General features: G+C 37.3%; 1 long non-coding RNA gene across 1 annotated transcript; it reads left to right on the top strand.

Annotated features, from left to right (window-relative positions):
* The first annotated feature begins 29783 nt into the window (after positions 1-29783).
* Positions 29784-57700, top strand: LOC111770347 (uncharacterized). The gene is made up of 6 exons (XR_002803538.2): positions 29784-29914; positions 31212-31352; positions 47111-47311; positions 47421-47591; positions 50284-50384; positions 57609-57700. It is a non-coding gene; the product is annotated as an uncharacterized lncRNA (long non-coding RNA).
* The last annotated feature ends 14389 nt before the right edge of the window (positions 57701-72089 follow it).

Here is a 72089-nt window from a genome sequence, read left to right as displayed (position 1 = left end):
ACAATTGGTGAAGGCTTTCATCCACATTTGTTTGATTTTAAAGGATTTGTGATATGGTTAAGTCTTATTCCAGTGCATGCTTTGTATTTGAGAAATTTCAAAGCAACATGAAGTGTATATGAATTTTGCAGAAACTGTTAAGCCCAGCTCTCAAGAGCATGGATTTTGGAGTAAGCTGCATTCAAGTTCAAGTTCCAGCTCTTCCACTTACTAGTTTTTTTACTTTTAACTCCAGAAGTCTATTTCCTCATTTAGAAAATGGGCATCACAAGAGTTCCTATCTCTTAGGAGTGTATAATGACTGAGTGAGCTAATTCAGGGAAAGCACACCATGCAAGGCATATACTAACGACTCACCCAACATTAGCTGCTGGTTCTTTTTTATCATAAGCAGTGACAGGCCTGGTATATATTAACTCTTTCAACTTACAGGAATTTTCTTGACTACTCGATATAGCAGGATATATTTTTTATACATTAAATATGATTAAGCAGAGAAGCCTGAAGTACTTTTCCATAATTAACCGCGCAACTGTATTGGGGAATGAGACCAGCTTTCAGAGGCAGATCTGACATTCACCGACAGCTGGGGGAGAGGACAGCGCTGATGTCTTTGCTACCTACGAACTCACAGTTTTATCCTTCAGAGGTGGTGACCCTGATTTCTCTCTGAAAGATATCTGAATTCTAGCCAATGCTGCTTTAGAACTTGGCACACCACCTGACCCATCTACAGAGATAGAAGAATAAGGTTTTTCAAAGGTCACATCTAAACCATCAGAAGTTTTTTTTCCATGTTTTCCCATGGCTGAAGATTATATTAAGACAATTGCAACAAAGACAACAAAAATAAAAATGAACCAAAATAGAGAAAGAAAGGAAGAAAAGAGCTTCTGTCTAGGGTTCAAATCCTTCTACTCATCAGATAGTCTTCACCTTTTTGATAATTATATTATGTGCAGCAGCAAAGAAACAAAAGAGGATAAAGGTCTTAGGAGTTATATTGATAAACTATGTGTGGTGCTCAAAAATGGCATGGAATATCTTGTTTAAGCTGTAAAAATATATTAGTGTGTCATGTTATCTTCATAAATTCTTCTCACACGTAGGGTGGGTGGAGTTCCTGAATCCCAAGGCACATTACCAATTCAGCTGGTCACTGCAATTCATCAATTGTTTTGTCACATATTTGCAGGCTCACAGTTGGGACTGAGGTATTACGATTCTAGAGGGTTTGATAATAGGTGAATTATTAGCTGTTGGGGACAGATTTGTTTCTGGGCTTTTCTGTGGCAGCCTCTTATATAGGAAGGTAATCATTCTCACGGAATTTGCTCCCTCAGACTTAAAGAGATTTTGAACGTAACATAATTTTTTTTCAAGTAAAATTTCATTAGTGGTTAATTATGACTAGTAGAGCATTCCGGAAGTTCACTAAGTGTGTTAAGAGTTCAGACATGTCAAATTTTAAACAGTCTCACAATGGGACAGCCCTCTGTATTCTTTGTCACCGTGTGTACACACACTGGTACAGTTCCTCTATGTATTATTATTCCATGTTGAACTTGTGATTCTAACCTTTTTGGAAAAGAAAAAGACTTTTAGAATTTATTTTTTCTTAGGCTGAGCAATTTACTTTTTGAGTATTTGCCTAGTACTGTATGATTTTGGGTAAGAAATAATTAATTCCAAGGGATATTCAAACAACATTTAACTTTAATAAGGATGCAAGAAGTTAAATGCTTTTTGTGGATGTTGTAAATCAGACCAAAAGAACCCAAAGCATGCTTAATCCTGGTCATTCCTATAGAGAATCTTCTCAAAGAAGCCAAACCATATCTAGGACAGAGTAAGCAGAGTCAGTTTCTCTTCTAATCGTGCACTTTTATGGGAAACAGAAAGGAGATAAAACACGAGGGAATGTAATAAGCTTCTCAATAAATTCTTCTCAAAGTTTCAAGTTTCTATTTTAGAAGGGTATCTTCATATTAAGATAGGTACTTTAGTTCACACATTGTCATCAACTCCAAAATTAGCTTGACTATTAAAATATTATTAATTGCTTATATTTTTCCAAGAGAGGGTGGGAGGATATGCAGATAAGGGAAGTTTTCAAGAATTCAATACAAAATATAGTTATATTGGAATCATTAGATAACTAAACACATGACTTAATTATTAAACACATAATTAATGGATAATTAAATCCATGATTTAAATTATGCTGTATCCAAAGTTTTTGCTAGATATACAATGCTGTCAGATTTTGTGCTGTTTTTCCTCTCTGTTTTACTGGAGACTTTGGTTTATCTGAAAACTGCATCTATAATTTTCTAACTGGAGGATATAGAAGGGGAAATGACAAAACTTAAAGATGGAGAAATGATCACCTTGGCAGAACTCCCAAGTGGTGGTTACATGCATAGCAAACACTCTAGAATACTGGAGTAAATTTAAATATTTCTAAAGAGTTTTGTGTTTTTCTTTGTTGGGATATAAACACTTTTTGGGTAAGGGGCATTTCTGTTTCATCAAAAGATTGTGTAGCTGAATTATCTGGAATGAGATGCAGGGCCTGAAAGACATTTGACTATGTACTATAGAAGGCTCATAATTGAAATGAGGTATGAGTCACAGACACCGTATATCCATCCGGCAGTTATGTAAATTACTTCTGATAAGTTATTTTGAGCCCTTTTGTCAGCTGTATACTTCTCATACCATTTTAGAGAGCCCTTGGCCTAGGGCAGACTCAGTTCTAGATTTTCTTATTTAAAGTGTGTCATGGGGGATACAAAAGAAATCTAAGTCATGGACTCATTATTCTAGAAACTTACAGTTTATTTTGGGAAAGAAGAACTCACTCATAGGAGTAGAGAGAGAGATTAATGAGGGCTTGAGGTTCTGTGGGATGATCGTACTGGGAAAGGCAATGAACAGGGAGGATGGCAATCCAGGCCCATGTTGGGGGGTGGGGCAAATTGAAGAGGTGTTGAGGTTGAGACGCGTCTGGCATGAGGAATCAGATGGCCTTTCTCCCTCTTATCTATTTGTTTAACTCAGTCACTCCTTCGGCACATGCTTATTGGGCTTCTACCACATGCCAGGTGACTTGCTAGGGAACGTAGTGCTGAGGAAAATGAACATAGTTTCTGCCTTCATGAAGCTGAAGGGCTAGTGTTAGCAAGCATTAAACACAGAAACAAACAAATGTATACAACAACAAACTGTGGTAAGCAATATTAAAAAAAGCAAGATGCTATGAGAGAGATTGTGGGCGGAGGAATGAAGGGCTGAAGAAGGGAACTTTAAGCTGAGATTTGAAGGGTATGCTTACTAAAATATGAAGACACCTTTCTTATATAGGATATGCTAAAATTAGATGGAATTCTCGACTGAGCTGCTCTTCTTTAGTCACGTGTCTGGTAAATGAAATAAAGAAATATTTAGGACACGCTCATTTAATTCAGCAAGTGCATCAGTCAGGGATCAAGCGAAAAACAGATGCCACGGGCAAAATGGAGAATGCGAGGAGGGTTTAATAAGTTTTATAAAGTTGTGGTGAGGACGTAGGGAAATGACAGGGACGGTGCAGTACTCTCAGCGCCATGCATAACAGAGCTGTCACAGTCTCTAGACCCAAAGGGATAAGGTAGGGGGGCATGCTAGGAGAAAGTAGTACAGGGAGGGGCAGTGATACCTTGAGAGGAGCAGTGACCCTGACTGAGGGACTCAGCAGCCTGAGGTGACCCCCCAATGCGAGAGTCAGGAGGATACATCCTTAGATCTCACTCTCCTTTTCCTTTTGCTCTTCCTGGTCAGGCCTCTGCCTTGCCTGGACCCAACTAGAAGTCAGAGGAAGCTGTGATCCACACAAGTCAACCTCTCTGCGTAGAGATCAAGCTCCAGATGGTGGAGCATAGGTCTTGGGGGAAACAGAGATATCTCACATAGCAAGTCTACACAAAGCACCTACTGTGGGCAAAGTTCAGAGGTGGAGGGATACAAAAAAATGTAAACCTTGTGAAAAGATTTATGGAGATTTACTCTTATCAAGATTTCTGAGGTCTTTGCGCATTTGTGGTGGTCAAGGTGTGATCTATCAGAATCAAAAATATGGCTGCCTAGATCCTATTACTCCTGCTTGGTAATTCAGACTTCCCTCCTAGTGGCTGTGTTTTCTCCTTCATGTCTATCATAATATTATCCGAACCATGCTGGGAAGGTACACCACATGTGAGAGCAGTGTCAGGGGGAGTGCAGTGGGCCAGAAATACCTCACAACTGAGCACTGAGCTACCAGAGTTACCCAGACACCTAGAGCACATTCTTACAATGCCCCTTTTCCTCAAGATGATTGCTCTGCTCTTTCTTAGAGTGGCTTTGTAACTTTTTTCTCAGCAAGGCTGGGGATGTGGAAATGAAGGAAGGCAGGAACTGAAATGTGTTGGTAATACTAGCTGACATTTGAACACTGGGATTCCTGTGTAAGCGGAAGGAATGGCTGTATTTACCAAATAGCCCCAATCCCCCCTTCCGCCTTAGTTTCAAATTCTGCAGGAAAAAGACAGCTCTGAAAATTTACGAGCCATAACTTGCTCTTCATTACTTGGTCACAGGGTAAGCAATGAGCACCCAAGCCTAAGGGTCACCTGCAGGTCTGGAAATCTTTGTAATTTTATAGGGAGGTTCATTGGCTGCAAGGAGGAGTGATGAGGTGCTGAGAGGCCGCTCATTCACCAGGGAGCCTGCTAAATAGTTTTGTTAATAATAAGGATATACATGTGTACAGAGCTCTTTCATTATAAAATTTTCCCCAAACGTGAGAATCTCAGTTAATTCTTGCAGTGGCCCTGGGAGTTGGGCAGGGCAGGCCTTACTAACTCCCATTTCAGATGAGAAATTGAACCTCAGAGGCTGACTGACCTGCCAGGGTCCTGCGGCTGAGAAGTGGCAGAGGTGCTGGAAACAATTCCAATTTTTTTTTTTTTTTAAATCACAACAGTTTCCAATGGAAGATTTCAAGGCAGAGAACATCTAGGCCTCTTATTATTCTCAGATTCTCAGAAAATTCGAGAGTGTTGGGATATTCAGGAGATTTTCTTTCACTGAGTTTTGTTTATAAATTTGTCTCATGAAAAGAGATCTACGGTTGGAAGTAAAATTTTCCAACAGGTATGTCAACAGTTGGAACCACTGTTGACATACCTCCATCCTTGATTTTTCTCTCTTCAGAATACTAGCAGCAGGATGAAAGCTATTTGAGGGCAGGATAAGGCCTGTCTCTCTTTTCACTGTCATAAGTGCTTTCTTTTAGTAAAATGAGGACTCACTGCAGCGTTTTGAACAGAGGAGTCACGTGATCTGACTTACAGTTTTTAAAAGGCTCCTTTGGCCACCATGTTGAAAACAGACCTTGGGGTAAGGTGGAGGCAGGAGAGTCCAATTAAAAGGCTGTTGCTGTCATCCAAGTGAGAGAGGATGATGGTGTTTTGGACAGAAGTGGTAGCAGTGGAGGTGGTAAGAAGTGTTAAGATTTGGATACATTTTGAAAGCAGAGCCAACAGGATTTCCTGACAGTTTAGATATGGGTTATGAGAGAAAGGGAGAAATCAAGGGTTAATGCAGGTGTTTTGGCCTGAGCAACTGGAAGGAAGGAGGTGCCATCAAGAAGATGAGGAAGAATGAGGTGCAGCCAGTTTGGAGGGAAGATCAGCTTTGGAAATATTGAACTCAAGGTGCTTATTACACGTTTGTGGAGTTGGTTGTTTTTCCTTCTTTTTCCTGTGTAACAAATTACCAGATGTGTAATGGCTTAAAATAACACCCACTCATAGCTCTGTAGATCAGAAGTCAGGCAGTGCATGGCTGGATTCTCTGTTCAGGGTTTCACAAGGCTGAAATCAAGGTGTCAGTCATGCTGAGTTCTTATCTGTAGGCTCTGGGGAACAATCCTCTTCTAGGTTCATTTAAGTTCTTGGCAGAATTCAGTTTCTTGTGGGGGTAGGACTGAGATCCCTGTTTCCTTGCTGGCTGTCAGGTAGGGGTTCTCTCAACAACTAGAGGTCACAACTAGAATTCTGCCTACCACAGCATCCAAGAGAAAATGTTGAGTAGAAGGTTGGATATTCACATTTAGAGTTTATTTAGAGAGACAGAAAATTTGGGAGTCATTGTGGTATAGATAGTATTTAAAGCTGTGAGTCTGAGCTCATTAAGAGAGTGAATCTAGATAGAAAAGAGAAGACGTTCAATGACTGAGCTCTGGGGGATGTCAGCATTAAGAGATCACGGAGAGGAGGAGGAACTGGAAAAGGAGACTGAGAAGGGGTGACCAGAGAGGTGGGAAGAAATCCAAGAATGTGGTACCCTGGAAGCTGAGCTAAAAAAAAAGAATATCAAACATCAATATCAATGTGATCAATTGTATCAAATGCTGCTGATGGGTTAAGTAACATGAGCAAAAAGAATTGATCCTTAGATTTAGCAATGGAGGTCTTTGGTGACTTTGAGGAGAATGGTTTTTCACAGGGAGGAGAGACATCAAGTCTGTCACAGGTAGGGTAAGAGAGAATGTAAGGGGACAAATTGGAAATAGTGACTCGAGACTACTCTTTGAGAAGATTTATCATAAAGGGAGCAGGGAAATGGTGGTAGCTGGTGGAAGGGGAAGTGGAGTCAAAGATAGGATTAAAGATGGGATAAATAACAACATATTTGTATGTTGAAGTGAATGATTAGTTAGAGAGGAAAAAAATTGATAGTATAGCATAGAGAGGTGAGCATTGCCAGTGTGGCCTTGACTAGGCAAAAGAGTAAGGATCAAGTGTACAAGTGGATGGATCAGCTTCAGCTAAGAGGACAGGGTGTCCTTCTATAGTACCTGGTGGGAAGCAGAGTATTTGGGTGCAGACTGGGCCATGACCTACGAGTGTGCAGACTGTGCTCTGCTCAAGGTTGTCTGCCTGAGGGGAATGGGGGAGCTGCAATGCAAGCAAACTGCGGGCCCTTGATGTGGGGCTGAATCTACCCTGTAGAAGGAACATAAAAGTATTATTTGGGGCACAGATACTCATAGGTAGTGCTATGGGCTGAATTGTGTCACCCCTCCTAAATTCATATGCTGAAACTTTAATCCCCAGTACCTCAGAATGTGACTATTTGGAGATATGGTCTTTAAAGAAGTAATTAAGGTAAAATAAAATTATAGGATGGGGCTTTAGTCCAATATGACTGATGTCTTTGTAAGAAGAGGTGAAAAGAGACACCAGGGATATGCGTGCACCGAGAAAAGACCATATGAAGACACAGTGAGAAGGCGGCCATCTACAAGCCAAGGAGAGAGGCCTCAGAAGAAACCAAACCTGTGCACACCTTGATCTTGGATTTCTAGCCTCTAGAACTGTGAGAAAATAAATTTCTGTTGTTTAAGCACCCAGTTTGTGGTACTTTGTTACGGAAGCCCCAGCAAACTAATTCAGGTGGGTAGATGTGTTGGTGGAAGTTTGTAGAAGTTCTTTTTGGATTACTTCAATTTTCTCAGTCAGATGCAATCTTTCAAATGTAGTCATAGAAATGCGGTCTCTAAAATAAATAATATTTTAATTATGTTCTTCTTTTCATGGGTCTGTTTTTTGTCCATTTGCTAGAATCTTACCACGGACACTCAGTTCATCGGTTTTGAGGCTTTCAACATTTTTCTGTAGCTATTAGTCAGTGCAATAAGAAAAAAAGATTTAGAGGCATAAGGAGGAAATAAAACTGTCATTACTTGTAGATAATTATTTATATAAAAACTAAAAGAACATTTAAATAGATTGTTATTAAAATAAAAAAATATACACCAATTCAATCAGACTATGTAAAGCAAGGGAATGACATACATGGGATTCAGTGGGGAGGGGGCAAGAAATGGGAGATGGGGCTATGTGTTATCAAGGTGTTAACATGTTTTGAGTGGTGATTTCATGAATACTTATTACATTATTAAAAATGCTAAATAAATAATCAGCCAACTAATTAAAAGTGGGCCAAGCCTGGACCAATGATGAATGTGTGCTGTGAAGTACGAATTATGATTAATCTAATTCTGCGTACCTTAGGCACAAATAAAAAAGCAAAAATAATAAAATGTGTTCATAATTACTATGTGTTTAGCACTTCACAATTTCTAAAGTGCTTTTGCAAGCACACCTTATCTCAACAAATGCTTGAAACAGCTTGTTTGATTCTCACAACAATTCTGTGAGTTAGAACTTTATCCTCTTTTTCCAGTAAGGACAGGAATCTAGGAATATTAAATGCTACAGTGCTCATGAATAGTATTATTAGAGCTTGAATCCAGGTGTTATCCTAAACTCCATGCCAAATGTTATGTATAGCAATGTTTTCCAAATTGTTGAGTCGAATGCATTTGGATGTTTTCTGATTTGCTTTGCTATCATCTTATTGTCTTTGTTTTTCAAACAAATTAAGTGTATTCATTGAACATTCTTCTATATGATAGTTGGCAACAAGTTTGAAAATTGCAATAAACAGATTGATGCAATTGAGATTTAGCTGTTCAGTTGTGAAAGTGTAGTTTTTAGCTCTGATTGACTACTCGGCCATTACCATTCCTGCCATCTTAATACCTACTAAAACCAGAGAATTCAAGTAGCCTCAAAAAAGGCAGACACTCCTGCCCCCACCATATGCTTGATGATGGACTGACTGGAAACTAATTAACATGCATGGCCATGTAAATGAGACTTGAAGCTTCTCTCCCAGCAATGGAGGGTAGAGGGACCTTAAAATGACTGTTTCATTAGATAGAGTCTTCTCACAGCTATCTTTCATTTGCTCCATTTGTCCTTTTATAATGTCAAGTTAAGGTAGACACATTGAATTTCTTTTTAAAATAGCTTATTTCACTTTTCTAGCTTCAAAATATTCACCGGCAAGAGGAAAAAAAGAAATTAGAAACAGGTACCCATTACTATTTTTTGAGTGGGGCCATTATTTTACTAATTTATTCTTGCAGTTCAGCAAGAGACTAATTTTTCAACTGATTTTATTTTTCGGTTTTGCAAGAGATATTGTGCACTTCAGACCCATTTCTTTTGCGATGGTTTTATTTGTAACCTGGGAAGAGTCATTTACCGTCATGGCAGCAGCGTCTCTGTTCAGGACTTGACTCACTCCCTTGAGAGGCAGTGCTGTGTCCTGCTGATAGCAGTTAGGTTCTAACTTGGTAAATAGCGTCAAACAGCATCAAAACTTCAATATGAGGATACAGCATATGAAGTATGAATTCCTACAAATTACATACTGACCTGACCCTTTCACTATAGCCTAGCCTACTGAAATTTAGGAACCTACGCTAATTCTTTCATAACATTGGAGTACCGTTCCTTGATAAGCAGCTTTACTGCCTTGAATTACAAGCAAGCAAAAATACCTTTTAAGCCACTTACTATTCAAGTACAGGATAAGACAATGAGTATGTCTGAGACAATGAGTATTTCTGAAAATATCTTCAATAACTTATCTCGTAATCATAAAAAATCATGTTTTATGGATATGGTCACATTAAGACACTCCAATGCCCTTCCTGTACCTTCAATTTATTAAAAACCTTTCTTCTAAAAGCATTTTAGTTTTCTAAATAGGTATAATTTACTAATATTGATACTAACTTTTGATTAAATTACTTTAAGCAAAAATAATTGTGCACATAAGTAGAGATGAGAGTTATTATAATTAACTTCTACTAATTTTTATTTCATAATTCTAAACTTCAAATCATGAGAATCTCAACATTGCCAGGGAAATACAATTTAATATTCATTATATACTTAAATTGGAAAACTTTTACTTGAAAAAATGTGTTGTTAAGAAAATACAATTCCATCGAGAACTGGCTTTTCTCTCTTACTGCGATGTTCTCCTATGTAACGTCTCCGCATTACCTACCCAAAACTCATAAGTCCTTTAAGATCCATCTCAGGTTGTTGCCCAGTGAGGCCTGACTTGAGAACTCCAGGCTTCGTCAAACGCTGCTTCCTGAGCAATCACGCGCTTATTAGCTGTATCATTGATTCAGACACAATTATTGTAGAACTGATTACATGCAGCTTAGCACAGTATTACATATCATTTTAAAATTTTTAGTGCATGCAATTATTTTCTCTCCAGTAAGTTTCTAAGATGTCTGAAGACAGGCAGGTCATGCCTTTGTTCTGGGTACAATATTTTTTGTTGAGCAAACTGTTTTATTCATTCCTTCAACCATCCCATATTCAGTGCTCACTATAAGCCAGGGACTGTGGTAAGTATTGACATACAAGGATTCATTTCTTGCTTATTATTTCAACACAGTTTTGAGCATCTAACATCTGCCAGGTGCTTGAGAAAAAGGTATAAAAATTAAATTCCTAATTTCATGGCCCTTACATCTCAGTAGGAGGGACAGACAATAAATAAATAAGTAAATAAATAATCAACATGTATATATTACCAAGCTGTGAATATTATTAAGTAGTGATAAGGAGTATGAAAAAGAATAAAATAAGGTAAAGTGATAGGGAGTGATAGAATGTGATGTGGGGATATTTGAGGGAAGAAGCTGGGGAAAAGTCTAGGGGGTGAGCCACACGAATATCTAACAGGACAGAGTTCCTGGCAGATGGAAGAGCAAGTCCAAGTGCCTGAGATGGGGGTGCCTCAGGCGTGTCCCAGCACAGTGAGAAGGTAAACTGTGGCTGGAAGTCTGAGCGGCAGTGCGGGCTCACTGGAGATGAGGTCAGAGAGGAGTCTGGACCAGCTCACAGTGGGCTGTAAAGGATTTCATTCCGTATGTGATGGGAAGACACTGGGAAGTTTTGAGTAGGGGACTGATATGGTGTGATTCATGATAAATAAGACAAATGAAAAAGATCCAGGAACTGCTCTAAGGAAACTTAAAATCTATTATTCAAAGTTCTTCTATGCAAACATTCATAGACTTTTTTAAAACTATTACATTCAAAAAAGTAATTTACTAAAGATTAAAAAATTCCAGCTGTGGGTATGGTCTATGGTAGGGTGCATAAATACGCTAGTAACTGTGGGAAGTGGTAAATAGCACATTTAAGGGGAAAATTACGACTTCAAAAGTTATAAAGATGAGAAATGTAGCATTTATAAACTGAAAACTTAAATCTAAGAAATGCAATTTATTCATTTGAGAAATGAAAGCTGTGGCTATTTTTTCACTTCCGTATTTTTGTACTGAAAATATCAAGATATGATTTAAATACTTTATATGAGAATATAAATTAATGTTACTTGATTTTTAGATTCCAAAAAATATTTAATAAATATTTGCAGGACACATTTGCCTCAAATAAGGGCATAGCGATGGGTTGTTAAATGAATCTGAAGAGCTGTGAGATAGAAACATAAAATTGTATGATCGTAAGATGTTAGTCAAAGCACCTTTTTTTCTATCCATAAACGAGACCTTAACGCTGTAACTAAGGGATCTGGGTTGTAATATTAATTTTGATGCTAATGTGATAGGTGACTTTTAGCTAGATGAAATAACCATGGTGACAGCCAATGTGAATTGAGTGCTCACGGTGTGTCAAGCACCCTGAGCTACATGCTTTATGGTGGTGTTTTCTTGCCAGAGTTCTGAACCAAATGAGAGATAAAACAAAACTGGTGAGCTGGAGAGCCAGATATCACCTTTATGACTCATGGAGATCTCACCAGATAACTCGGCCACACAGGTTTCCAAATACTGAACCCTGGAATGAGACGGATTTCTGAATCCCGTCTTTGGCCATGCTGGTTGACTGTGAAGTTTTCAATTGACGGGCAACCTAAGATGAATAGAACAGAGCAGAAGTCTTAAGATAAAGGGAGAGAAAGGATCTGGGCTACACCATTCTACCTCCTCTTCCAACGTCATAGTCATGTATATTTAAGGAAATTCCCTCTTCGTGGAAATCATGGGAATGGAGAAGAATTGTTTTCCATGGCAATGAGTGTATTATTTTATTTAATTCCCACAGAAATCTTATAGAGTAGGTATTATTATCACAATTTTACAGACACAGAAATAAAAGCACAGAGAAGTGAAGTAAATTGTCGACGTCCCACAGCGAGGCAGTGGTGGAAGCAGCCTTGAACCCGGGCAGCCTGGCCCTAGAGTTTACATTCTCACCCACCAAGGCCCTCCTGCTCCTCTAATCTTTCTGAGCTGAGCTTTCTTATCAGAAAAATGAAGGGGTTAGGCTAGAAAAATCTCTAAAAATTTCTTTTAACTTTAAAATGCTTTAATATGGCTTTGGGTTTATGGTAGAAATATCTGGGTGTGTGAAATATTTTAAACTCCTCAGGCAAGGGATAATATGGAACAATATTATATACAACTTTAAATGTTGTTTTGATGAAAAGTCACAGTAGGTAATTGTAACCCAATTCTCTTTTCAATGTGGAAAACTTAACAGTTTAAAAAGGAACAGACTGGTGGAATTTTGCTAACACGTCCAAGAAGGAAATATGATTTCACATGCATATTATATGCAAGTTTATGAATGCAGTCATAGTGTCTGGAACCTAGGTAGGAAACTATGATGAAAATCAGTGAAGTAAAATATCAAAATAAAACATTGTACGACAACTCTTAATGGGGAGCAATGCTGGCACCTTCGATAAAACCACTTGCGAATATTAACGTGAGACATAAGTGGCTGAAGGGTCCTGAATTTCCCTGGCGATATTCATATGTCACAAAATGAATGTTAGTTGGCAATTTTTCAAGAAGCAACGTGTTTAGCATGCCACTGGTGAGATGCTGAAGCTGTGATCACTGACAGTAAATTGTGATATTTTGCTTTGTATCAAAATTAAGCAGACTCTTGTTTATAATTTCCTAAGAACTTGTTTGGAACAAAGATTTAGGATTATAATCTCAATTAAGTATGGAATGTGTGATTTAGATAACAAACTCATAGTTGCATATTTGAAAGGGTGGAGGCATTATCAACATGTTTCCAATGAAACTGTTTTCAGTGTCTTCCCAGAGGCAGACAATTTACTCCACATTTCACTACACTCTGGGCATTGTGGAATAGTATTTTTGACTGAAGATTTTTAAAAAATCTCTTTGAATTAATAAGCTTCTAAAAGTGTCTTCAAACCAGTATAAGTTCTAATTATGCAATTGATAATTCAAATGACTTCAATTTTTATGTCAAATTTATTTAGTAGTTGGCCAGTGTCAAATACCTTTATTCAATGCAGTACGAGTTTTCTTCTCCTTTTTCACCAAAAAAATTCAAAAGAATGACATTACCTTTACTAATTAAATAATATATCTTTGATGACTGTAACTTTAAAAAAGCATTTCATTTTCTTGTGGATTGTTTGGATATCACGTATAACTACAGTTCTAATTCTTAGCTCGTACCTACCATCCTCTTTAGTAGCATTATTTTCCAGAATTCTGCTGGGTCAGAAAGAACCTCAGGGTTCTTTCTGAAATTTTTTTTCTTTTTGGTTAACAAGAGATTTTATTTGCCTGCTAGAACTCCATGTGTACTTGCTCTTTCCAAAGTGTGTGTGCATGTGTTTCGAAATTATTTCTTTAAAAATTGTGGTATGAATGGGATGTTATGATTATTGATTTCCATAAAGAGTCTAAGCATGAAAATGATTTCTCAATGACACAATTTAATCTTTATATGTTATAAATTGCTTCTAACAATGTTTGTTTTACTGACTCACATCTCAGGATCAAGGATATGAATTAGCGAGGAGCAGAGCTGGCATATTAAAGAGGTAAATGACAAATGCCAAGGACTCTGGAGCAAAGTGGTTTAATAAAATAAGTAGAAAAATCACCAGAACTTTTTCTTTATTTCAGTATTATGAAGTGTAATAAAGTCTCTAAACATGAAGTGTAAAGTAAACTAAAACTACATAATTTGACTCCTAATAAATTATGCTGATGACTTGCTATAAACAAATGAATTGTAAGTAGTAAATATAAATGTATAACTGAGTTGACGTGTATTCAAAAAACTCTAATAATATCCAGGGTGTAATGACTGCGGGGACGCCAGGAAAGGGGACGGCTGTCTGAATAGTGAGATTTCATTTGCTGCTTATTTTGAGAACTGTGACTTGGACCTCTTGTGAAATATTCTCTTGTGATTTCTCCACCTATAAATAGCTTGCTTTGGGTCTGATGGCTTCTAATCAGTGAATAATGATTGCTGACTGGGCCACAGTTATCAACAGCAACAACAGTAGCATTTATGGGGCTTTTAATCCTCATAACAACCCAGTGAAGTAAGGGTTATAATTACCTTCATTGTACCCACAAGCAAACCAACACTCGGAGAGTTTAGGTCAGTTGCCAAAGACCATCAAACAATGCAAACACCTGTATAACTGATATTTATTGCGCTCCTGAGATGTTCTAGGCACTGTGCTGGTCTTGAGGACTAAACAGAATACAAGACAGCCTGTGTTCTCAACTCCTGTATAGTCTCCTGGGGGAAATGGAAGAATTCCCTGGCAACTACAACATAGTGGTCTCTAGCTAATACATGAAGTACTGCTTTGGGGTGCCGCGAGATAGAGAACACACCCATGGGTGCGTGGGAAGACTTCTGCAGGCAGGACGTACAGAGCAGGGTAATAGAGTTCTCTTTCTCACGTGCACCTTACTAGTGAAAATAGACTGTGTTCATCTTTATTCTTTTAGCTCCACAAGACTTTAGTTCTTTGCTACCATGTTATAGATTATCATGATACTGCATGGGAAACTACCCCTCTCTTTGGCATGTAATGCCAGAATAGACTTTACAATTTATTTTCAGAGCTGTCTTTAGGAGGGTACTTATCTACTGTGCCAAAGAAGATATATACTTGAGAAAAACATGGAATAATTTTCTAGATACATGGAATCCATAGCCAGTTGTTTATAAGGTCAGGTTACTATTTATAAACTCTCAATTTTAATATAAGATGTTTTAGTTGCTAAAAAGTGTTTTGTCATTTTGAAATGTTTTAACGTTTAGAAGTTCAGCATTACATATACTTTCCAGCCACATGGAATGATTTCGTGAATTTATAGCTTTGGTAGAGCTATCAGTAGATAAGACTAGATTTAAGAATGAAATGCATGGCATACTTGGTTAGTCGTTGAAGCTGTGAGCAGTGGGTATAGAGCACCAGGATAGTCTCTGCTCAGCATCTCTTTTCTAGAAACTGCTCCTCCCCTCTAAATTCACATGGTTGCCTTAGGTGCTGCCACATTTATAAATGTGACCGTTGATTGGTTCAATGGTGCAAGATGGGCTAATCATAGTATCCCACTATTTAGCTTCATTGATTAGGCTTGGCTAGCAGAGTTTTCTGTGTCCATCCTAAATGGGTGGACTGCAGTTCAGTTCTGGCAGCAACTACCTGGAATTAGCATCAGACCCCACAGTTAGGGGCACAGTCCTCCACAAGCTTGTCTTCACCTTAGACACCAGCTGCAAGTGGGGTTCTCAGGTCACCTACACTTCTAACTGATCTGATGTAAATTTGGGGGTTCCTATGGCTCACCACTTTCCATAATTTGATAGGACAACTCACAGAACTCAAGGAAGTGCTATACTCAAGATTACAGTTTTATTATAAAGGACATTACTCAGGAACAGCCAAATGAAAAGTTGCATGGGGCAAGGTTTCTATGGGTCTCAAACACAGAGCTTCCACGCTTTCTCCTTATGGAGTCAGGGTGCCTCATTCTCCCAGCATATCAATGTGTTCACCAACCAGGAAGAACCTTAGTGTCCAGAGTTTTCGTTGAGGTTTCATTAGGCAAACCTGATTGATTAAAACATTGGCCATGTGACCATACTCAATCTCCAGCCCCCATCCCCTCCCTGGAGGTCCAGTCAACTCTATAGTTACGTGTCTAGTCTTTCTGGTGACCGGCCTCCATCCTGAAGCTATCTAGGTGCCCACTATGAATCACTTCATCAACATAGCAAAGACACTTATAATTCAGGAAATTTCAATGATTTTTGAAGCTCTGTGCCAGAAACCAAGGACAAAGACCAGATATAGTCTTTATTATATCAAAGGATCCATCATTGGAAATCCTGTTACTGGAACTGAGTAAGAGAATTCTTTAGATTCCACTATTATAACATAAAGCTGAGGGCTGTTGGCTGCCATGTTTCCCACCAGAAAAACAGAAACCAATGTACAGAGAGAAAAAAAGAAATGAGGCAGATGCACAGAGAGGAGAAGAGAAGAATGGGGGAGAGAGTGAGCCCTTAGAGGTTTGAGTTCTTTTTCCAACTTTTTCCTGTCCTTGGTTTCTGTGAGATTTCACATTACTCTTACCAAATATCCTTTCCCTCTTCTGACTTCATTCAACTCCAGCTGAGTTTCTCAAACTCCTAACTGAGCATCTACTAGTAGAGTGAGCAAGTGAACATGTGTATGAGAATGGATGTGTTATGTATACTTAAATAATGTTAAGCTGTGGGCGGGATTTATATCTACTTACTACATGTTGCACAGAAGGTCATTTGCTGCTTTGTACAAATGCTGATCTTGTTACTCTACAGAATGGGTTGGTGTCAGTGTCTGGGGAGTGTTGTCCATTGTCAGGTGTTTTCTTCCATACTCTGATGCAGGTCTCTGGCAGTAAGAACATCTCTCTCTTTATAAGGTGCTGCTGTAGCAGCTACAATAGAATTCGAACCAGCGCCCCAACTCTGGGTTTTGTGCTTGCTGACCCAGAATCTGCTGCTGTGTGCAGCTGCACCGTCTGTGTCTATGGTGGCAGCACCTCTGCTTCCTCCTGCTGCCTTCCTTCGGTTGCCTTGGATATACACAAGTTCCTTGTGAGGCCTCACAGTTGTGACTTGGGAAGCTTAAGTTTGGAAAAATATTCAAGCTCTTAGGAATACGAGATAACATATTATTTGACTCTGGGCTTTGCACATTCTCCTGAAGGGTCTGTGAGAGTACTATCAGTGTGTGGAACATATTTGCCTCACCTCATGGCTTTTGTGTGTGCTGCTGTCTCTGCCTGGAATGCTCGGCCCTGAGATATCTGCATAACTTGCTTCCTTCGTGCGTTCGGCGATGTACTCTGTACTGCTCAAGGGCAATCTCCTTAGTGATGCCTTCCTGACTCCCCTGTCAGGACGGCTCCTGCTCATCGTTCTCCATCCCTTTATCCTGCTCATTTTACTCTTTGGCACTTACTCAACATCTGACATATTGAACATATATTTGTTCCCTTGTTCACTGTCTGTGTGCTCCTTTAGAATGTAAAATTTTCTGACAGAGGGACATTGTCTTATCCCAGCACCCAGAAAAGTGCCAGGCACGTTGCAGGCACAGCAAAAATTTCGTGACTAAAAGGAGAAATGGAGAAATGCTTCTACCGCTCAGTACCTTTTGAACACCCTCCCTGGGGGAACTTCCTGCTTGTGAATCTTGCTTCCCCAAGAAGGCAAATCAGATACTTGATTTCCAATCCTCCCTTGCAGCTGAGGCACCAAGTAGATGCACCCACACAACACTCTGAATCAGAAAACAGCAGACTCTGGAAGTATGTACTGGGAGGAACGTGTGTGTGTGCGTATGTGTGTGTTGTGTAAAGGCAATAGTGGTGGCTGTTCTAGTGGCCAAAGTCCAGTGCCAGAGGTGTGAGCTGCAGCTTCTATGCCTAGTGGTGTTGGCAATGGAATTTTCTACAGAACGATAGTCTATATGTGTTTGGGGTTGTATCTCGCTGCATAGCCTCTAGGTTTTACTTTCTCCCCTTCCCACAGAGTCCGTCAGCTATGTAAGTTCCTTTTAAAAAGGAATTCCTGTCTCTGTTTAAACTAGAGTTTAAGTGAGTTCTGTTGTCTGCAACTGAGAATCCTAACTGATTCACAGCTGGTTTGAATCTGGATAATATATCCAGAAGTCTCCAGTTTTTAAAGGCAATTTAGCAGTTTATAAGCTTAGAACACTCTTTTGGTAGGCCTTAGTGTTCATCCTGTCAAGTAACTTTCAATCTCTTTTTGTTTTGCATAGAATTATTTCTTCAAGGGAAATTTTATAAGAAGGTGGGCACCCAATATACAAAACAGATAAAACTGAAGCTGCTCTGGTTGAAGGGTGGCAGGTGTAAGAATCCTTAACCCCCCTGCCCTCACAGTGTCAGAGGCTTCTCCTGGAATCCTTAAGGCGCTACAGGACATGAGAATTCACTGACAATTTAACCACTTCATTTTCTAGAAGAGGAAGTAGGTACATGGGAAAGTGCGAAGACACACATTTAGCGGGAGAACAATAGCTAGAACCCGGGTATCTCTACACCAGTCCAGAGTTTTTACACTACACTACACTACAACCTCAAAATAAGAAAGAAAAGCAATCCTGTCCTTTTAAAGTTTCCTTCTGGGCATAGTCTGAGTAGCAAAAGCAATAGCTTTTTAAAATTTAGGTTCTAAAGTTGAAAAGTTTTAACAAGCTGAATTCAAAACATTTCCAATAGCGTGAGAGCACTTTAAAAGTTAACAATTCTATGGTTTTTAATTTAAAAATGGATATCACCCAATAAACTTTTTCCTTAGGATAAAACCTTGTTTCAAGACTTCTCACCACTATATGGTAATCTTAGTGCTATACGTTATGCTCTTAAAATTCAAATGCATTGAAAAACAAGTCAAAATAATTCTGACGCATATGTTGAGTCCATCTAGATATATTTATCCTTTTAAAAGCCTAATGAGATCAAATCAATGAAACAGACAAATGTTTTCCTATCTTGTCTCAGTGTGTGTCTGTGTGTACTTGTGTTTTCTATGGCAATACAGAAGTAGCAAAACAAACTCTTTCAATTAGTGAAATGAGTTTCTTTATTTAAAAGGCAAATTCAATTAGATCAATGATAAGTAGAGGATCCATTTGAGTCTGACCTAAATTTTCTGAACCTGAAAGAACAAACCATTACTTAGAAGACATGATTAAGTTCCCAGTTCTCTCAATCACAATTAGAGACAATTGTAATTTAGTTGCTGTGTTACCTGTCTCAGCATAAGCTCTTATGGAGAAACCAAAAGTAACGGACTTATTGTTACTGGCAACATTTTCGATTCTCTCTTTTATTTCGCTTCTGCAAATAATAATAATTTGAGCCTGGTGTTTTGGAAGACTTTTTTTTATGACTCAGCTCCCAAAAGGCTATAATTTCCCATTAAATCGCTGTCCACACTAGTACCACAAAGTAAATGCTCCCCTCTGCCAGGATTTCCCCACTATTCCTTTATAAGCATTTAAAAACTTTTTAAGCAGTGTCTTACTTGAGAGTCTTTATTTTTTTAATTTTGAGGGGCTATAGGTAAGGGAATAGAAGAATTTATCCTCAAATTAATTTATATTATACTTAGTTATAAAAAAAGAAATAAGGGGCTCATCAGGGATGTAGGATAATTTCATGACTGTGCATCATCCACTTTCTTGTTGTTAGCGATACGAGAATCTTATGAGTGACAAACTAGGCTCAATACATAGCATCCCAAACTGCTTCTGGTGCTCATGCTTCAAGATCCTTCCACGGCAACACTATTGTCCACACCTGTCCCCTCCAAAGTCCCATGGCTGCCACCATTGGGCGGTGGTAGACACTGGATACAGAGAATTCTTAGTGACCAAAGCTTTGCTGTGTTCCACAACTCTAAACCTCTATTCCGAGTTCCCCCTCCTCTGAAGGCCAATTTTTTTACTAGCTCTGATAGGGAATAATGGACGGGATGAAGTCTTTCCCAGAAGGCTGCTCAATCCTGTGTGTTGAAAGACTACTATTTCTTGGATTCATAATTTTGACATCTAAGACAAAATAATCAAGGACCGCTATATTAAAAACAGTAGTTATGTGATATTTGTAATGAATCAATAATTATGAAGTCCTCCTCTGGGCCATAATTGATTTTCTCTTCTCAGTTTATTCAACTATAAAATGGCTACTACTCTACAATGTTTTCATAAATTTATAAGTTTTAGGGCTATATAAGCATTCGTTCACTCATTTTTTTCCAACATATATTCATTGATTCCTTAATCTGTGCTGGGTACTACTACTCAAGTTGCTACCACACAATGAGTTTCAAACCTCTATCCTAGCCCAACCATATTTAATATTGATCTATATAAGGAACTGATGTCCTGCCATGAATGGTAAATATGGTTTTAAAAATGTAATGTAGCCCTAGTTCTGACTGAAACACCTTTCAAGGCTAAACAAGTTGCTTGGTCTCCTTCCATTCATATGTACAATGCTTGCAGAAATGATCGTCTTAGATAAGGCCAGAGGGGCCCCTGACCTGGGCCCACCTGTTAGAGGATCCTGTAAATCATAAACACTGTTTGATTCCAAAGAAATGCTTCTTCAGTTGTCTTACCCTGTATCCATGAAACAAAAGGCTCTAGTGTCCTAATGCCATGAAGGACGGTGGATTGTGTCACTACCAATGTCAGAGACAGACTGCTTTGGAAGTGTGGGATAAAAATACTTAGGTAGAGCAAAAATAAATGAACTTTCCAGATCCTTTCTATCAGGTAACATTAATACAGCATTTTCTTTCTTTCTTTCTTTTTTTTTTTTAAGGAAGATTAGCCCTGAGCTAACATCTACCGCCAATCCTCCTCCTTTTGCTGAGGAAGACTGGCCCTGAGCTAACATCCGTGCCCATCCTCCTCTACTTTCTATGTGGGACGCCTACCACAGCATGGCTGGCCAAGTGGTGCCATGTCCGCACCCGGGATCGGAACTGGTGGACCCTGGGCCGCTGAAGCAGAACGTGCGAACTTTACCGCTGCGCCACCGGGCGGGGCCCCAAGCATATTGTCTATATTCTTGCTTTTTCTTGTTGCTAAGGACTGAATTGTGTCCCCTCAAATTCCTATGTTGAAGCCTTAACTCTCAATGTGACTGTATTTGGAGACAGGGCCTTTGAGAAGGTAATTAAGGTTAAATGAGCACATATGGGTGGCCCCTGATCAGGTAGGATTAGTGCCATTATCAGGAGAGATACCAGACTGGCCTATCTCTTTCTCCCTCTGTATGGGCTCAGAGGAAAGGCCATGTGAGGACCGCAGCAAGAAGACAGCTGCCCAAAGCCAGGAGGAGAGTCCTCACCAGAAACCAAACCCTGCTGGATGTCGATCTGGAACTTCCAGCTTCCAGAACTGTGAGAAATAAATTTGTGTTATTTAAGCCACCCAGCCTGTGTTTTTTTGTTATGACAGCCGAAGCCTGCCATATGTTTGTGTTCTAATTCCTGGATCTGAAGGTTGTCATAAATTAGTGAGGTATGCACAACAATGGTACATAGTATCTGAATTGTGTATATGTATATACAAATAAAATTGTATATATATAAAGTGTACCATGTGATGATTTGATATATGTATGTACTATGAAATAATTACCACAACCAAGTTAACACGTCCATCAGCTCACATAGTTTCCTTATTTATTTATTTGGTGAGATTGCTTAAGATTTACTTTCTTAGCAAATTTCAAGTATATAATACAGTATTGTTAACTATAATCGCCATGCTGTACATTAGAGCCTCAGAACTTATTCATCCCATAAGTGGAAGTCTGTGTCCTTTGACCAACATCTCCCATTTCCCCCAGCCTCCCGCCCCTAGCAAACCACCATTCTACTCTCTGATTCTCTGAGTTCGACTTTGGTTTTTTGATTTCACATTTAAGTGATACAGTATTTGTCTTTCTCGTGATGTTGTCTCTTTACATTGGCAGCTAGATGGACATTGAACATTTTGATTGTGCGTGGTTTTTCTTTTATAAAAATATTTAATAAGGTGCATTTATATTTTCAAAAATTAAATTAAAATTTCAGTTTTACTATCTCCTCATTTAAATTTTGATATTGATTATAATTTTTATTTTGTCTTTTAATTTTAATATATTAGTTTGAATATTTTGGAGGAAAAATAAGAAACATGAAAAATAGTTCTACATTATTTACATTTGGAATGTTTTTACACTTTGAAAACAATGTTTTATTCTTTATTCCTTTAGATCAGCGGTACCTGTGTGTCAAATCTGGTCCACTATTTGTTTTTACGTAAAATTTTATTGGGATATATCCATGCCCATATTTTTATGTATTGTCTATGGATATTTTCATGTTATAACATCAGAGCTGAGTGATTGCTACAGATACTGCATGGTCTACAAAGCCAGAAATAATTACTATCTGACCCCTTACAGATAAAATTTGCTCTCTCCTGCTTTAGACCATTGAGAATGTGTACAATCTGAATCATGATAAAAATATAAAATACAAAAGCAGAACTTAAAATAGGATAAAAACTAAAAAGTAATAAGAGAGAGAAACCTTTCAAATTAGTGCTCCGGATTTAAATAACTGGAAGCTAGGAAAGTGAGCAGACTTCTAGACAGCATGGCCCACAAAAAATTTGTAAGCAAGACATTATAAATTCTTTATTTAAAGAAGATTCAATGAAAATGAGCAAGAAAATTATTCTCATCAAATCTACAACTGGAACTGGTCAGATAAAACTTCTGCAATGTCAAATTCTCATTAAAGGAAGCCTTAACCCCTGCTCAAAACAATTAAAATGAAAGAAAAAATATTCATATCAAATTCATAGTTCAGAAAGAGCAAATATAACTTTGGCATGCTTGTTAGAAGCTGAAGAAAACTACATTCATAAAATCTGCAAATTGGATAAGAAAGTCAAAACCTCTGGAACTTTACTCTGTTTATTGGATGATGATTCTGGAAAACGGCTGTCATATCCTGACACAAATGAGAATGTTTCTAGCAAAGCACAATCTGATTCAAATTAATGATTACAGTTTTCCATTGGATAAACGTGGCAGAAAATTTATATTTATTTTTTTAGAGCAGCTTTAGGTTCACAACAAAATTGAGTAGAAGGTACAATCTACCCCCTGTGCCCACAGGTCCATAGCCTCCCTCATTATCAACATCCCCACCAGAGCACTACATTTGTTACAACTGATGAACCTACATTAACACATCACTATCCATCAAAGTCCATAGTCTACGTCAGGGTTCACTCTCAGTGTTGTACATTCTATGGGTTTGGACAAACCTATAAAGACATGTATCCATCATTATTGCATCACCCAGAATAGTTTCATTGCCCTAAAAATCCTCTGTGCTTCATATATTTCGTTTTAGACCCAAATTCTTTCAAACTGAGAAAACAGCTGTTATATTGTAAGTTCAAAGACAAAGTATCTTGTTACTCCTGCTATATATTTCGCAACCAATGTTCTTAATTGGCTTTGACCAATGAAGATATTTGTGATTGGAAACATGGTCTCGATTAAAAGAACACGAACTGTCACACACATAAAATTAGCAAATACTAGAACCAAAAAAAAAAAGAAAAAATGACAATTGATATTTTTCAACAAAGAAGTAAATATAGAACAGAATATACAACACTGTTGTAATGTTCTAAAAGAATATTAAGGAAAGATATCATGTGTCCAATATTTAGCAAAGTACAATGATGCTTATTGCAGCACTAATTTTTTTCAGCTTTGTTGAAGTGTAATTGACAAATAAAATTGTAAGATATTGAAAATGTACATCGTGATGATGTGATATATGTAAACATGGGGAAGGGATTCCTCCTATCTACTTAATTAACATATCCATCAACTCTCATATTTATACATATAATATATATTATACATACACGTAGATATGTATGTTTGGTGAGAACATTTAAGTTCTACTCTCTTAGCAAATTTCAATTATATGATATAGCGTTGTCAGCAGTAGTCACCATGTTATAAATTAGATCTTGAGACCTTATTCATTTTATAACTGAAAGTTTGTACTGTTTTATCAACCTCTTCCTAACATTTACAAAAAACATGGAAAATTTTTAGATTTATTAGAAATAATTTCCAAATTTGTTAATGGAATGGTTAAAGATGTAGTATGAATAAAAAATAATGAAAAATACGACTTCTCTCTTGGATGGAGAATTCAAATTGGATCATTGAATTCTTGGATAATAAAGTGAGAGAAAAAAACACCTAAAAAAGTAAATATTACTCAGCTTAACTGGATTTCAAAAGCTGTGTTGAGAAACTCCTCAAATAAAAATGAAATTGTAAGTTTTGGTGGAAAACAAATTATAAATTTAATTTTGAATGTGGACTGTCCGTGTTGCTTGCTATTAATAATGTTAGCAGAAGATAATGACCAACAACACAGAAAAGATGTGTTTGGCTACTTCATTTTTAAAAGGATTGAAAAACTCAAAAAACAAAACTTGGGAGAAAATTATTTTTTCAAATTGCAAGAAACTACATGTTAAATATGCAACAAATGTGACGTTTCATTAAAACAGAAGGAAATTACAAGAAATGAACATATTTCTTGACTACACAGAAAAAGATTTATGTACCAGCATTTCCAAAACTAATTTCTATAAAGCATATTTTCTGGCCATTAGAAGGCAAGTTATGGTCTCAATTGAAAAGTGACCAGAGCAAACTGAGTAACATACTGCTATTTTCACTTCTGTTTGTAATATCCTTGCACTGACAATTTTAAAAGAAGAAGAACCTAAGAGAGATTGTATGGCTCTGGATACTGCTTTAAGATGCTTTGAAAATCTGATAAACTGACAGAGATTTATACCTTGTAATTAAACTATTTTGTAATTTTTTGGGATAATAATTTATCACCTGCATCCCTATTATAATGTTGAACATGATTTGTTATTTCATATTCCATTTCCAAATTTAAAGATTGCTCTAAATTCTTATTAAAAATTTCAGTTGCTATTGCCTTAGCAGAACAAAACTTCTCCATATTAATGAATAAAAAACTACTCAAGAACTGTAATGACTCCAGAAAGGTTGTCTGAGTTGGCTTCCAATAGAAACCAACTATGTGGAAACCTTGATTACAGCAACACAATTACCGAATTTGCAGAAATTCTATGAGATAAATATACAATTTTTAAAATGGTTTATGTTATTTCTGTTTTATCACTCACCCAAACATTGCTGACGCATCAACAGAACACTCAAATATGCACAATAAAAGTTAAATTCAGTTTTCTTTGATACTTTACCAACTTTCAGTCTTATATAAACTGCGGTTTTACATGGATTTTTCAATTTTGTTGTTAGGAAGATATATTTGTTAAAGCAGGGGAAGAGAACATATTAAATATTTTATTTAACCGCTTGTGAGCTTGCTGTAAAATTTAAATATTTAGATATGGTATGTGAACCTGTATCAGTCCTCTTAGCTCTCAGGGCTAGGGGTGGTCCTGCTGGCCTCATCTTCTTCGTGGGTTGTTATGAGGAATATTAGATGAAATGAAATGTGAAAGCATGTTGACAACAGATGAAGTGACGTGCTGGTGTCTTTCATTTTGCTTTGTCTCCACTCCTGCTACATTTCAAACGGTTGTATCGTTGCTGTCCTGGGAAGTGAGGAGACTGCTCCACATTCCAACTGCCGTGTATTTTCTTCCTAATATGATGCCTTCTGCTCTCCTGACTGGAAAAGATGTTTTGGTTTTGAATGAACCCACCTAAATAGGCTGCCTCTGTTGAAAATTCAAAGAAATTTGCTTTTGGATTTTTCCTGCATGCTTCCAGGGAGGATAAAGATCTTACCATCTAGAAGAATCAGCAGTCCGTCGCAATCCAGACCTATTAAATTTAATGATTTATTGTAACGAAGGCTATGCTATTATATTTAAGCAGTTATTACGTATCTTATATGCCAAAGTTGTTAAAAATAACGAAGGACTATTATCTTGAATGTGGGAAACCAAATCATTTTTTAAAACGTGATGAATTCCGTGAGCTTGGACATTTTAAGTTCACGTGGTAAGCAGTATTTTGTGGGAACTTTCTCAGCATGTGTCCAACGGTGTAAACAAAAAGTTAAAATACAGCTTACACTCTCCCTGGCATTCATTAGCATAGCAAAGAAAGCAGGAACTAACCACATTTTACATAAAAAGACTTTAGAAATCTGTGTCTGCTTATATTAGCATTATTCAATCTGCGGGTGCCAACTATATGCTCAGAAACAATTTATTTATAGGCCTATCACCAAAATGTGTTCTTCATTAATTCATATTTTTCTCAGCCTCACATTACTTCTTGAACCCATCCAGGTGGTTTTTAAATGCTGAGAGTAATTTAAAACTGAGAAAATTCACGCACACCCTGTTTTTCAGTGCTTAAAAATAATTGAATGGAAATATCCTCATCGCTCATTTGATATTTTGTCAATTTCTTTGCCTGTAATTAACCTGAAGAGTACCACAAATGTGAGCCTGGCTGGACTTTTTGAGTTAAAATCCACATTGAGAAGGAAATAAACCTTGGATATCTTGCCAAAGATATTTAGAAATGTATTTCTCACAAGATTAAAGCCGAAAATTTAAAGTGACTGCAGTTCATTCCACCAATACAGTTCAGTGAAACTGTGTTATATTGAACATTTCCTTATATATGACATTCATTAAAATAGAAAAGGCCTCATCTAAAGGCTCATAAAGTGACGTTTCTTCCATATAACATTTTCCGGTATGTAGTGTTCAAAAAGTGTAGTGCCCTGGAAAACATTACAAAGGACTTTCCTCGTAGATCTGTGCTTGTTGTTAAATTTATTTTGGGTTGTCCTTCTGGTTAGCATTTCATAGCGCTTCACAGATTCATTCAATATTTAATAGAAAAAAAGCCCCATGGTGTGCTTTTTAACACTATTAATAGGAAGCAGCAAGAGAAAGTTTACATTCCTGGGTGAAGGTCCTTAGCACATGCTTTGGTTTTGATAAAGCCTCAGTCACACCCTTCCATTCTTTTTCCAGGGAAATGTGTCACTTATGCTGTTCTCTGCAACTAATGGGATGTTTGGAAATGATGTGATCGGTAGAAAATTTGTTTGTAGATTCAAGCGACTTTCTCCATTCTGGACAGTAACTTTACCTATACTGTGTATTTCTATATTGAATCACATATGCAAAGCCTCCATTTAAAAAAAGAGAACTGATTTGTATTGTGATGGTATAGTTAATCAACATCCCTTACTCTTCAGCCTAGCAAATGATTCCATTGGATGATGAAAACATTTTTCTATGTCACTATAGGGCTTTGATGTTTCTAGTAACAGACTTCAAGAGCATACTAGATAAGTACATATGTACAATGAAATTTATGCAGACTTAATCTTCCCTCTGTTGCTGTATTATTCTGTGGTTTGTTTTAAGCTAATGTTAATCCAAAAGTGCCTTCTCATTCATTCACTCATTCATTTATTCAAAAACACATTTTGAGTGCCAACTATGAGCTGTGCTAGACAGTGGGCATACAAGTGACACTGTCCTCATTTGCCTGAGTATTCAGACAAATAACAGGGAAATGTAATAGAATCTGAAGAGGATTGCCATCAGTGAGGGTACAAGATACTATGGGGACAGACAGCAGGGTGATCTGACCTACTTTATGGAGTCTGGGGAAGACCTTATGGGGGGTGGGTGTGGTGGTTAGCATTTAATCTGACACCTGAAGATGATAGGGACAAGGTAAGTGAGGGGATGGTTTGAAGGTTGAGACAATTCTCAACAGTAGGAACCAGCACTAGCAAAGGCTCAGAGATCGGAGAGAACGTGCTGTGTTTAAGGAACCAAAAGTTTGAGGCCAAGTATGAGGGAGAAAGGGGCAAACATATCAGATTGCATATCTTTTCTTAGCACGTGTCAGGTAGAGCAAATTATTTTTAACGTTTGCTAAGGCAAACCATTATAAAAAGGTACAATGCTAAGCAAATCACCGAATAGATTTCAAATCTAATTGCATCTCTGCACATTCGGATTATATGTGCAATCTTGCCAGGCCTGAAATGGAGATCTGCTTAGGGCAAGGAGAGATTTTAAATGGTTTTTGACTGATAATCTGCGTGCCAAGAGAATTTTGCCCCTGCTGAAAGGTTGTTCTATAGAGTCTAAGTAGGGGTATATGGGCATGGACACACATTTGAAAACTGAAAAGTGCCTGAAGGATAGTTAGCTCCCAGCCTGCTGCAGTCCACTGTGTTCCCCTCCAGGCAGGAGGGCGAGCACCAGCCAGGGCTTCTGGGTTGACTTCAGCCCCTCCTGCCTGGTGAGAAAGCTCCCGCTGGGCTCCACAGTGAGGAGGGCAAGGGGGTCACTCAGAGATGCTGGCCTTCCTTGACTCCGCAGGCTGGGGAGCAGACAGAGAGATAACGGAATCCAAGTGCGTGCCCTGCATGCAGGTTTTATTTATTTTTCTCCCCTTTTATTTATTTGTTATTTTTTCAAAGTTAGTTATTTTTATTATGAAGCATTTTTTTCCTTTAAAAAATGACCTATGATCCAATTACCCAGATGACCCCAGATGACACTAAAAAAAAAAAATTAACAGCAATAAAAGCAAATACTTTCCGAGTTTAAACAGCACAGAAGATATGAACGGAAAACAAAAAGGCCGCCTTTTTCCCCTAAATGTTCCAGTCTGTCTTCCCATAGGTTCCGCCATTCGTGGCTTTTTTGTACATACTTCTAGAACTTGTTCCTTTCTGTGCCCAGGTGGCTCTGTGGTGGACGCTGTGGTGTGCCCAGATCCCTCCTTTAGGACGGAACGACTCACTCCCTCACCTGCAGGGAGGGCTGCCTGCAGATCGAGGACAGATTGGTGGCTGCCAGAGGCAGGGGTGCGAGGTGGGGAAATGGGGTGAAGGTACAGATAAGTAAGTCCTGGGGGTGTCATGTACAGCATGGTGACTATAGCTAACACTACTGTATTGTATATTTGAAAGTCGCTAAGAGAACATATGTTAAAAGTTCTCATTTGCTAAGAGAATATATCTTAAAAGTTCCGATCACAAAAAAAATGTTTATGACTATGTGAAATGATGGATGTTAACTAAACTTATTTTGGTGATCATTTCACAATACAGACCTGTATCAAATCATTGTGTTGTACCCTTTAAACTAATACAATGTTTTATGTCAATTATGTCTCAAAGAAATTGGAAAGAAAGAGAAACTAACAGTATGGTGGAAGGAATCAGAAAGGAAATTTTATAGCTTATATTTTTCCTTGAGTTCAGTGCCTCAAAATGGATATGTTATCAGTAATTTGGTAAACTGCAACCTGGATCCTTGTAGGTCGGATTACCGGGGAAGCTGCTCCAGAGCAGAGAGTAGCATGCAGGGTGTTTATTAAAGTGCACCCTTCAGAACAACACCTGTGGGACAGCGGGGAAGGATGCAGGACTGGGCAGAGGAAGAAGCTAGCCTGTAGCGCAGCTCAGATGAAAGGTCCCAGCTGATCCTACTGGAGCTCTGGCGCTGCAGTGTGCTCGTTGGCTTGTCCCATGAGGCTGGGCCTTTGTGTCTCGGCATTGGATGTAGACCCCCCTGGGAAGGGAGCATAACCTTGGACAAGTTGTCTCCCTTCTTTTAAAAGCGGAAAAGGACAGAGGTCATTGCAACTCTGGGAGAGAGTCCCAGAGGTGGCAGCCACAATTTCAGGGCTGGTGGTGTCCATAGCGGGGGTGTCACTTAGGGCAGTGGGATTGGAGACAGTGGCAGCAAAAGCTGGTAAGGTCCCCTGGGGGTGGCTGCTGTGGACTGTGGCCCAGCAAGGGGAGGCCGGCATTCTCGCAGCCATTGTGACGTCAAGGCCTTTCTCTTAGGGAGCCTGCCAGGAAGTTGTGGGGGCAGCAGCAGACGTGCGAGGTGATTAATAACAACATAGATAACTTCTGCTGAGGAATTTCACAAGCTGAGCTTTAACAGGCATTAACTCACTTAATCCTCGCACCAAGTCTCAGAGGTAGGTACTATTATCACCATATCACAGATTTGGAAACTGAGGCAAAGAGATGCTAAGAAACTTGTCCAAAGCCACAAAGCAAATGCATAGCAGAGCTGGGATTTGAACACGTAAGCACCCAGAAAGTTCATGCAGAAAATCACTGGGCACAGCATCTTCTGTATGGTTGCCTAGAGACGGGAGGATAAGAGAAACAATCGAAGATCACATTTTGGTTGGACTGCCATGGCGGGCCATTGGGAATACATTTATGGCATGAGGTTAAGAATTTGATAGTTTAAAGCAAGGGAAAGAATGAGAGGGAGGCTTCCTTTGTGAAAGCCTGTGCTTTTCCTTTTATCATGTAATTTGTGCTGCGTGGTCTCAGAATGGATTCTGTGACCTCTCCAGTCCCCACCCCTGACTGGCTCTTGAGCTCTGAGCCTTGTGCTCTGTGACCTTCTGTTTGGCCACATGGGATATGAGCTTCTTCGGCAGCTGCATGGCTCTTGTTCAGATGGCTGCTGGCAGTGAAGTAGAAGTACAGATGGTAGAACACCTCTTTGGCCAAGTTCAGTGGAGTGAGCAGGAATAGGAAGTGTTGGATGATGCCCATTCTGCTTGCCATCTCTGGGGACAAGTTGGGAACACCTAAAATGCCAATGCTGATGAGCCATTTGATGCTAGACTATAGCTTGGGGACTATGAACCCTCCGGGCTGCCCAACCCCTGAGGGCTGGGGAGACCAACATCTCCTTTCAGGGCACACTAGGAGGAAAGCTCTGGACCCAGATTTTTCAAATTTTGGTGTGCATCAGGATCATCTGAGAGGCTTGTTGAAACACAAACTTCTGGGCCCCACCCCTGCTTTCTGATTCCGTAGGTCTGGGGAGTGGCTTGAGAATTTGGATTTCCAAGACGTGTCCAGGAGATGTTGTTGTTGCTGGTGAGGAAACGTCCTTTGAGAGCTACTGCTTTGGAACGTGGGGTTTCTAAAAGGATTTAATATGTTCCACTTTTCTTAGACAAATCAATCTTTTAAAACATGTATCCCTCTGTCTTTAAGAACATTTATAGTCTATAAAAGTTTCTTGCCATTCACAGATTTAAGATAAGAGCAACTCAAATAAAATAATTTCTCATTTCGCTGAAACAAAAAGTTGCCTTCATGTTATAGAGCCACTACGTGTACAAACTGGCAGTCAGTAGTTGGTGAGCGAATCTACCCAAAGGCCACTGTCCACAACTCAAACTGTCTTCGTTGGTTATTCATGGCTATTGTACATTTTAAGTGAATAACTACTTATTCTCATGCTAGATTACAAATTCAAATGCCTAACTGGTCCAGGAAAACAACTGGAAATGAGGGGAGAGAGCTGAGTGGAGAATGTCATGCACTGGTGGGCTTGTATCTATCCAAGAACAGAAGCCTTCCTGAGCTCTAGCTGACTGATGCCAGGTAGGAACTTGGGGTTGCTTTGCCATGTCTTCCAGTTTTCAAGAGAATCCAGAAATCCAGATTTTTACATGAAACTCCCCCCCTTTATTTTTTTTTTTTATTTCTATTTTTTATTAATGTTATGATAGATTACAACCTTGTGAGATTTCAGTTGTACATTTTTGTTAGTCATGTTGTGGGTACACCACTTCCCCCTCCGTACCCTCCCCCCACCCCCCCTTTTCCTTGGTAACCACCAATCAGATCTCCTTCTCAATATACTAATTTCCACCTATGTGTGGAGTCATATAGAGTTCGTCTTTCTCTGACTGACTTATTTCGCTTAACATAATGCCCTCGAGGTCCATCCACGTTGTTGTGAATGGGCCAATTTCGTCTTTTTTTATGGCTGAGTAGTATTCCATTGTGTATATATACCACATCTTCTTTATCCAATCATCGGTTTCTGGGCATGTAGGCTGGTTCCACATCTTGGCTATTGTAAATAATGCTGCGATGAACATAGGGGTGCAACGGACTCTTGAGATATCTGATATCAGGTTCTTGGGATAGATACCCAGTAATGGGATGGCTGGGTCATAGGGTATTTCTATTTTTAACTTTTTGAGAAATCTCCATACTGTTTTCCATAGTGGCTGTACCAGTTTGCATTCCCACCAACAGTGTATGAGGGTTCCTCTTTCTCCACAACCTCTCCAACATTTGTCGTTCTTGGTTTTGGATGTTTTTGCCAATCTAACGGGGGTAAGGTGATATCTTAGTGTAGTTTTGATTTGCATTTCCCTGATGATTAGCGATGATGAACATCTTTTCATGTGTCTATTGGCCATATTCATATCTTCTTTTGAGAAATGTCTGTTCATGTCCTCTGCCCATTTTTTGATCGGGTTGTTTGTTTTTTTGTTGTTAAGCATTGTGAGTTCTTTGTATATTATGGAGATTAACCCTTTGTCAGATAAGTGGCTTGTAAATATTTTTTCCCAATTAGTGAGCTGTTTTTTTGTTTCAATCCTGTTTTCCCTTGCCTTGAAGAAGCTCTTTAGTCTGATGAAGTCCCATTTGTTTATTCTTTCTATTGTTTCCCTCAACTGAGGAGTTACAGTGTCCGAAAAGATTCTTTTGAAACTGATGTCAAAGAGTGTACTGCCTATATTCTCTTCCAAAAGACTTATTGTCTCAGACCTAATCTTTAGGTCTTTGATCCATTTTGAGTTTATTTTGGTGTGTGGTGAAAAAGAATGGTCAATTTTCAATCTTTTGCATGTGGCTGTCCAGTTTTCCCAGCACCATTTGTTGAAGAGACTTTCTTTTCTCCATTGTAGGCCCTCTGCTCCTTTGTCGCCCCCCTTTATTTTTAATGTTAGCTCTCTGAAGGCCCAAGAAAACACATTTGCAAGCCAATTCTAAATTTACTTTTACCATCAAATCATACACCAGGATTTGAGCATTAGTGAAGATTTTGGGAACACAGTTTTGTGAATGCCAAGTGCTCATTATTCAAAATTTTAAGAGTTTAGTTTAAATATGTGTCTGCCTTTTAAAAGCAGTCTTATTTTAATGAAGGAAAAGAAGTGTACTACAGAGTTTCATTCTGGGGGCAGGAGATGGAGCAGGAGGTTCTTCACAGAATAACTAAAATAACTTTAAAAAGTCTGAATTCAACGCCACAAGTACATAGTCCCGTGCCAAACAGAGATTGTATTCTCTGGGCTGGCCCTTATCATTATTCACATTCTTTTACTAGCCTGAAAATCAGTTTGAGAGACAAACCTCCAGTTGTTGAAAGCAGAAATAATTTTCCTAAAGTGAAACAATTTGCATTAAAATATTTTTATCCAAAGGCTAAAGTTGCTGTATGACGGCTGAGGTGTTAACGGTCAACTCTCAATTATCCAGAACCAAGTTGTTGGATTTTCATATTAGTTCTCCTTTCCTTTACTTACCCTTTGACTATTTTATTGCCCCTACCACTGCCATCATAAACCTGGCAGATAGAACCACAAGATGTGGTTTGAGTAGCAATTCTTTGAAGAGTCAAGTTGAGAGGCTCTTGCAATCTAAGCTCTAATTTGAAGTTAGGGTTTTGGCAGTTTTCATTTATGCATTTTTCTGCCAATCCTGCTTTCATTTAAGTAGCTGAGGATGACTAGGATTGCGTTTCTTCTCTTTCCAAAACACCCAGGATTTTGGATATTTTTCCTTGAGAGAGAAAAATTCCAATCTTTTTATAGGAGAAACAACAGGATAAATGCTGGCTATCAGTGAGAGTTATGCAAAGGGTCAGCACGTGGAGGAGCCAGTGATGTCCTTGATAGATCGCTTGACATGTCTAGGCCTTAGTTTCTTCACCTAGAAATGAATAGGATGGACAAACTCAATGATTTTCCCCTCTGTACTATACAATGAACATATATCCATGTCATGACATGGTCTTCAAAAACATGCAGAAAAATCACATCATACAAATACACCATAATTTATTTATCCAATCTTCTACCATTGTATTCTTAAGCTGCTTCTAATTTTTTACCTACACAAATATTGCTGCAATAAATATTTTAGTACCTAGCTCAGAATAATTTCTTAAGATAAATTCCTAGAAACAGAATTATTCTCAAAAAGAATATGAATATTTTAAGGGTTTTGATAGATTGTTATGTTATTGTCTTTTTGAAATATGATATTACACACGAGTTAAAAGTAACAACAAATGGGTTTTCCCAACTTTTCTCTTTATCACTGAGTAACTGTAACCTGTGAGTTCAAACACAGTTGGAAATTAGCCACAAGATTTTGGGATTTTAGTGATTACCCTGTAAAAGGAGTTTAATAACATCTTATCCAACTGAAGCCAGGGGACTGGACTGGACGACCACTCAGGACATCTTTTTGTACTAATGGTTAGGACTTTTTTTGTCAAACGCTGTGATTAAACCTTTCGGACGAAACTTAAGAGAAACATGGAATGTAATAGAAAATAACACACACGTCTTAATACAGATCAGTATGATTCTAGTACAGGTGGCAGGGTTAATGGAAGTGGAGGGGAGAACAAATTTTCACTGAGTGTGTGCTGTTGTTCTAAGAGCTGGAGATATGAGTGAGAAAAATAAAGAAACAGAGAAATCTCACCTTTATGGAGTCCATGTTACACATACCACGCATACACCTACATGCACACGCACACATAATAAATGCTCCAAAGCTAAACAAATCAGAAGAAAGCAATAGAGAGTGAAGCAGCAGTGATATCTCAGATACAGCCGTCAGAGAGGCCTCTTTCAGGAGGTGCTGTTAGAACAGAGATTTAAATGAAGCGGAGGAGGAAACCATGCCAAGTGCTAGGGAAAGGCTGTTCCCGGTCAGAGAACAGAAACGTGCAAAAACCCTGAGACAGAGAATGAGCTTAGCGTTCTCAAGGAGTAGCCAGAAGACCTGTGTAACTGGAGTGACCAGGAGGTGAGTGGTAGGAGAAGAAGTTGGGGAGGAACCGAGTTATTTGGGGCCTGATGGTAAGCAGTTTGCATTTCCTTCTGACCATGTTGGGAAACCTTTGGAAGGTTGAGTAAAGGGCAGTGATATGTTTTAATTTATGTCTAAAGAGGTCATTCTGCTGCTACATGAAGAGTAAAATTTTCGGAGGGCAAGATTAGAAACAAGGAAATCAGTTAGGAGCCTCCAGGCAACAGCTGACTATGGCTTTGAATAGGACAGCTGAGGAGGTGGTGAGAGGTGGTCAGATGTGTGGCATATTTTGAAGTTAGAGTCAAAGCCCTTGTTGATCAATGGAGAATGATGTGAGGGAAAGAGATGCATTCAGATGACCCCTCAGTGTTTGGCCTGATCGACTGGGTGATGGAACCATTTACTGAGATGGGAAAGACTTGAAGAGGAGCAGGTGAGGGCGAGATTAAGGAATAAGGAGTTGTGTTTTGTACATTTTAAGTTTGAGATGCCTACTGGGGATCCAAGTGAAGATGTTACATAGGTGGTTGGATATGTGAGGCTGGAATTTAGGGGAAAGGCTGAAGCTGGAGATAAAAATTAGGGAATCAGGGGGCCGGCCCTGTGGCCGAGTGGTTAAGTCCACGTGCTCCGCTGCAGCGGCCCAGGGTTCGGATCCTGGGCGTGGACATGGCACCGCTCGTCAGGCCACGTTGAGGCAGCAGCCCATATGCCACAACTAGAAGGACCTGCAACTAGGATATACAACTATGTACCAGGGGGTATTTGGGGAGATAAAGCAGAAAAAAAAAAAAAAGATTGGCCACAGTTGTTAGCTCAGGTGCCAATCTTTAAAAAAAAATAAAAATAAAAAAATTAGGGAATCATAGTGTATAGATCATACTTAAAGCCACAAGGATCAGATGATTCATGGTGATTGAGTGCAGAAAGAAAACAGAGGGGAGTCTGTGACTGAGTCCTGTGGAGCACCAACATTTGGGCATAGATAGTGTGCGGAGAGAAGACACAGGTGAATGGCCTGTTGCCTGCTACTTCATCCTATTTTCAAGTAGTATGTCTTTATAGTCCACAGGAAATAGCTGGGACCTAATAGTGAGGAATAAATTCACTGTGGTGAACTCAAAGTCTCAGAAGTCCTTTACAGAGTTTACTTTTCAAATATATCAATCAAATGATAACCTCAATTAAAACAAAATATAAGTGGTCCACTGAGCTAGAATGATAAGACGTAGAGCTATCTTAGCATTAGAAAGAATGTAGCAGTAGTCTACAGAGTTTCAGGATATTATCAAGAAAACTAGCTTGATGATGTTCTAAAGCAATATTATGTGAATATTCCAAGACTAAGGAATAAATGTGAGCAATAAAGCTGGGATCCACTACTTTCCTCTTTAGACAGATGAGTTAAGATCTCTTGAATTGTACTTTTGTCCCATATTTTAGGAGACATTAAAAAGCAGTTTACTTGAGAAATACATATTCTTGGGACTGGCCCCATGGCTGAGTGGTTAAGTTCGCACGCTCCACTGTGGCAGCCCAGGGCTTTGCTGGTTTGGATCCTGGGCGCGGACATGACACCACTCATCAGGCCACAATGAGGTGGCATCCCACGTGCCATAACTAGAAGGACCCACAACTAAAATATACAACCACGTACTGGGGAGATTTGGGGAGAAAAAGCAGAAAAGAAAAAGAAACAAAAGAAATACATATTCTTTACCCCAGTGGAAATATGGCAAAGGATATACACAGGCCAGTCACAAGGGATGTACATTAGGAATATATACTGAACCTCAGTAGTAATCAAGTAAACACCAATTAAAATAAGATACGAATTTTAATATTTTGAAGTTGCAATGATTTAAAGAGATGAGTATATATGCACTCACATGCATTATTTATGGGAATGTAAATTAGTACATTTCTAATTTGGTTATCTATCAAAAGTCTTAAAATATTCATATTGTTTTTGAGAGCAATTCTTCACCTAGAAACTTATCTTAAGAAAGTATTCTGAGCTAGGTTCTAAAATATTTATTGCAGCAATATCCGTAAAGGTGAAAAATTAGAAACAGATTGAGAATACATGGTAGGTGATTGGTTAAATAAATTATGACATATTTATATGATGTGATTTCTCTGCATGTTTTTGAAGACTATTTAATAACATGGATAAGTGTTCATTGTATACTATGAGAAAAAAGCGGGTTATAGAACACTGTACACATTATGATATTAATTATGTATGCATGCACATACATATACACACATATATACATAGAAAAAACATGAAGCAACTTCTACCAAGGCATTTACAATGATTTCCTTTGGGTGGTGAAATAGAGGTGATTTTTAAATTCTCCAAATTATCTTTTGCATTTTCTAAAATTTCTACAATATTCATGTATTACTCTTATATTTAAAATTTAAAAATTTATGAATAGGAGAGAGATATTCCTGGACACTTTTGTTTTCCTTGTAATACCATATTATTATGAAATTTGTCCTCCTATTTGCCATTATTGGACATTCGTGGTTTAGAACCAAATAACCTAATTTTGTGACTCATATACAAAGGGTTCTTTTTGTTTTCTTTTAACTTAATATTGTGAAAGTGGTCCTGCCTGCTACTTAATGACAGCTATATATCCTTATGCTATCTTATATTACAGTCATAAAATATATCATAAGAAGAAAGTGCAATACGGAAGTAACTGCTAGATAGCAGAGCTGAATTAGAGATTCTGAATCTTGGCATTGTATAAATGCTAAACAGTAAAGGACTGAGCAAATACGTTGAATCTATTATTATTTTATTTTTGCTATAAAGGTTCTCATCTGATAGTGCATTGTTATGCCAGAATATTTCTTAGGCCAGAAATTTCAATTCTTTAAACTCTCAACTTCAATCTGGAAATTGTAGTGATAGGGACAGCCCCAATTCCTGGCTAACAATGTAAATGATGTGAACGTCCTTTCCTTTAATGAATAGAAACCATTTGGGGGAAGTAATGTGAAAAATATTATAAAATTCGTTATGGATAATGATAAGGGTGATGAGCTATATAGAAAAGCTCAAACTTCTACAGTAAATATACGTATCCATGTGCGTGTGTGTGTTTTAGTATATGACTTGGACAAGATGAGATTTTTAAGTTTATAAATGGCATGTATGCAAAAGGACATTAAGTATGCTTTTCAAGACAGGCTATTTCTGGCTTAGAATAGCTGTACAGTGACTCAGAAAAAAATAATATGCCAAAGTGTTAAAGTAATTGAGGCAACTTTATATGTAATTCTGGCAAAAAGAGAACTTTTCCCAAATTGCCTCTAACATGTTATGTTTCCCCTGAATGGCCCAGATAATTTCCATAATTAATTTCCATAATTTAAGCCTGTGGAGACCTGACTCTTACATTTTGTTTTCTATGTAGAACACATAAGCCGCTTCCTTTGTGGAATTTACCAATGAAATTGAAAAGGGAATAACTCACCCAAAAGTTGTAGGGTAAACCAAAGACTTTCACTTCTGTCAAAGGCCTCTGGAAGAAGAATTTAAACACATTGGAGGCAGGTTTTACTTTTTCCCTACTTAGTGCCAAACTAACTATTTCCAGCAATTTTGGTGAAAGTAATCTGATGAAAGCATTATTTTTTAATTATACAAAAAGCAAAATATCTTTGCAAGCTTATAAATGAGTTTTGACACCTTCCTATTTTTAGAAGTTGCATTGCCAGGTCACCCTGATATTTCAGAATTTACTTCTCAAACGTGAAAAAAGAATTTGAACCACACTATTGGTATGATTTCAGAATGTTTTAGTGACCGTGGTTAGGGAAGAGTTACAAACTCTTTAAGGAGCGTGCACGTTGGTAGCCTGCCCTTTGAGGTGGGCTTGGTGGTATGTACTTAATAAAGTTTATTGCTAACGTGGAGTCTTTCAAGACACACACGAGTATTTTTTGGCTGTTGTCAGAGTGAAATACTTGAATTACCCCTATCTGGTCTCTAATTGTTTACAATCTGCTCTTGAGGTTGCAGTATGCTTCAATCATACTTGAAACACATAATCTCCCTTCAAAGGTAGCTTGGGAATCTGAAGTGCAGCTAGGGAATTTTAAATGGAAAGGATAAATGAGGCCTGTTGAGTCTTCTCAAATGTAGGTATTGTAGTTTGTTTAAATTATAGCATAATCTAGACGAAAGAATGAAATCTCTAAGACAATTTAGTTAAAAGCAAAAGGACAGGCACTTGTGAAAATAAACACGTAATCACCAAAGACCCTTATTTATTTGGGACTACCTTGAGGATGTAGCTTGGGGGCCAGTGATTTGCAATTCCACCTCAGTCTTCAGAAACCAACAAACCAACCAAATCACAGATAGACACTTGACTTCTTAATCACACTGGCTAATTGGAATTTCTTAGGTGGCTCCAACTTGGACAAAAGCAAAATTTGTGAGGTTAATGAAAGATTCTCTGCCTTGATTCATCCTCCAAATGCTTGAATTCCAACAGTTTTAAGTATTCATTCATGTTCTCTTTATTTCCCTAATTTATCATTTATATCACAAAACTGCACATTTGGCAGTTTCTATCACAAATTATAATTCTAAACTAAAACTTGCAATAAGTCAAACTGAGTTGAGTCCCATATATCTTCTGTTTGGCAGGTACTATTCTAGTGCTTAATGAAGGCTGCTTTGGCTGATCCCTTAATGCTTTAATTTGTCTGGCCACAGTGGCTGGTTTCTGTCTTCTCCAGGAAATGGCTCTGTAGCCAGTGTTTTTTATTTATGTTGCTTCATAGCCATTGCATGCTTCATTTTATTTGGAAGCTTATTTTCTTTTGGCTTTCCCTGCCAGCAGATCGTTTCCCACTTTGTGACTTCATAAGCTTTATTGTAACAATTTGGGGAGAAGAATGTATCTACATACCATGATCAAAACCCTTCTTTTGATATTTGGATTAATGTCAAGACTTGCAATAGATATCTGAAAATGAAGCTAATACTTGAAAGAGCCTTTCACACAGTTGATACCAACGTAATCTTTCCTGTGAATTAAGTGTGTTATACTGGGTGATATAGTTTAATTAACATCCGCACATCCATGTCAAAAAACTCTCTCACTCATTGTCTAAACTTTTCATAAGTCCTTATTTCCTCAGAATCAGCGACATCCTTGCACTCAAGGGATAATTGCACCAACCATTGATTCTGGCTTATTTTTAGCTATGAATGGCAAATAGTGATGGTGTTGATGCTACTATTCTCAGCTTATTGATTTGACAAAAGGTAGTTGTCCCTTGAAGAGATATGTGGGAGGATATTAACTGGCTGTTGAATTTAAGTGAAGACTATAATACAAAAACGGATAACCAGTACACCGTTTATCTTCTTTTTCCCCCCTAACTTTGAAAACACTTTATCTGATGTATCTGGAGTATAATTTGGAGGTGAAAAGTTACAAGAATTAGTAGAGAAATGCATTCTTACATAAGGGAAAACTTTAAGAGGACATATGTAGGAAGAATGTAGGTGGGGACAGGACAGGACAACTGGAGAAAATTTGTAAAGGAAATGAGCTGCTGGTATGAGCTGCTGGTATGAGTTTTTCTCATCCTGAGGTTTCTAACATGTAGGGGGCACTCCATGAGCATAGCCCTCCTGGCTTCTCTCTGCCCCCTCACTCACTCTGCAACAAGGAGAGTTGGAGTGACTTCTCACGGTGAGGTTGGAAGGAAAAGCCCAGTGCTATCCCTTCTCCCTTCCTCTTGGTGGTGAGCTTCCCATAGAGAGCTTTCTCCTTTGTATCTCTGTGTCATAAATTTAACAGAGGCAGATCCCAGGCAGGGCATGTGTCTAGAATGGAGAAGTCTTTTTAATTTGGGGGTTCAGTATTATGAAGTTCACTTGTCTACCTTCTCTAATAACAGCTTTGTAAGGAATAAAGGTATTATTTTGGCAGCTATATGGCAATATTTTTGCCTTATTTCTCAGTTGATTAAGTATCTTGGAAGATACCCTCTAAAATCTCAACAAAGATTACTCAAACAAATGCTCTAAGCCTGCCATTCTGGTCACAATAGCATGGTTGGAGCCAGACTTTCTCTTCTGTATAAATAACCAGAAAACTGGACAAAAATATATGGGAAAACTCTTCCAGACACTGGAGAAAAGGGAGCATGATTTGTGATTCCTGAGAGAAGGAAGAAAATACGGTGAGTCATATGATTTGACTGGCTATCTGTGTGGAGGCACTTTCTGAACCTCAGTGCAGGGAGGGGAGATTAGATAGAGCACAGAGATTTTGCTGAAGTGAGGAGAGAGATATCAATATTTGGGGAGACGGAAGTGCCTTAAATTTGTAGGGCAGAGATGAAGAGTTATGCAGACAAAAAAGCCCAAAAAACAAAAAACACCTCCAGAGATCTCCCAAGGGATCTTCTTGAGTTTTTGGCTAAGTACTAAACTGTGCTTTCATAGTGTGAAACTCCATGAGGCCAGACAAAGAATAAATACTGGGAAATTTAAGCGAAACAATTCTTAGAGCTCACAGATACCTGGGAGAAATTTGACTTTCAACCAGCTAGAATGGACAGGCCTTGTTGAACACCCAAGGCATTCACTAGAGCCCAAGTGAGGTTGGACACATCTAAATCTAAAGTAAAAGCTACTCTAGACTCACCATAACAAATCTTAAAAATAACCCTTAACACTATTAAACTGATTCTAAAGGAGTTTATCTACCCAAACAAAACACAATACTTTTTAAACAAAAACAACAAAATCCAGACACAACGCATTATCCAGTGTTCTCCAGAGAAATAGAACTAATAGGATGTGTGTGTGTATATATATATGTATATATATATATATATATATATATATAGAAAGAGATATATTATAAGGAATCAACTCATGCAATTATGGAGACTGGAAAGTAGAAAATCTGCAGAACTGATGTCCTAGTTTGAGTTCAAAGATTGAAAGCTGCTGTAGAACCAGGAAAAGCTGATGCTCCAGTTTGAGAACTATTAGCAAGGAGAATTCTTTCTTATGTGGGAGAGGGTCAGCCTTTCATTTCTTTCCAAATGATTGGATTGGGTCCACTCACGTTATGGAGGGCAATCTGCTTTACTCAGTTGGTAACTTAAATATTAATCCCATCAAAACCATCACCGCAGAAACACTCAGAAAAACGTTTGTCCAAATATCTGGGCACCTCGTGGCCCAGTCAAACTGACACATAAAATTAACCATCAAGCTCAGGAATGTAACATTTACAATGTTCACCTGCAATGAAAAAAATTCCTATACATAAGAATGAGGAAACAGGAAAATAAGACCCATAACCAGGGAAAGAAGTCAACAGAAACAGAACCAGAAATGACAAAAATAATAGAAATAAAAGACAAGGACTTTAACATAGTTATTATAAATATGCCCAAAACTTTAAAGGAAAACATGAATGTAGTGAGGAAATAAATGGAAGCTATAAAAAAGAATCAACTGGAACGTCTAGGGCTAAAAATGATAAGATCTGGAATTAAAAATACCATGGCTAGATTTAACAGCAGATTAGACATGTAGAAAAAAAGATCAATGGACTTGAAAACACAGTAATAGAAAATAAAATAAAACAAAATATGAAAATAAAATAAACAGAGAAACAAGCCTGGAAAAAAAATGACTAGAACTTCCATGATTCCAGGGAAAATGTTAAGTGTTCTAATATAGAATCCCAGAAAAGGAGGTTCACAACAAATATTTGAAGAATAATGCCTAAAACTCATCCAGATTTGATGAAAACTATAAATCCACAGATTCATCACATCATAATCAATTACTGAAAATGTAATAATAAGAACATCTTAAAGGAAAGTGGGCATGGAGAAGATGCATTAAATACAAAAGAATAAAGATAAGAATTACTATTGACTTCTCGTCAGAAACCATAAAAGTTATCTTTAAAATGCCAAAAACAAATAAATAAACAAACTCGTCAACCTAGAACCTATATTTAATGAAAATATCCTTTAAAAACTAAGCAAAGTAAAAATATTTTCTGACAAACAAAATCCAAAAGAATTTGTCACAGGGAGATCTGCCTGTGCCATCAGAAATTGCAAAGAGTGTTTTTTATGATGAAGGAAATGGAAAACACATGGAAACTCTGACCTACTCAAAGAAATGAAGAGCACTGGAAGTGGTAGATATCTGGGTAAATATAAAAATATTTTTTCTTGTTTAAAATTTTTTTAAATGATTGAAAAATTAAAAATGGTGTACTTTGAGTTTATAACAAATGTAGCAGTAAAGTGAATGACAACAATAGCATAATGGATGGAAGGGACATGTGGAATTATATTATTTAATTTAAAGTTCTCATACTATACTTGAAGTCATATAATATTGTTTGAAGCTAGACTGTGATTAGTTAAGTTGTATAAACCCTAGAGCAATCACTAAAAAAGAGAGATATGTCAGTTAATAGAAGACACAAAATAGAAAGCTAGAAAATATTCAATCAAAAGGAAAAGAGAAAAAAACAACAAAGAACAGATGAGAAAAATAGAAAAGAAATAGTAAGCTATACCAATAATAAAGTTAAACAAATTTTCTAAACATTCCAATCAAAAGCCTGAGATTGTCAAAGTGTATATAAGAAAAAAATCAAGACCAAATATATGTTACTTAGAAGAAAAGCACTGTAAGTATAAGGATAGATAAGTTAAAAGTAAAAAAATGTACCCCAAAAATCCTAATCAAGAGAGAGCTGGAGTAACTATATTAGTATTACACAGAGGGGCCTGTAAGACAAGGAATATAACTGGAGGTAAGAAGAGACATTTCATAATTATAAAAGAGTCAATTCACCTAGAAGACAAAACAAACCGAACGTGTATGTACCTAATAACAGAGCTTTAATATATAGTAAGCAAAACTGGCAGAACTAAAAGCAGAAATAGACAAATACAATTATAGTTGGAGATTTCAACACTTCTTAGTAATTGACAGAACAAGTAGAGAGGAAATCAGTAAGGATATGGGAGCCTTGAACGTTACCATCAACCTACTTGACTTACTTCCCATTTATAAAAGACTACACCAACAGTGACAGAATACATATTTCTTTCAAGTGCATGCAGAACATCCATGAAGTTAGGCAGATACTGGGTCATAAAACAAGTGTTAGTAAACTTTGAGAGACTGAAATCATACAGAGTATATGATCATAACAGAACTAAATTAGAAATCAATTACAGAAAGATATCTGGAAAATATGAAAATATATGGAAATTAAACAATATACTTCTGAATAATCCATGAGACAAAGAGGAAATCTCAAAGGAAAGCAGAATTCTTTTTCAGTTTAATGACAATGAAAATATAAATAAAAATTTGTGAGATGCAGCTAAAACAGTGCTTGAGGGAAATTTATAGCACTAAATTCTTGTGCTAGAAAAAAATACAGCTATAAATCAATAATATGTTTCACTTTAAGAAATGAAACAAAGAAGTGAAAATGAAACCCACAGCATTTTGCATACAATTTCAGGCGATCCTAGAACCTTTGAAACTCCTTATGAACTTCAGGTTAAAAATCCCTGATCCTTAATGATTAATCTTAATTTTGGATCCAATCCTAGCCTTCTTTCTTGAGCCCCAGAATTTCATGTATAACTGCTTTCAGGACGTCTACAGTTAAGTAGTTCACAGCACCTGAAAATCAAAACTTACAAAAGGTGGTGCATTAACTCCTCCTCCCTCCCCCTTTCTTCCTTCCCTCTCTCTCTTTCCTTTCCCTGTCTCTCCTCTTCCATTTTCCTTTTCTAAACCTAAACCAATGAGCAGTGCCACCATCCACTCAGCTGCTCGTATATCAAAATCTTGGATATCTTTCCTCTCCCTCACTCATACATATAATCAATCACTAAATCCTGCTTATTCCAACACCCAAAACTTTCTTACATCCATCCATTTTTCTCCATTCCTCTTGAAACTGTTCTGGAGTAGGTTATCAACATTTCCCAGGTAGATTATGTAATAACTTCTTAACTTGTCTCCAAAGTCTGTCCTACATATTCACTTTCCCTAGGTAGTCAGTGTGATATTTCAAAAAGGCTAATGTGATCTTGTCACACTCCTGTTTATAAACTTTCTCTAGCTTTGCTGTGACCTTGGGGTTAACTCCAGTGCCTTTGACATGGCTTATAAAACCTTTCATGATTGGAACCCTGTTTATCTCATGGACCTTTCTCTCTCCTTATGTTCTGCTCCTAATTTTATGTTCCACCTATAATGAACTTCTTCCTCTTTCTCTTGGTTTCATGCTTTCTCTTTCTTCCAAGCCTTCACAGATGCTATTCATTTTGTCTGGAATATTTTTCTAATCCTTTTCCCTTGGCACCCTCATGCTTTATGCCCCCCCACATTTTATTGGATCATTCCTATTCATCCTTTGGATCTTGTTTAGCTGCTATTTCTCGGTCCAGGACTTCCCAGATCTTCCTTCTGCTACTTGCCTGTCTTCAACTTTAATGGATTAGTGTTCCTGCTAAGAATCTCATTACGTCTTATCATTCTGAATTGTAATTTCTTACTTCCGTATCTTCCCTTCTAGACTGTACTATAATATTTATCCTTGAGAATAAAATGATGGTGCCTTCTTTCTGATAACCTGTGGCAATGTAAGAAGGATTCAGGAATTCTTAATTACCTGGGAAAATATATGACAAAAATAATGTAAATATACAGTAAGACCTGGTAGATAGTCAATAAATATTTGTGTAACTAATAGACTTTGTGATTATATATTATCGTATGTCACTATCATAACCTATGCTCTTATAGATTTTTTCTCTATTCTACTGACAAGGAAAATATAACTGTTTTGTTAATAAGTGCTGGTGATGTGTTGAATAGATTATGAAGAAAAATTAAATGTTACAGTTTTTCAATTTTCTATGTATTTTATTATATTTTTCTTTCACAGAGAGGAATTCTGAGCATAGAATTATGGATATTTGCTTGAGAATCTATGATGTAAAGATCTCAGCATCCCAACTGAATGCAAAATTGATGGGCTTTCCACTGTGCTAAGTCATCTTGCCTGCTTTTCATTTTTGTATTATTAAGTTGTAATTGCCCATTCTCTCCTGCCCCTTTACTATGAACATTCAAGTAGTTAGTACTAAAATTATACCATGCCATCACCAAAATCCAGCACCAGAGCCTTATTAGACTAATAACAGATCCGTTAGAGATTAGAAGGGGTCAGTATGCCCTTTTGGCGTGGTTCTCGCACACTGTACTCTACTTTGGTGGAAAAACAAAATCATTAAAATAACATTATGCATGCATAGTCATTAAACCATGTTATAAACATTTGGCTCATTTAACTACGTCTGGGGTTGGGTGTATTTGTCAAGTCATGCTGATAAAAGTCGCAAAGAATTTTGGAATATTTAAAAATAATCTATAGTCATGTGCTCATAATATTGATTTTCTTTATCATATACTAGGAAGGAAATCAACAGTAAAGTAAATGTGGTCAAGCAGAGCTGAGCTATACTTCTGTCAGCCCTAAACACAAATATAAAACATTTAGAAGTGTTCTGCTCTTCCATAACCTTTGAGCTATAAGGAGGAAAAGAAATATCAATCACATGGAAAACAACTTGGATCCAGGCATAGTGATGTTTTACAAGTATTTAATGTCCTATAACTGTATTTATTCTAATAAGAGATTATTACCAACAGATTAAAGCTTTTATTTTAACAGATTTGAGTATTTTAATCTGATGTTGACTTTTTTTGTTGTTCCTTTTTGCTCATCCCAGTCAATGATCATTTTATTAATGTTATTGAGTCATTCATTTATTCATCAAACTTTTATTCATTTAGCATATGTCAGGGACTGTGCTGTTGAGGCTCCAGAGACGAATAACACACAATGTATGACACTAAAGGGTAGAGCTATGGGTAGAGGCTGTGGATACTCTCTGCACCTATGTGTATCTATGAGGCTTCCTTCCCTCTGAGGAACCTTGGGTCATGCTCCCTGGCCTCCATTGGAGGAGGGCCTTTGTCTTCTCTTTTGTGTCTCTCTCTGGAGCCCTGTGGACGTGGTTGGGGAATGCCAAGGCAACTCTGGCTGCTCCAATTTGTATGCTTTCCCTTTAAAATATTCTGAGGACTCCATGTGTCACTCTGGATTATCATTTGTCCTCAAATGAATATGCTAATAACATTTAGGTTTCTATTGATCTTTTACTTAATTTAGAAAGAAGCTTCACTGATGCATTACATTCGTTGCTATGCAATGTCAAGGAATACTATCATTATGATTAGTACCATCTGCAACAAATGAGAGGAAGCAACACACAACAGAGCTGAAGATTCAGAGCCTCTCTCCCAGCTGACTTGGGTGTGTACTAGTACACTGCCTCTAGATTTTTACAACCGCATGCATACAATCCACAGGGTAGGTAGATTTCTCTGGCCTTTTAAGATTTTGTTTTGTTTTGTGACTTAAAAGTTTTTTTTTCCTTTTTCCTTCTGGGAATAGAAATATGTTTATTTCCATTTTACAGGCAAACCACTTCAATAGAACATGGCTGGCAGCCATATGGTCACATATGAATCCAACAGTTAATTTAGCAAAGAAAACTGCTTGTAACAAGTTTTGAATATGTTATCCCAGGTAGTACTTTGTTGACAAATGAGATGATTGCCCAGAAAATGATAGTAACATTTGTAAAAAGGTATGTACCCTTTAGCCATTTAATGATAGTCAAATTATTAGCCACCATCTATTTGAAGTGCAGTCTGTGGCACTTGTAGGAGGTACTTAACACTTTTTATATACAATTTTATAGCAAAAATATGGTGTTAATTTTCAAGCAGCTTACAATCTAGTAAACTTTTGAATGAGTGCTTGTATTACCCTTATCTGGAACTTCTAGGTCTAGACTTTTGGCTGGCATGGCTTCCAGAACTGGCTGTATGACTGTATTTTAGAACCAGTGTTTTTAGCCAAAACTAATAAATGTGGAGTGGCTCAAGGATGGAAAAACAAAACAAAACAAAACTCTAACTAAACACATTAGAATTTCATAAAGGGTTATTAGGCATTTTGGGGAAACAACTCATACCAGTTTTTGTTTTATCTCACAGATTGTCACCTCCCCGGATGGTTCCTTCAGCTCTAACATTTGTAGGATCAAAGCTGTAACCATCCAGTCATCACTCTTCACATGCAGAGCACACACATGGTGTGTGGTTAGGATTCTGTCCCTTTATAATTCTTTGGCATCAGGCGTGGATACAAGGGAAAGCAAAAGTATCTGGGTGTTTTGTGAATTTTGTTTATATTTTACTGAAGATAGTTGTTTAAACTCTGGGGAAATTAAATCTTCTACAGCCATTCATAGACGTGAGAAGTGCACAGTTTTAGTTAAATGAACACTATGGTAAAGATTTCCTCAGAAGAAATCCATAACAGTTTTAGTCTAATTTTATCAGTTATTTTTTCAGTAATGGTACGACTTAAACATTTGGATATTTATTACATGTACCACAAAAATAAAATTTGTTGAATTTCTGAACTGAACTTGTGGTCAGTGCCAAAATTATAACACAACATTAGTAAGATATTAAAAATATGATGACAGTGGAAGAACTATCCACAATATACCAACAGGTCTGACTTCCGGAAGGAGATATAAACACTTCCTCAAAATATTTTAAAAGCAGAGATAAAAGGGAGTCCCCACCCTCCCCTTCATTAAATGAAAATGGATTAACAAATAAGATTCTTAAAAATCACTAAAATGTATATAGAATGCCACTACGTGCTTCCATATATGAAGCATGACAGCCAAGCGCAACTAGTAAAGTTGTAAATCACCAAGTCAAAGAGCAAAGAGCTGAAATGTGTCTCAGTGTCGTTTCTTTCTGAGAGATCTTTCATATGCACATTGGAACGCTCATGGGGACAGTGCTGCAAAAGGGTTAATAATGAGACTACCGTTCCTCCAAAGCTGTTCTCCATGAATCTCTTGACTTTCAAACAGTTTGGCATGGTGTGACTCTTTCAATATGTAGAAGTCATGACATGATCCAGGAAGTTTACCAAAACGTTTGTACTGTTTTATTTAGCCTGGCATCCAGTATTTTAGGGCATTTACAAAACAGTGTGAATGAGAGAATACCAAAAATGAACTATTTACATCAAAAGAGAGAAATTTAGGGAAATTTTAGAAAAGAATTAAAAGATGAAGTAAATATTAATTTCTCTGCAAAAATCTGTTTTACACTAGTTATTTCATCTAACTTTGATTTTGAATTCAGATTCAGGGGCAAATAGTCAGAGTTTATATTTCAAAACATAATTACTTTTTATGGCTACAGGAGAGTGAGCATTGTAATGGGAAGAATTTCTGATATGGAAGAAAATCACCCACCATTGTATAGTCTTATTTGGTTTTAAGAGATACCCAAATCTAGGCTCTGTTCTTGACTTATATTTGGTTTAAACTCTTTAAGTCTTTTCTGGCTATTTATCTTCATGTACAAAATAGAAAAAATAATAATTACAACCTGCCTTTCGGGGGTCTGGTAAAAATCAATAAAATGAAAATAGAAAAATCAATCTTGGTTAGTAATTCTTTTGAGAAGCTGGATAGAACAAAATGTGATACCAACACTGTGTCTAATTGCAGCCCCAATTCTTCGGAAGGCAGTAGCTAATTTTCAGTGAGCCTTCTGGACTTACCACATCTACTAGGAATTCATATTGAAATGGATTAGAAGTCTAAACTTTAAAAGAATGGAGAAACATTATCCTTCACATGCCGTTGGAGTGATCTATCTAAAAAGCAAAATTTACTTTACTTCAGTGTTAAAAATTCCTCAATGATTTCATCATATTCAAGACAAACATATCATACACGCTTTTGCATGATGCAACTTTGATTATCCTTTTTTGGCTTAGACTACCATCATCCCAATGCGTACCCTGTACTTCACTTGTAAGCTTCATAGAGTTCCCTGAATGCACTAAGCTCTCCCAAGCTTTCTTGCCTCATATATGTTGTTTCCTCTGCATGACATGCCATATTCTCACTATCTTCCATCATTCCACCAGCAACCTAGTGAATTTCTTTTCACTCCTCAAAACTCAGCTTATATCACCTCCTCCATGTACCTTTTCCTGACATTCCAGTTGCCTGAAAGAATGCTATATTTGTTTTATGTCTGTCTCCTGAACACATCATGGGATCCTGAGTTGTAGTTCCCTATTCTATGTACCTTTGTATTTCCAGAGCCTAGCTCAGTGTTGGTGATTGAACAAATAAATAAATGGATGAACCTCTGGTATGAATTATGCAGTGTCTCTCTGGAAGCATCTGGAGTTAAGTACTAATAATAAATTAAACCACTCCACCCATCTAGGGTTTGGAACCAATTGAGAGATGCAGCCAAGAATCAAGCACTTGAAGATCAAAGTGATGGCTTTGTAACTGACAAAGCCTGGGTTGGAGAACACAGCTTAGGTATGTGGCAATAGTGGGTTTCCTAAGAGAACCCGAGAATTAGACACAATACTTTCTCAGTGAAGGCAGTTCTGGAAAACCACAGGCCACCTTCATGTTTAGGTACAGACTCTTAACCACTAAGTTTATGGCATGGCCAAGAATAGACCAGAACACATGCGTATGATCAAGTCCCAAAGAGGAAGAGGGAAAGAGCTGATCCAAGCCTCCCTACTTTTTATCCCAAATCCATCAATCAGTTAAATCAAACTTTCTCCTTGGGAAAGAATTTTTGCAGGGGCAGAGAGGCCAGAAGCATTACTTGAATGGATGTCTTTCTACATGAGAAAATGAAATCAGGGGAAAGTTAGCTCCCCTTATTTACCTTCTTATAGAACTACAAACGGTTGCCTTTCCACATGTCCTTTCTCTGTCAATGGCATTACTCTTCCTCCAGCTATCCAAGTATAATCAGAGACACACTATTCTGGTTTATAACTCATTTCCCTCAAAGAACAATTGGCAATGGTCCTCCAGCCTGTGGTCTCAGGTCTATAACTAATTGTTGATATTTTTAAATTTTTTTAAATATAAAAGTAATACCTGATTATTTTGAAAATTACAATTGATTCAGATATATAAAAATAAGCCTCCCTAAAAATATCCTTGTCTTCCAGCATTTTTCACTGTCTGGAGATAACTATCGTTCATGTATCTATTCCAGACTTATTTTTTAGGCATTTATACATGTTTAGACATAAAGATTTTTAAGGAACACAAATACTTAATAAAAACTGATAGACATTTTCCTATGTCATATTTTACGTGTTTACCTAACTCTTTTTAACACTCCATAGAATGAATGATTTGTAATTTCTTTCAGCATTCCCCTATTTCTTTCAGCATTCCCCTACATTTAGGTTGTTTCCAATGTCTTACTACTACAAAGAATAAAAATTCTATATACCTATCTCTCTTACTATTTTTGCAAGAGAGATTCCTGTAAGTAAAACTGTTGAGTCAAGTAACTTGTACCTTATAATTTTGATAGATTTTCCTACATAGTGCTTTAAAAAAGCCTATGCTAACAATAAATCAAGTTTCCATTTCCCAAACCTTACGGACCCTGGATATTATAAATCTTTCAAGTTCTTACTAATTGAGTGAGCAAAACACATATTATTGTTTTAATTCCATTTTTTTTATTACTTATGATATTGAACATGCTTTTGCATGGTTATTAGTCTTTGGCACTTCCTCTTCTGCCAGTTCATAATTTTTGCCCATTTTTATTTGATAATTTAACTTTTACATATGTTTTGAATTTTAATTCTGTATCTGCTAAGTATGTTGCAAATATTTTCTCACAGAAGTGGCTTTCTTTTCACTTTGTTGAACAGTTAAACTTTACTCACAGATTTTGCTGCCAATATTTTCATAGACTAAATTCCCATATAAGCATCACTCTCTTTTAGGGTTTCTATTCTGCTCCATTGATCTATTTATCTACTCTTCATACTACTTTAATCCTATAATAGCAGTCTTTAATAACAATAATTGCTAATATTTTTTGAACCTCTAATATGTGCCTGTCACCATTCTATTAATTTCACAACTATTTTATGCAGTAATCAACATTATTATCACCATTTTACATACTAGGAAACTGCTTTCCAAAGAGCTTAAGTAACTTGCTCAGGGTTACTGAGCTGGTAAACTGCTGAGCTGGGATGGAACCCCAATATTCTGATCCAAGGTGGTTGCTGTTAAGAACTATATCATGAGCATTTTCCACAGGTTTATAGAACGCTTTGACATTTGGTATAGCAAGTTGTCCCTCAAAGCTGCTTTATTTCACAATTTTCTTACACATTTATAAGTAAATTTTATAAGCATCTCACCATGTTTCAGAAAAAGTTCTGTTCAATGATAATTGTTTTGAAATTTTAGATTATTTTGAGAAAGAAACATCATTGTTATGGGCTGAGTTATGCTCCCCTCAAACGTCCCCAAATTCGAATGTTAAAGTCCTAACTCCTAGTATCTCATATTGTGATTGTATTTGGAGCTAGTTTCTTTAAAGAGATAATTAAGTTACAATGAGATCATTGTGGGGGGGCACTAATCCAATATGACTGGTGGTGTCATAAGAAGAGGAAATTTGGAACAGATTCAGAGGGAAGACCACATGAAGACATAGGGAAAGATAGCCATCTAAGGAGAGAGGCTCAGAAGAAACTAACCTTGCTGAAACCTCGATCTTGGACTTCTAGCCTGCATTACTGTAAGAAAATACATTTCTGTTTAAATGACCCATCTGCAGTACTTTGTTATGGCGGCCCTAGTAAACTAATACAGTCATTGTCATAATTTACTGTCTTCTCACCTACGAAAATGTTATGACTTGTAGTTTATTTCTTTAGGTTCTTCAGGTAGGTATAAGTGTTTTCTTCAAGTACACATTAATATTTCTTGTTAGTCTTGTCCCTATTCATTTTATTCTTTCTGTTACTTCTATGAATTGGATATTTTTTCTATTATATTTATAATTGGTATTAATTTTTATATATTTGTATTTTATCTGACTATCTTACCAGACTCTTATTAGTTTTAATAGTTTTGCAGTTGTCTTGGAGTTTTCAGGCAGGCAAATATATAACATGCAAATAAGGGCAATTTTGTTTTGTTTCTTTATTTCTAATATATACATTTCACTTTTCTTGTTTTATTGCGTTGGTTAGAAAATTTCAGAATAAGCTTGAATAATAGTGGTGATAATGAGCATCCTTGCCTAACTCCTGACTTTTTGTGTGTGTGGTCTTTTTTTGCTGAGGAAGATTCACCCTGAGGTAGCATCCACTGCCACACTTCCTCTTTTTGTATGTGAGCTGCCACCACAGTATGGCCACTGACAGACAAGCGGTGTAGACCCATGTCTGGGAACCAGACCTGGGCCACTGAAGTGGAGTGCACTGAACTTAACCACTAGGCCACTGGGGCTGGCCCCTAGCTTCTGACATTATTTGTCAATCTTTAAGTATGATATTTATCATAGGGTTTTATATAATTTTCAAGTTATTACAAATTTTCTAGGAGTCCTTTATTCTCTCTCTTTATCAGCATAATGAATTATAGGAATTGCTTTACCAGGAGCTTTCAAAATAATCCTATAGGTTTTCTGTTTTCGTATGTTAAATATAGTGAATTGCAAGGATAGATTTCTAAATTTAAACCATCTTTAGATTCTAAGAATAAGCCTGTTTGTTTATTGTGCATACTTCTTATAATTCACTGCTGGGTTTGAATTACTAATATTTTATTCATGAATTTTTCAGCAAGTGCATGAGTGGGGTAAACTTTCCAAGTCATTGCATGACTGAAGATTAATTTTGCCTATACATTTGAATAATAATTTAGTTTGGATTAGAATTCTAGGTTCAAAATAATTTTGAAGACATTGGTCCATTATATTCTGGGATCCAGTCTTGTAGCTGAGAAATTAGAGGCCAGTTTAATCCTCTCAGGTCAGAACTATTAAGAAAAGGCTCATGATTTGATGTGAATCACAGCAAAAATGGATTAGAGTGGAAGTTTTTGGATTCTATATGAACTATTTTGTTATGCCTCGCTTTTACATGTTTATACTCTATAGTTTTCACTATAATACATCCCTGCTAGGTAGGATGAAGTAGGAAAATTAACATGTTTCATCTTTTCATTCCATCAGCATAATCTAATGAAAGAGGACTACACTTAGAAGTTAAGAATAAGTAATTCTTACTAGTGAATAGGAAGCAGGTTAAAGGTTATTCCACTTTGTCAATGCAGAAGTGAGACCAGAACCCAGGTCTCTTAATTATGAGATGTATGAGATTCTTGTTAGGAAAGGGTTTGCTGAAGCAAGAAAAAACTTGAACTTTTGCTCAAATGATAAAGGAGCCTTGGCGACTGCCAACCATCTGGGGGCAGAGCCACCCTGAAATGCAGAGGTCCATTGGCATTTGCTTGTTCTGACTCTTGCTCTGTTAGACTTGGAACTTTCAGCCATTAAAAATATTAACCCCCCTTTTTACTCATTATCTACACATGTTTGAACAATATTTGTATATAGACAACTCTGGAACCTCTATTAGTTTCTAAGGATATTTAAAGTACTAATTTACACTCAAAACTCAATTTTTCCATATTTATTTTATCAATCTGGGAGTTATCTGTCAGGTATACATTTACTAAATTTGAGACTGAGAGTATGCCCAAAGAGAACTTTTGTTGGTGAATTAATTGCCTCCTGGATTTGTCAAATAAAGCATGAGCCTGATGGTTATGCTACAACTTGCCCTGCAGGTCTTCATGAAAAAGAAATGTACTGATTTAAATAAATAATGCCTGTTTAATTAAATTAGTCATTTCAAAACCATATCCCTAATTTGCTGTCTGGTTTTAGCTGTTATTTTGTTAAAAAATCTTGCTTTTCCACTTGAGAGCCTTGCACGTAAGAAACAATTCCAAATAAGATAGAGAACATTCATCATTAGTTTCTTAAGAAAGTTAAAGTGACTACCCTAAATGATAGAAATGCATACTTATAGAGGAAAAGATCTTGCTTTAACACTTTAGTATAATTAGTAACAGAATGTATAGCATCAGATAAAAATAAAGATGTAAAGTGGCATATGTTTTACTATGTATTAAATATATTTATTCAGTAATCTAGACCTCTATTCTGGTTGACTCACATGTATACTGGATGGGGTCCTTTAGGAATAAGATGAACTGCCATTTTTGATTTTTTTAAAACCAGTTTCCATTTGAAGAAGATATTTTTAGAATTCATTTAAGTAAATTACAGATCTGCTATTACTGGGCCATCAAATGCAATTTGGCACAGCATGATGTTTCAACAGTTGCTCGAAGTTAACAGTGACTATAGAACCCTGTGTGATCAGCTAAGGTTATTTTTAAACCTGATTCTAGATAACTCAGGGAAGAGCTGTTCTGTTTTCTACATGATAATTGCAGCAACATTTGTCATTGAAGACGTTGCATGCCAATATGTGGGATTCGTTGTAAACCCCTTTCACCATTAAACCACTGAAAACAGAACCTCAAAGCAAAGGGAGAGCCATGCTTTTTTAACTAGAAAGATGACACCTTATTCATTTAGGAATTCTCTGTTGCTTGGCATAATTTGTTTGCTTACTTGTTTGTGAAGGGAAACATCTTTGCATCCATGAAGCTTTGATGTAATTAACCACTTCCATCGCGTATGTTGGGTTCTGTCCTCGATGAAACCATGCTATGTGTGAGTTTCTGGGACATTCCTGGGAGAACTCTGTATTCATTTAACTTGATGACAAAACAGCAACATGCTAAATAATGTGATTAAAGTTGTTAAAAGCCAAAATAAACACTTATAATTATCTCAAGAAAAATGGTGTCAGGCAAGTGCGGTCTCTATAAAGTGGGACTCCGCGTGCGTCTTTCAGGTCCTGCTGCACAATAGATCATAGTTAAAGGTCTGTTAACAGACCTCTGACGGCTGAGCTGGGTAGCTTGTGGTTTCCTTCGAAATCTATTGGCATAATGTGAATTTATGTGTGAGGTGCAAATTGGAAGTTGCCTTCTATTGGTGCCCTTGGCAGAACAGAAATCATACTGTAGGGCTAGCAGCAGGAAGTACATTGCTTTGAAATTACCCAGCAGGGTTTCTGCTTGCTGCTCTTGTTGCTTCTGAGACGGGGGCCTTATATTGTCTGGCCATGATTAAAATCAAAGTGTAGGCTTCTTTGCTGGGTGCCAGTAAACTTAGGTGAAAAACAGAAACAATCTGGAGTTTTAATTATTTTAAAATGCAATGTAGGCAAGAAACAAAGATGAAAGCATTTTTGACTAATCTATCCCAATTATTTCACATAAACGGATTTGCTAAAAAAGAGACCCATAGAGAGAGAGAGAGATTGCCTTTACAAGGGACTTCGTAACATATCTTACAGCCATAAAATATATCTAAGCCATGTATGCCGTTCTTATGAAACTTATAGAGAAAAGTGTCCAAACATTATACTTTTGGGTGAGTAGGGAAAACCAGATGTGCCCTTACCTAATTCCAAATACAGGATGCTATGTATATATGAAGTCAGCTTACAAAGCATGGAATAGAATTTACAGGTTAATTACTTATTAACTTAAAATAGTCCATCTGTAAGGGAGTATCTCTGTGCTATGATTAAGACTGGTCTAATTCCACAGTAGGCTGGCCAGATAATTCCCATTATGTCTGTAGTTCCCAGAACTGGCAGGCTCTGGATTTCTTCTTTTCAGGTTCTTTTTCCATGAGGAGTATAAAAGCACAAGTCATAGGTTCAGACTTTGCTGTCTCTAATAATCCACTGGGAGAAAATTTAACTCAATTTTGAATAAAATATAGGGAATGCAAACTTGCTATCACATTGCACCAACCAGCTGTCAGATAAACAGTAGTAGAAATCAAGAGTTATGGTGTTGGTTCTTTGGAGAATGTGCTACCATACCCATGCATAAGTACTGGGAGTTCATGCATTAAGTTAACAAATATTTATTGAGTACCTGCTATGTGGTAGGAACTGCCATAAGGACTGGGGATATAGATTTTCAAGGGAAGCTAGAGAATTAAATAATTATTTACATCTGTTACTCTGAAAACTGACCGCCAAGCTAAGGAAGCACAGTGTGCCAAGGTGCTACATAGCAGGGACCCCCTAACCCACAGCTGGTACTTTACTACAAAGATGTGGATATTACGTTTCCACTACAATAGTCACATATTTTTTCAAGATACATAAGAAGAGGAAAAACATATCATTTTGATTGCAAGTTTAGAAATGGCTTTAGGAAAACCGGATATGAAGGTCCATGCCTTTCCTTTAAAAATTCCCCTCATCCAATTCCAATCTATCAGAATACTTCACATCATGTAGCCACAACAAAGAGCAGGTGTGTAGAACCCCTACAAATCCTCCAGCCCAAATGCTAAAGGCCTCTGTCTTATCTGATGACAGTGCTCAAGGTCAAGGCTCTTGAGCTATCAAACCTGCTCAGACAAGGGTGAAATGCAGATTTTATATCTTCTTCCACTTGAATTTCAATGCATGAAAGAGTGCAATCGTAATAAGATACAGTTATATTAAAGAGCATTCATGAGTATCTTTTGCACCTATCTAAATTTTGGACCTGGCAGTTATAACTTTGTTTTGTTTCGTTTGACAGATAAAGCACAGAAGATTCAAGCTGCCTCCGGTCTTAAGAAGTTAACATGGAATTTGGCTGTTTCAAAAATTAAAATCTGCTTACAAAAATTAGTCTCCACTGGTGGAAATATCTTTCTTTTCAGTATGAGAAGTTGTTTGAAGCTTTTGTCTCTCTCCAGTGCTCATCCTGATCAGATTTTAATACTGTTCTCAAACCAACCTTTAATTTAATAAGCATGGTAATTTTGTTGGGGAAAAATTTCCGTGACATGTGTTGAATCAAGTGTACGTATTCAGTATTCCATCCCAGCAGCACCACCTATTGTTGCTCTTGTACGAAACTTCCCAAGTATCTAACCTGTTTATTTCTCTGGGTGTCTCTGTGAGTTATCCAATATACTACACATTTTACAGGTTGTAGCGCTAAGCGTTAAGACTGTGGTGATATTCCTAGAGTTATAAATCTGTTCTGTAAATAAAGCGTATTTTTGTAGTACTTCAGACTTTCACTTTAATTCATGAAAAGAAACTGAATGAGAGACTATATACTTATAAAAATATTTATGGAAATTAAAATAAGATTTGGCAAATAAGACCCCAACTGGATCTGCATGTTTTGAAAGTTAGTACTATCATAGGTTCTTTACCAAATATAAGTGGCATTTTTTTCCAGTACGGTTTAAAAGCACCAGTAAAAAACAAATCTTATTTGCATTTACAGGTAGGAACGCAAACTCAGGAAACGTCAAGTGGAAAGTACTATGGAATTTTTCAGCATTATTCCCGGAAGAGAGAAAGATAAGATTGAACATTTTAGATAGTCTTTATTTGATATTTACATGCACATATATGAAAGTGAGTAATAAACTACATTTTCTGAAAGCCATGTTTATTTAAACCTGGTAAACCATAAAAAAGATTTTAGAAGGAAAATAATAAGTCACATACAAACTATTTTCATACATATTATACCACTTAATCTTCCCCATAGCTGTCTGGGGTAGGCGAGAAGGCTTTGAGTCCTTGGCCCTTTTCTTTGCTCACTATATATACCCTTTTTGAGATTTCATCCATTCCTATAGGTTCAATTACCATCTATACACTGATAATTTCAAAATTTGCATTTATGTCCTTTACATCTCTCACAACTTCTAGAAAAAATGTGTATATTTGGAAGTCCCACAAGTATCTAAAACTCAATACAAACTTACCATCTTTCTTGCCAAAGCTACTTGTCTTCCTGTATTCCTTATCATACTTAATGCCCTACCATCTATCTCATTGCTCAAGCCAGAAACCTGGAAGTTATCTTAGACTCCTCCTTTTTGCTCATCTTCTTCACTCAATCAGTCATGACAATTACATTTCCTCAGTCTTTCCGAATTCCATCTTATTTAGATTAGGCCCTTATTATTTCTCATCTGGCTCATTACAGTAAGTCTACTGCTTCTAATTTGACTTTCTCTGCTACCAGACAGATCTTCCTAAAATTCAGCACTTTTAATAAAAAGCCTCATGAATGGTTTCTTATTGATTTTAGGATGAATTCCAAGTTCTTTATACAAATAATTTGATGCCAGTTAAAATATATGACCCAGGGCCAGCCTGGTGGCATAGTGGTTAAGTTGGTATGCTGCACTCGGGTGTCCCAGGGTTCGTGGGTTCAGATTCTGGGAGCAGACCTACACACCACTCATCAAGCCATGCTGTGGTGGCATCCCACATACAAAAATAGAGGAAGATTGTCACGGATATTAGCTCAGCGACAGTCTCCCTTAAGCTAAAAGAGGAAGATTAGCAATGGATGTTAGCTCAGAGCCAATCTTCCTCACCAGAAGAAAAAAATATATATATATATGACCCATGATTAAGTTTCCAGTGTTTTGTGCTACCATTGTTTGATCAGACGTTTCTACCACACAAGATGTTCAATACTCACAACAGGCCAGCCCTAACGGTGGCTTCCTATTTGGAATTTCATTAATACCATTCATCACATTATTAGAACTAAGCATCAAAATCATATAATCACTTACATAGATGCTTAAATGACATCTAAAAACTTCAACACCCATTCATGTTAAAAAATGATATATTAGAAAAAGAAAGGTATTCTAATATGATAGTATGTATAGACCCACACCAAAGTGACCATCTTAACTAATAAAGAACATGCTCAGAAGCATTCTTACTGAAGTCAAGACCAAGAAAAGACACTGAGTATCTCAACTACTATTTAACTTTAAATTGCAAGTATCAGCCAATGTCATTAGATAAGAGAAACTGGAGGCATAAGAACTAGAAACGAGGAGGTTAAACAGTCTCTGTTACAGATCTCTATCACTAATTTGGAATGATAACCAGAATTTATTTTTAAATGAAACAAATAAGGTGTAGAACAACATGCAGAGTGACCTATTCTTTGTTTAAGAAAGGGTGAGGGAGTATTAAGACTATAAATCATTTTCTTCTATTTTCAAAAGAAGTAATGAAAAAATAAACCAAAAAGCCAATAAAAGTGGTTACCTATGGAGTGAGGGAAGAGAATAGGGTGGAAATGACTTCGGAGCTATGTAAATATTTTACAGAATTGAAGAATCAAAATGAAATCATAAGGGAGAAATAACCTGGAGTCTTAGAGAAGGAGTGCTGTGGAGTGGAGACGATTCTGAGGAGCAGGCACTGCTTGGCCGGGCTGTACCTCTGAGGGTGCAATGAGGCTGGGTCTGGGGATGCTGGAGAAAGAGCTGGAGACTGGATCAGATGCCAGGGTGAAGGGTTATTACTGAGGTGACAAATGGGAGACAGATGTAAAGAGGAACAAGTCTCTTCTCTGTTCTTTCTCTTCTTTCTTCTCTTTTTTCTCATCTTTCTCTCTCGCCCCCTATCGGTGGAATCGTAAGAAAGTCTGTGGCAAAGCAGAAATTTAATCTGCTGGGTCGCAGCCCCAGCATCACAAAACAGAAGAGAGGTTTTGGGGGTTAAGGACAATGCTTTAGTAATTGATATAATTGGAAAAATTGGGACCAAGAGTTTCCTTGTGATTGGGAGAATTTACAGACACTTTAGGACCTAAATGACTGTAGTAGCAGGTTGTTTGCCTACCAATAAGGGCTGACACATCAGGCCAAAACTGATTTTAAATGAGATAATGCAGGTGACATGGCTAAGCATTATAAAGTGCCACGCAAATATACAAGATTTGTGTTGTTGTTGGTACTATAATTTCACTCTTAACATTTGATAAAGCAAAGTTTATAAAGTCCAAGGTAATCACAAGACAAATTATGAAAAGATGTTTAGCAGTTTTAGCAACATAGAAATAATCACTTGTTATTACTTTTCTTTAATTGAGTCAATTTTATTTTAATTTGGGAGTTAAGTGAGTTACAAGTTTTCAAAGAGGCACACATTTTTGTTAGCTTTTCTGTAATAACCTACACAGAGTTTTGTGGATCTTTAAAAAACCTGAATTAAATTTTTTAAAATGACATGTCTATATTGTTACACATTGACTACAGAAGGGCACTGAATTACTGTATTATAATTACATGACTGATCATATTAATGTGTATCTCTGTAGTGCAATAATTTTTGCATTTATTCATTCATCAAGGATAACCAAGACTAATGCAATTATAGCTTCATTTTACTCATTATTCGTGGTCATCAACTTAGAGATAAGAATGGAATTACGTTGATAAGTTTATAAACTGATGGCTGGAGGCCAATCAGATTGCTTCATGCTCTTAAATTGTTTTATGATGATGTTACTTATGGTGAACATGTTGATTTGAAACAAAGATTTTGCTTAAAGAGCTGTAAGTCATTTTTCATTTTGGGTGTCATAGATACAGAAAAGGCACATAAAAACTATTTCATGAGTTTAATTAATACCATTATAGATATTGTAAATACTTGTAAACAGAGAGGAGTACTTTGTAATAAGAAGAAAATATTTCTGATGCTTTATGCAAAAAATGTCATAACTAAATTTAGCAAAGAACTTAAGTCATAATTGATAAACTAGAATATTAGAAAAAAAATTGAGGGGAACATTTATTTGTTTGGAGAACCAAACAAATGGAAACATTTGTTTATTTGGGGAACCAAAATAGTTGTAACTGGGTCAGATGACATACATACAGGTTTCCAAGAGAAATAAACTTATTCTGAATAAAAAGTTGCAAATGGTCAGCAGTATTAAAATAAAAGAAAAAAAGTAGTGAAATGATCCAAGCACAAGGTAAGGATTGGCATAGGAAAACTGTTTCTAAATCAGATATAAGTAATATGCAAAAGAATGGATCATTTTTAATTGAAAGCTAAAATTAATTGGAAGTTGAAATAATTTTAATTGAAAACTCACCATAGATCTGTATCGCTGCTTTTCTACATGTAGAATGTAGTCACAACCCACAATTCGTTCAACCTAGTAAATATTTATTGAGCACATATTTAATGTGCAAGACTGTGCTGGGCACCAAGGAGAGGTGAAGGTTAGCAAGATCTTGTCGAGGGGTTTGTAATCTGGGTAAGAGAAATATGCACATATTTTGAAAGCAAAGCACAAAGTGTCGAGTGCTGTGAGAACCGTACAAACGCAATGGTTTAGAAGATCGATGCAGGGAAAGAGTGTATCCAGTTGGAAAGATCAGGTAAAGCTTCATGAAGGAGCGAACATGTGAGAGGAATCAGGAAGAATAAAAAGAACTTTCACAAGCTGGGTAATAGAGGTAAATAAAAATAACGCACGTGATATTTATTTTACGGAAGGCACTGTCTTAAGCATTTTATATGTATTATGTCATTTAACCCTTAAAACCACCACAGGAACAGTACTCATCACCAATCTGCAAATGAGAAAAGTGAAGGTGTTAATTTGGCCCAGTTCTCATAGTAAGTGGTGAATTCAGAATTTAGACTCAGATCTGTCTGGTTCCGGAACTTAAACCTTAGTCATTATACTATACTGCCTCGTAAAGAGGAGTTGTTTGTGAAGGTGAAAACTGAGAAACCTACATCCTCCTAACATTTGTATTTTAGTAAAATTATGTTTTAAAAGTTGACATTGACTGGTAGGCATGTGATAAAAATTTATATTATCATATTCAGTTTAAAAAGCAAGTATAAATTTGTGCACCTGCTTTGTTTAAAACAATGTCAGCCTATAGAAGATTCAGTAAATTCTTGTTGAATGAATTAACAGATAATGTAGAAAATATGTATGTCTATGCACAGAGATCAGGAGACCGATATGTAAAAATGATTAATTGTAATAGCATTGTCTCCTTTTCCTCTCTCAGTGTCATCTTTAATTTGTATATTGTCAGACTTGCCAGGTTTGAGTAGAAGCCAGTTGTTTATTTCCTTTTCAAATAACAAAGACTAATGAAATCAATCCTAAAGGATAAATGCATCAATCTGTGATATCAATAATCAATAGAAAATTCTTTTTCAGAATATCTGTTAACATACACAATCTTTCTGAATAGTTTTGATTTTTCCATCTTTTAAATTTTTTTTTGGTAATGATGACTATAAATCCAGATAAAATGATGCATATATCATAACTTAGGCATGCACGATTGAGACCAGATGAGGCAACAACAGTTTGCATGCTAACTTATTTCTTTAATTTCCCCAAATTGTAGTCTTATTAATCATTTGCTAGTTCCACACAATGGGACATTCTTCAAACAATGCCTAATGATAGAAACAAGAGAAATGATAAATGAAAATGGTCAAAGTATTCAATAACATGTTGCTCATGTAGTAAGATTTTAAAATAGAATTTACTGTATTGTGGGATTTTGCCTTTAAGTGGACTAAAATATACTATGTTGACTTAGAAGGAACTATTAAATACCATATACAAATTGCTTTATACTTATTTGATTAGAAAACAACATTTATATACATACATGTACACATGCATATATATTTAACAATGAAGTTGATTAGCTCTTAAGTCTGAAGCACCATTTTCTTTTTTTTCACTTAAGAAAGAGGCTTCTGGTGGCAACATAAACTGCATTTGAATGTGCTCAGATGACCTATTTACCGTGAAACTGTCTGTTTTGAGTAGGACCCAGAGCAGCTGGTCCAAGCTGAAGTGCAAGATACTCTGCTACTTGGGCTTTGTGTGTGGGCAGATCCAGCAACATCCAAATGTCTATGGCAAACAGAGATGTTGTATGCAGCTTCTGGCAACTCCCAATAGAAGACTCCTAGGGTTCTGGAAACAAATTCTCTCCCTCTTTGAGAAACAGCTCTTTCTCCCTACTTGCTACTAGTCCCTGATAGACAGTGAATCTCAGGGTAAGATGCACTAACTGAACGTTTAACCTGAACTGTCTTTTTTATCCAAAACATTATAAAGTTGGGTTTGCTCAGAAGCATTCCATCAAGCGATCGTGATGTATAAGAGATGAGTCAAAAAAGTTCCTGAAGGTACGCATATGTTGTGCCTCCCGTTATCTTGGCATCCACTTCTGCTGTTCTAATCTTTTAGTCTCAATCCATACCTGGTCTCATGGGGAGTTCTCTTTGATTAGTCAGCTGAGAAGGCAAAATTCCAAGTGTGGCTTATAGGTGGTTTTGCACAACATGCCAGCACTAGCCAGAATTGGACTGCTGAAGCATTACAGTCCCCATCAGAGGTGGCTTGGAACGACTTTGGGGAAGGAAAATTCTTCCAATAGGAAAAATTGGGAGCAATGCATCTGATTATTTACTTTGCTTAGAAGGAGAAAGAGCCAGAGATATGGATCTAAGGGAATTAGTGAGTAGTGGTTAACAACTTGGCCAGAAGTTCAGGAGGGATGTCGGAGCACTGATGAAATATAGATCTGGGTAGGATTTGTGGGTAGGCTCCTTAGAATAGTGAAGAATGTGAGGATCCTCCATTACAGAAGAGGAGTTCAATGATCAATGGAAAGGGTGATACAATATCAGTCAGCCCCTCCTCACTGACCCCGGAGCTGGCTTACTTGGCTTATAAACAAAATGGCAGCAATGAAACTTCCATAATTTCAATAACATGGGTTTCCCCTCACCACCAGTGATCTGATTACTGCCAATTTAGGGATTCAACTTTGTCATCTTATTAAGATCCAATTAAGATCATCCTAAGAGAGAGACAGCTATTGAAGGAACTCTGGGGAGACAGTGAGTCCTGTACTGCTAAGCCCTTAGTATAGGACCATTCCCCAGAGGCACTAGTCAGCTACCCACGGGGAAGTTGATAACTTTGGACCCCTTCCATCCTGGAAGGGGCAGTGATTTATTATCACCAGAATTGAATTTTACTCTGTACGTGGATTTGCTTTCTTTGCCCATGATTCTGCAAGCACTACCATCCGTAAACTTTCTGTCTCAATCGTTGTCAAGTATCCTATATAACCTTCTTTATAGTTAAGAAACTCATTGTCTGGTGAATGAAGTGTAGCAATGCGCTTGTGCCTAAACTATTCACTGGTTTTAAGCTGAATTTCCTTACCCTTGGCCTATTGAATGCCCTCCAAAACAAGTGGAGTGGAGGTTTCTGGGGTCCTTGCCCTGTTAGACGTACAGCTTTGTTATCCAAAGGAGTAATGGTGGAGGTATATAATTTGATCTTCATTATTTAGTGGTATGACTAGTTACTAAGTAGTTATTTCCATTTCCATTTGCCTCATTATTTTTCTCTTATAGTTATGCTCTTAAAATAAGATATAAAAATCCAGCCTTAACTGAGTCAGTGTTTATTATTATTTTAAGGATTGTTTTAATGTGGTGTTCAACATGAAAATATTATATAAACTAGCATCAAGTGATTTTCAACTGACATTTATGAATGAGGTTAGTACTTTAATCAAATAAGGATATTAAGAGCTGGACTTAAAATCCCATTTAGATTCTGATTTTGTTTAGTATAATTTTTCAGACCAAAAGGCTTCATGTGTTTTTAAGGATTCTAAATCAACAACCACATATTAAAGTCGGAAACTTTTTCAAATGTCTTGTCAAAAGTCTTTAAGATTATTTATGGAAACATTTAGTGATGTAATTTTAGGACTTTGGTAAATTTTGCATTGCTTTGATTATATTTAAAAAAGACTTAGTGTCAAAACATAACTAGCTAAAAATTTAAGCTAAAGCATACTTTGAGTAAGAGAGGGAACTCATATTATAATAACTGAAAATTTTTTATGAGATGTCTAATGTAAAAACACATAGATCACTAGAGGAAAATGTCAGCAAGATAAAGACATACTATTAATATAAACAGTTAAATGTTCTGATCTAAATATGGTACACTCAGGATAAAATTAGAACCAAAAGTTAAACAAAATATAGCCAAGTAACTTAAAAACTATGTAACCTAGAGGTTAACATAAGCTATTCTGAAATAAGCATACGAAATGTACAGAATGCATAGAGCTAAAGGTGAGTGTTACAGGCATTTAAAAAATTTACTTTGCTTCTCTCAAAGGAAAAAAAATGTAGTTCAGTATAATCTTTTCCATAATAGGAAATAAAGCTTTAAGGGCAAAAGTGTAAGTGCCTCTGACGCAGAAAACTTACACCTGCGTCTTTTCATCATCTGAGTTAACAATATATAGCCCAGCAAAATGCAGCTTCAGCTTTGTCGGAGACCAAATCAGGACATTTTTTCCTGTGGTGAAAAACATTATAACGAATGCCAAATAACCTTGGGCACTCCTGGAACTGGGAGCCAGGAGAATTTGACTCCAGTCTCAGTTCTGCCACAGATTATGTGACTCTGAGTAAATAGTTCACCTTCCTGAGCCTTACTTCCTTGTATGTGGATCGGGGATGACGATGTGCCCTGTCTGACACCCTGAGTTATGAGAATCAGATGAAAAATCTGGCAAACATCGGTGAAATGAGTAAATGAATGAAGATCTGTAAAGGCATTTTGGATGTTATAAAGCCCTCAATGCAAGTGAATTATTAATTGTTCTATCCCAAGCGTACAATCTGATCTGAGAAATTTTTTTTTCTTTTTGGCTTAAAGAAGAATGCTTGGTTAAAATATTTTGCTGTGTTTGTGTGCAAGCTGTTTTATATATAAATGAACGCAACAGCAGTGAGTTAGGATGGTTGTCACCTATTGGATGTCATTTGATGAGTGTAGTACAGTTTCTCTTTCCTAAAATTTGTCCCACCTTATGACCAAAGCTTCAAGATTGAGTAGGCACTGCTGTGGGTTAAAAAGTACCTGTTTTAAATGGTACTTTAAAAAAAAGATGAATCTAGCTCTTTGAGAATCAATAAAGAAATACTTTAGTTCAGGGATTGTCGGCGTGGTATTACATGCATGTATACATCCGTATGACATGGGCCCCGCCATGAGGAGAGAAGTGTGGCATAGCTGGACTAGAGACCTGGGCGCTCCCTGCCATGCCACGCATTTACTCTTTAATTGCCAGATTATGGGGGAGTCTTGAAGGGTCCCGGGTGAGAGATGGGGCCATCAGGATGGCATTCAAAGGGCTTGGGGTGGTGGATGTGACTTTTAAAAACTACTTTAATCATACTGGTGTGTACTGGCTAAATATCAGCCCTGGGGATAGCAAACTCAAAAGCCTGAAGAGTTAAGATCTCAAGTACCTGAGAAGTAAATCTGGTGAATTTTGTGGTAAACTGGAGACATATGCTCTGTGGACATATAGCTGCTAATCTTCACCAGCCAATGGTCAGGAGGAAATGCAAGTCTGTATTTCTGACATCAAGAGATGTTTGAAGCCTGGATTTCAATATGAAAACTTCTGAATTTGGAATGTTAGCAACACATTCAATTTTTTTTAAAGATCCTCTGTGGATCTTTTGTTCTTGTAATAAATATATTCAAGGAGTATGTCACAAAATCATTAGAATATCCCTAAAGGGGAGAGAATTTATTAAATCTTAAAAAAAAATATGAAATGTTTTGATATTCCTTCAGGATTAAGAATTTGCTTTCAGCTCTTATCATAGGAAATTCATGTTACTTTGTACCAATATGATGAGATATTGTTTAGAATTTGGTGGGTGCATTTCCAATGGAATTAAAATTGTCTGTTATGAAATGTGAATGAATTACTCTAAGGTCTGGCTTAAAATACATGCTGAGCTGTGGGCTTGTTTGCCAATCCAATTCAAAGAAAGGAACAAATATCATTCTTTAATGTAATGATGTCCTGCACAGATCCATGTGTCTTTGTGGGGGGAGGGAAGGAAAAGGAGAAAGAAAAAAAATATCTTCCACACCAAGCAATGCTGCACTCAAGTATGATCGCATGTGTCCAAATGGAGGAGCAGCTTGGGGTTGACGCGGAAAAAGGCTAAGAGAACAAGAGAACATGCGTAGCCTGTGACAAACCAGCTCTGTCTTCGTTTTGCCCAGCTCTCTGCAATCTTCACTCTTTCACTCCCCCATTGCCCAATTTTAATGTGAGCTTAGCAAATTAACAGTGTTAACAATACTGCAAGATAAAATTAGTTGGATTTTAGAATATAAATAATACAGAATTGGATCGCTTCTATATTAGTTAACATTATCCTTTTTATAAGCAGATACTCAGGAAAAATGACTTATTTTATCATATGTATTTGAAAGCAATAAAACTGAATTTCTTTTAAAAAGATTCTTTGGGTGTTGCACGATCTGGACTTCACTCAGACTAAAGTAGTGAAGTGATAAAGTGAGAGTTAAAGATCCCAATTTCTTGGATTGGCTTTTCTGTTGAGTAGATATGTGGCCTCGAAGGAGCCACTACAACACACTGGATTTTAGTTCCCTTCTTGGTAAAGTACGGGCATAATATAATGCCTGTCCTTCCCATCTTATAGCTGTCTAACATGTATGGGGGCTTTTGAGGAAAGAAAGGACCACACATAATTTTGGTGAGCATGGAGGTAGAATCTGCACAGGCTCTAGGGTTTGGCAACCTGGGGAGCTTGAGATAATTCAAGAGCAGAGACACACGGCTGGGAGATGATTGGAGGGTCACCAGTGTAAGTTGTAGCGAAGCATGGCAGTTAATGGGAATACTCGAAGGTGGCAGATTGGAGCGGAGGGGAAAGAGCAGGAGTCTGGGGTAATATAAGCACCAATATTCAGCTCCAACAGGTAGATATGCAAATACATTTTGTTAACTCTTGCTGAATTATTCTGATGAAGCAAAGCAGCCCCTTCTCTTGGGATAGAAGTATTTTAGGAGTTCAGTAAAATTTGATGCAGGCAGGGAAGAGTTAAGGAGGACCCCTGCTCTTTCTGGGCTCCAGCCCAAGGAAATAATCTAACGGTCCTGCCATTTCAGTTGAAGCACAAATGGGCCCTAAGGCGAGAGAAATCCCCAGAATTCCTGGTGTGGGGAAAGGGGGTCCGAGTTCCCCAGAATAGGATACCCAGTATGACAGGACTGGAGGCTGCGGAGAGGGGAGGGTTTAATAAGGATTCCAATTATATCTTAAAAGTGGGAGAGTTTGGTAGTCGATATCAGAAATGATTCTAACTGTGCAAGGATGGGTACGTGTTTCTAGTGCCTCTCCCTTTAAAATTGAAAGGAAAGAGAATTTAAGCCAATTAACAGACAATATTTCTGTCGCCCTGCAAACATACACTTGGAGTCTAGAATTAAAATAAAGCAAAACCTTTAGATTCTAGCTGAGCCTTCCAATCAACACAGACCCAATGGGTCAGGGGCATTTGGAATGAGTTCTTTTTCTACTGGATTCCAACTCTGACTCCTCAACAGACTTGAGGCCTCTCAAGACCCCATGTGGTAACTTCTGATCTGCTCTGTAGGGGAATTTATCCTCTTTGGACTTTCCCTCTCTTCATTTTCTCCTTCATTAAAGAGGTTTGCTGTTGTTAGCACTCTCAGTTTGATTTGAACTCCTAGTGACCCTGTGTAGAGCAGAGGAGAACCCTGCCTGGGTTTTTTGTGCCATCCTCTCACCTTCCAGGGCTGTATGGACAATGCTCTGCTGCTATTCATTCGGTTTTTGTGGCCAATTTTTTGGAATTAGGTGACCAGGTCCTTCTTCCTAGTCTGATTTAATCTGGAAGCTCCACTGAAACCCATCCACCATGGGTGGCCCTGCTGGCATTTGAACTACTAGTGGCATAGCTTTAAGTATGGCAGCAACATGGTGAGGTTCCCTGACCAGGAATCGAACCTAGGCCATGGGAATGAGAGTGTGCGAATTTTAACCACTAGACCACTAGGGCTGGTTTAAAGAGCTTTAGGCTCTTGAAATCTTTATTTCCTCACTTATCCTTCCTGGATCCTCTGTCATTTGCTCAGCTGGCTTCCACTTTTGTCTTTGGCCAGTAGGTTCTGTTTGGCATCACTGCTGCAAGGGATGGGGGTGAAGTGGGTGACCAACTGTTCCAGTTTTCCCAGCAGTGATGGGCTCCTGGGAGGTGATATTTTCAGTTTTAAAACCAGGAAAATCCCAGGCAAACTGGGACCAGTTGGTCACCCTAGGAGGAGGAGAAAGAGGAAATGCAGTATTCCAAACTCAGTGTGGAATATTTACACAAAACCAACGCTTTTACACTAAAAAGATTAACCTTCTTTTAGCATATTTCCTAAGACCTTAAAAGAAACTCTCTCTGTTTGTCTTGAGAAATATGTGTCTTAAAACTCTGTAATAAATCCCTTTCAGCTTTAACTAACTAGATTTTATTGTCTACAACTGCACCCTACCTGACTCAGCGCCACATGTTATATTTACACCGAAGAGAGGACTGTAACAAAGCTAATAATCATTTTTAGAGAGTTTGTGTCTGGGAGTTTTGTGGGTTTTTTCCTGGCTAGCAATCACCTCCCCCCACCCCCCAACTTTAGGTAGCAATATCCTGATTTCCTGACTTCCCTTTGGAGAATCACCCTTTCCCCACTCTTAGTCTGGGTGGGGCTGACCCTACACTCGGGCCTGGAGGCAAAGAACTTTCTTTCTCTAGCCATAGTGATGGTTGAGGCATTGGTGCCTGACCCAGTTGGGCTAATGAAGATTATCTCTTGGGAATTTTGCTTGAGCTACTGAGAAAGAAGTTTGTTTGTTTTTGTTATGTATCTGACCGTAGGGACAACTTAAGACTTGCCAGTGGACACAAATCTTACTTGATAATGAAACCAGCAAAGAAGAAGGCAGAATGGCAGGGGAGAAAAAGGACTGCAGGCAATCACCTTGTTGGAAACTTCTGAATCTGGTCATGCCTGAAGTGGTTTTGGAATTACAAGCATCAATAATATTCTCTATTTTGCTTAAATGGATTGGAGTTGTGTTTCTGTCACTAGATACCTATGGAGTACTGAAGAACTCAACATGATACAATGAAATTTAAATTTATAAACAGGTAAATTTGGGGTGTTATTGCATAAAATGATTCAATGAGTCACTTGATTAAATACTTAGTTTGACTGCATTTAATGTATAATTTAATTTAATTTTAATTTTAATTTTTTTATTGAGTTCACATTGGTTTATAACATTATATAAATTTCAGAGAGACATCATTATATTTTGATTTCCGTATAGACTGCATCGTGTTCACCACCAAAAGTCTAGTTGCCATCTGCCACTGAACACATGTGCTACTTTACGCCTTTTGCCCTCCCCCTATTCTCTTCCCTTCTGCTAACCACCAATCTGTTCTCCTTATCTGTCTTTGTTCATCTTCTACATATGAGTGAAGTCATATGATAATTGTTTTTCTTGGTCTGACATTTCGCTTAGCATAATATCTTCGGGGTCCGTCCATGTTGTCACAAATGGCATGATTTTGTCTTTTTTGATGCCTAAGTAGTACTCCATTGTATGTATATGTACCACATCTTCCTTATTTTTTCAACTGTTGATGGGCACTTAGGTTGCTTCCAAATCTTGGCTATTATGAATAATGCTACAATGAACATAAGGGTGCATATATCTTTTTGAATTAGTGTTATCATGTTCTTTGGATAAATACCCAGAAGTGGAATAGCTGGATCATATGGTGTTTTATTTTTAATTTTTCGAGAAATTTCCATACTGTTTTTCACAGTGGCTGCACCAATTTACATTCCTACTTGCAATGTGTGAGGGTTGCTTTTTTTCCATATCCTCTCCAGCAGTTGTTATTTCTTGTCTTTTTAATAATAGCTGTTCTGACAGGTGTAAAGTGATATCTCATTGTAGTTTTGATTTGTACTTCCCTAATAATTAGTGATGTTGAGCATCTTTTCATGTGCCTGTTGGCCATCTGTATATCTCCTTTGGAAAAATGTCTGTTCATATCCTCTGCCCACTTTTTTATTATAATTCCATTTTAAATATTTAATTGACATATATACTTTCAGGAACATACAGAATGCTTAAAGTGAAGGAAATTTCTTAGAGGTCTTTCTCTCAGCCCTGCTCTATTACTCACTAGTATGGTGCCTTGGGCAAGTTATTTAACCTCTCTGTGATTCATTTGCCTCATCTAATAAACAGAGATAATGACAGCAACTACCTCATA

This window comes from Equus caballus, chromosome 2 (genome assembly GCF_041296265.1).
Source record: "Equus caballus isolate H_3958 breed thoroughbred chromosome 2, TB-T2T, whole genome shotgun sequence".
Taxonomy (NCBI): Eukaryota; Metazoa; Chordata; class Mammalia; order Perissodactyla; family Equidae; genus Equus; species Equus caballus.
The sequence above is the reverse complement of the archived record's forward strand: the minus strand, read 5'-3'. Positions and strand labels throughout refer to the sequence as shown.